General features: G+C 35.5%; 3 protein-coding genes across 6 annotated transcripts; 1 reads left to right on the forward strand and 2 right to left on the reverse strand.

Annotated features, from left to right (window-relative positions):
• The first annotated feature begins 9,245 nt into the window (after positions 1–9,245).
• Positions 9,246–24,327, forward strand: LOC127107898 (kinesin-like protein KIN-12D). Of its 2 annotated transcripts, XM_051045242.1 has the most exons (38): positions 9,246–9,448; positions 9,541–10,144; positions 10,297–10,452; positions 10,542–10,625; positions 11,627–11,746; positions 11,861–11,974; positions 12,060–12,152; positions 12,292–12,452; positions 12,543–12,617; positions 12,724–12,811; positions 12,888–12,946; positions 13,041–13,104; positions 13,189–13,254; positions 13,339–13,509; positions 13,612–13,716; positions 13,803–14,038; positions 14,118–14,187; positions 14,282–14,344; positions 14,554–14,598; positions 14,682–14,761; positions 14,908–14,956; positions 15,131–16,726; positions 16,944–17,357; positions 17,708–20,593; positions 21,042–21,149; positions 21,227–21,348; positions 21,427–21,514; positions 21,602–21,676; positions 21,788–22,030; positions 22,116–22,214; positions 22,485–22,559; positions 22,636–22,694; positions 22,803–22,914; positions 23,008–23,118; positions 23,256–23,426; positions 23,506–23,571; positions 23,649–23,768; positions 23,999–24,327. In XM_051045242.1, the coding sequence occupies exons 2-38, from the start codon at positions 9,542–9,544 to the stop codon at positions 24,137–24,139; spliced, it is 8,988 nt and encodes a 2,995-aa protein (XP_050901199.1). In that variant the 5' UTR covers positions 9,246–9,448; position 9,541; the 3' UTR covers positions 24,140–24,327. The 2 variants fall into 2 exon arrangements, with proteins under 2 accessions (XP_050901199.1, XP_050901198.1); XM_051045241.1 differs by having other exon boundaries at positions 21,227–21,514.
• Positions 24,328–24,361: 34 nt separating this feature from the next.
• LOC127107899 (serine/threonine-protein kinase SRK2E) lies at positions 24,362–26,932 on the reverse strand. Of its 3 annotated transcripts, none has more exons than XM_051045244.1 (10): positions 26,712–26,932; positions 26,341–26,486; positions 26,177–26,251; positions 25,972–26,073; positions 25,843–25,896; positions 25,629–25,721; positions 25,438–25,530; positions 25,256–25,360; positions 25,067–25,165; positions 24,362–24,869 (listed from the first exon to the last, which is right to left on the reverse strand). In XM_051045244.1, exons 2-10 carry the CDS (start codon positions 26,482–26,484, stop codon positions 24,576–24,578), a joined length of 1,059 nt encoding a protein of 352 aa, XP_050901201.1. In that variant the 5' UTR covers positions 26,485–26,486; positions 26,712–26,932; the 3' UTR covers positions 24,362–24,575. The 3 variants fall into 3 exon arrangements, with proteins under 3 accessions (XP_050901201.1, XP_050901202.1, XP_050901200.1); XM_051045245.1 differs by having other exon boundaries at positions 26,562–26,932; XM_051045243.1 differs by having other exon boundaries at positions 26,341–26,932.
• A 4,164-nt stretch (positions 26,933–31,096) lies between these two features.
• LOC127102969 (probable 6-phosphogluconolactonase 4, chloroplastic) lies at positions 31,097–32,071 on the reverse strand. The gene is made up of 3 exons (XM_051040277.1): positions 32,064–32,071; positions 31,685–31,943; positions 31,097–31,597 (listed from the first exon to the last, which is right to left on the reverse strand). Exons 1-3 carry the CDS (start codon positions 32,069–32,071, stop codon positions 31,097–31,099), a joined length of 768 nt encoding a protein of 255 aa, XP_050896234.1.
• Between the last annotated feature and the right edge of the window lie 40,018 nt (positions 32,072–72,089).

Consider the following 72,089-nt stretch of genomic DNA (forward strand, 5'->3'; position numbering starts at 1 on the left):
CTTCTATGGCAGTCACCTTTATTGCAAATCTCTTAGGGAGTGACCTAAGTATTTTCCTTACCAGTTTTTCATCTATCATCTTCTCTCCCAGGGCTCCTGAGGCATTAGCAATTTCAAGGATACTCATGTGAAATTCATGAATGTTTTCATCTTCTTTCATCCTTAAGTTTTCAAACTTGGAGGTGAGCAGCTGAAGTCTAGACATCTTTACCCTAGAGGTGCCCTCATGAGTGGTCTTGAGAATGTCCCAAGCATCTTTGGCCACTTCACAGTTGTTTACCAACCTGAAAATATTCTTGTCTACCTCATTGAAAATTGCATTCAATGCTTTAGAGTTTCCAAGAGCTAGATCATCTTCCTCCTTGGACCATTGTTCTTCAGGCTTCTTCTCAGTAGTGGCTTCTCCTTCTTTAGTAATGACAGGATGCACCCAGCCTGTTAACACTGCTTTCCACACCTTGTTATCAAGAGATTTTAGAAAGGCTACCATTCGAGGCTTACAATAGTCATAGTTGGAACCATCCAAAATTGATGGCCTATGAACAGATCCTCCATCTCTCTCCATTGAACCAGAAAGTATTGTCCCTAGATCTCACCCAGAACCAGAGCAGGATGCCTGCTCTGATACCAATTGAAATTCTGGTATCAGATATGAGATGCCGAATGTAATGTCACGACACTAATATCTGAATTACACTAACAGAAGAAAGATATAGAAAGGTAATGCAGAAGATACACAAGCAATTATTAACCCAGTTCGGTCCAACTCACCTACATCTGGGGGCTACCAAGCCAGGAAGGAAATTCACTAAAATAGAATCAGTTCAAAGACTCTCCGTACACTTCAACAAGTTACAGTCTTTCTCACCTAATCTCTACCCGTACAATTTCTACCTAAGCACTCTTAGATATGAGAACCCACTCATTTCCCTATAATCACACTTGTGATCTTAAACAACAATCCCTTGAGAAAAGAAAACACTTTTCAATAACACACTCTTGATTTTACTTCACAGTTTCAATCAAGAAGACACACTCTTGATCTTGCTTCACAACTTTGATCAAGAAGACACACACTTGATCTTGCTTCACAGCTTTGATCAAGTAGACACACACTCTTGCTTAACAGCTTTAGAGTGACAAATTACAACCACAAATCAGTCCAATTCAATCATCAAAAGATGACTTGAATGGCTTACAAGTCTTACGACTAAACAGACACAAACCCTAGCTCTCTCACTATATTTCGCTCAGTATTGGTTATGTGTCAAAACAGGTTTTCTAAGTCCCTTTTTATAGAAGCTTTCAGCTGGGCTTGGACATCTTGAAAACCCTAAATCTATTTTCCAATCAAATCTTTTTATAAGAGCTGGTTAGATCTCCTTGGAAAATAAGTAAATCAGGTTGTAATCCATGATTGAATGCGTCAGCTAATCAGATCTTCAATCATACATAGATTGCCATTAATTGTGCAATCACAAAACACCAGACATTCACACTGAATGTTCTGTGTACAGGATGTCATGACATCGGGTCTGACATCCTGGAAAAATCCTGCATAATTCAATAATTCCTTTTATAACTTCCAGCAGGTACAACCATATCAGATGCCATGACCTTGTGTATGACATCTTGAAACAATCCTACATGAACATGTCTTTCATTTAAGCTCCATCAGGTACATCCCATATCAGATGCCATGACCTTGTGTATGACATTCTGAAATAATCCTGCATGAACATGTTCTTGAACTCCAGCAGGTACATAGGATATGTTATGTTAAGACATCACACATAACATCTTATGGACACTCTTTGTTTTACCAAAATTGCTGCCAATATTAAGAATTAACAAAACCTTTCATGCCTTGCTTGCTCTTGATAGAGCATCTTCAGGTGTTCGATCATATCAAACGCTGCCATGTTCTCATGTTGCTTTTGCAACTCTGAGTTCATGGTAGCTAGCATGAGACAAGCAGTTTCATTGGCATCATCGACATGCTTCTTATAAGCATCTCTTTCTGCCTTAGATGCAAAACTAGGAGGTTCCTCTTCAGGAACAGGTTTCTCCAAGACATACAGCTTTCTATCATGTTTGAGGATAATCCTCAGATTTCGGTGCCAATCCAGAAAATTTGTCCCAGACAATTTTTCCTTGTCAAGGATTGATCGCAAAATGTTGTTAGAGGTGTTTGTTGTCATGGTAATCTACATGAAATTAATGAAAATATAAGTATCAATAACATATTTAATTAGGCCTTTAATTAAATATGCTCCCACTATTTTACTCAAAACAAATGACCCTCATCATTTGATTCGGAAAATCCCGTTGGAAGATTTTCTAGTAGGTCGAGATCCACATTTCACTTTGTTTTAAGTCCGCGTAGGCGGATTACATAAAACTAGGTTATTTAGGTAGGAACTCCTTCCAATTGTATCTAATACAACTCTCGAATATTTTAGTTGGGTGAATAACTCCTTATTCCAATCCATCACATGGATCACTTCCAACTCTTGCTTCTAAACACATATAATCTTATTATAATTTGTTTAGTTAAGCTTGACCCATTGTTTTAGCAATTGGATATTACAATTATCCCATTGCACCTTACTAATATATAACATGCACCTCACGTAGGCGAAACCTACATTATCCGATATTAGTCTTGATGAGTGCTAAAACTTGGAAAGCATAAACTTAATATTTAATTTGAGGGAATTGCAATTGTTCTGATCTCACCGGCTTATTTATCATATAAATCGTCTCTCACATGCATCAACATACATTCACATGCATCAACATACATTCATAATGAAACAGTTATGGCCCTTAGCGCAACTGTTCTCCCAAGCCAATGAGAGAACCTAAGCTAACCTAATAACGATCTAAGCTTCTCCAAGCAAGATCTTCAAGGTTGTCCTCCTTTGATATTGAATTCTTCTCTTTCTTTATAACATTACATTACATAAAAGAAACTCGTTTTACATACAAGGGAGTGAGATGAGAAAAGAAGTTACATTAAGAGATTAAAAGAGAGGCACGACACGCATGTCGTATTTTAAAATCCCAAAACAAAATAAAGGAAAACTAAGGCCATAACCGATCACCACAAGACAATAATAATAATACATTATTATTATTAATTTTAATTCTTTTAATTAATTAAAACCAAATTAAATTTCGGCGACCGATCACACTATGCAGAGTTAGCCAGGGTCCGCTGCCCGGTCACAAAACAGAAACGTCGAGAATTCCGACTCTGTGAATGTGACGACCGTCACAAAGCATGTTACCACCGTCACATCCAGCTTGTTACGACCGTCACGGGCCCATGACGAACGTCACGCGGCCAAAATCAGCGTTTTGAAACAATCAACAGACGTGATCCAACAAGCCCTCAATTCACAACTCTTTGACAGTACAACCCTTGTGCCGTCACTAACCCTAATGCACCAATTTCAGACCGTCAAACACGCCTCGATTGTTGATTCAGTATGATTGATCAACAGATCATTGCTTCACCATACTAATGTCGGATTCCGAAGCAAATGACCATTGATCGCTCAAAGGAAAACAACCATTACGTGTTTGAATGAACGAAACAGAAACAACATATCATATATACCGTATTTTGCATTAGGATTACTTATATCATATATATAACTTGATCGACCTCAATTGCGTAACCTATGGACGATCGATGTATCGCTGCTTCACCATACTAATGTTGGATTACGAAGCATAGTCAACATCAATCATCCAAATCGTACACACATGATGCCAAATTTAATTACTCGTTTATTCTTTAATTAATTCTGTCTTTTAATCATATTAATACAGCAAATAAATAACTATCAGATACATGGTTTCGTAAGTGGCTCTGATACCACTGAAGGAGAATAGCGATGCAAAACGCAACGGAATTTAAATTTTTCTCCAGTGATCCTTACGAATGGGCATGATCAGTGATAGAATCGTTACCTCTTGTGATGATTGAAACCTTTGATGCAGATCTACGGAGCGATTACGAATGTTGAACGATGACAACGCCTCTACTCAGTCCACACGAACGGATTCCTTCAATCTCAGTGCTAGCTGCTACGAATCAAGGCTTTGAGTGAGAGAGAGAGAAACGAAATTGCAAAAAACTGCTCAAAATGCTTTTGCACAAGGGTTCTATTTATAGAACCACTTGCGTGGGCTGCAAGCTAAAAAGCCCACTTAAGTGTATTTGAGCCATATCTTATAATATGCCAAAATCACATAAGCGCGTGGTATATTACCATATTTCGTATTCTACTTAAGTACACCGTACCTTACGATGTTCTACAATTCACTTAAGTGAACCGTACCTTAAGGTGTTCCTTAGTTACTCTATCTCTCATCAATTCGTCCTTTTGTGCGTGACCCTGTAGGTTTTCGCGGCATTGGCAATTATATTAAATCACGCATTTAACATAATAAACAGTGAGCGGTATCTAGCAACACATCACTGCTACCCAAGACACGAAAATGTCATGCGATCTGACAAATCCTTCTGTGATAATACGTATGTATATAATTACCCTTTTGCCCTTATGTCTATATTGAACACAAGACATAAACAGTGTCATCCTTGTCCAGTTCAATATTGGGCCCATAGACATTTATCCTGTTACGCAGGATGGGCAAATTCCATCTAGGTCACTCTTATCCCTTAGCATGCTTCGTGGAGTACCCATCAACTGTCTTTATGGTCATCCAGTTACGGACAATGTTTGATCAGCAACAAGGCACTCGACTCTACATCTAAGGTCCATAGTGGTTTCAGGTCGAAGGGTGGTATACACCATTATCACCATGAGAATAACTTATGACACTTTACATAACATTCTATATAGTATTCTCATAGAGGGTCAATCCAGTATAAATATTACTCTTAATATTCATACCTATGTTTAAGACTTGATAACTCCTTATCCATGATCCATGAGATGTGATCATCAGTCTATATACATAATAGTCTTCATGCTTTAATGTTATCCCACTTCACAATAAAGCTCGACTACGGATACTTTAAGAATAATGTCCTTATGTTTAATGTGATCTCATGATTAAGTCACACTTGATACATTAAACGGACTGGCTATTCTATGGACTTTATTAAACAAACATAATAAAGAAAAAGCCTTTTATTATTAATAAATAATTCGATACAAGTACCAAAAGTATTGGCCTCTAGGGCTTACACCAACACTTTTTCATGATTTAATTGATTTTGTGAATATTTTTAATTGTTTAAAAATGCTTTTAAGTTTCCAAAAATTTTGAATTTTTTTCTCCAAGGTCCTTTGACCTTGTTTGACCAATGATAAATCTCATGGTCATTTCTTTGGTATTTTGATGAGGTTTTAAGAAATTGACCAATCATATTTAATTTAATGCATTATTTTTATTATTTTTAATTGATTAAATGCCAAATTAATTGTGTAGAGCCATTTTAATTGACTTTGTGAGTTTGACTTGTATTGTTGGGCCTTGGTCAAGGTTGATTTGACTTTGTTAGGTTAAGATCATTGGATTTAGGGGATTGATGGAATGTACATTTCATCTCCCAAAATGAATGAATGATCTTAACTTGGTAAAAGTCCTCCTTTGTCCAATTTGTGTTTGATCCATTCCCCCCTCCCTCTTCATCTCATTCCCATTCTTTATGCATTCATGTCATGGACCTATAATGTCTCTATATCCTAAGGCTAGTTGATTGCAAAATCAACGTAAGTATGGATGAGATTAGGTCCCTCATTTTGCATATTCTTTTTGTGTGTGGTATGTTTCATGAGCATAGTTCATCATACTATGTCTCTAACATGCATTAACACCAAAATTCTATTGCCCGACCTCAAATAGTTGTGACTTCTACATAAGTCCAATTACGATTGCTTAACATATTGCTAAATTTTGACACAAAAAGGCATAGCATTCTAGTTAGTGAGATTGTAAGTCTCCCCTCTTTCATGGTATTGTGTGGAAACTTGGCATTTTTTCCTTCCTTTGGAAGATGTCTTGGTTCAAGGATCCATGATTGTGATAAGTGGGTTGAGTGTTCTCCAAAGAATGACTTAAACAAAAGCAAAAGCAATACTAACTTCTAAATCACTAACAACTAACATTTAATTTCAAGTCATTTACTTTTAATGCACTTTATTTTTTAAGCCTTATTTATTTGCCATTATTCATACCATTCAAGTTGTTTACTTTAATGTCATTTTCACTTTGTCCATTGGGATCATATTGTGTGATATTTTGTGTTTGTATATATTTGTTTGCTTGTGTGGTCTTTTGACCTTAATGTATATAATAAGAACAAAAACCCTAAAAAATATCTTGTGTGGACTGTTGGTTTGATCTGAGACAATTGGACTTAGAATTTAGGCAACACTCCCTTTGCAAAGGACTTGGCCAATGCCAACTTTCATGAAGCCAAATGCTTGTGAATTGAAACTCCATCTGATACATCATTGAAGATCCATTTAAGTTCATCTCCAACATGATCATTATGAAGCTGTTATTTTGAACTTGTGATTTATGCCATCCTTTGAAGTCATCTACTACATGGGAAAAACTTGAAGAAGATCACGGGGTTGTTAAGCTTGGATGTGGCTATCTTTATTTGATGCCTTGCTCTTCAACTTGCTGCTTGTGTATTAATTGTTGTGTGATTCTAAAAGTCCAAGGGGAATTTGGATTTCTATATGATATTCTTGTCTATTGGATTGCAGCCCATTGGTCGGATCTTTTCAACTCTCAACTTTTAAATTTATGCTTAGGATTAGTCTCTTCATCTCCTCCCCATTTCTTTAATTTCAAAATCTCTCCCCCCTTTTAAAAATCTTCTTTGCTTGTGCTCGTTTTTTCTAAACTTTGACCATTTTGCAAGCTAGAAACTTAGGCCTTATGCCATTGCATTTTTAAACTCATTTTCTTAAATCAAACTTTGTAAATGAACTTAACCATACTTGAATTAAAATTTCAAAAGCCAAAAAGAACTAACACTCATTCAAACCATTTTTAGGCCTTTGTGCCTTTCAAACTTAATTTTTGTTGAAAGCCATGCATCCATTTTGAAATTGTTACCACGAACTACAAGGTTTTGATCCCTCATTTTTATGTTGGTACGTAGGCACAAGTCCGAAGGTCTTGTCGAACACAAAAATATAATTAATGAATTCTTTTCTCATCCCCCCCATTCTATTTGTTTGCAAACATCATTTTGTACAAAAACACATATGCACACAAGAAAGGATTCCCTAGGAGTACCTAGGACACCTTGGGTGCTAACACCTTCCCTCTGTGTAACCAACCCACTTACGTGTAATCTCTGGCATTTTATTAGTTTTGATTTGAAAACTTCTTATCTTTTGGGTTTTTTTTCGTACTTTTCCCCTTTCCCTTGGAAATAATAAAAGCGCGGTAACGACTCTTGTTATGTTGACGTCTAGCTTATCCATAGCTTGATGATCATGAATTTACCGCTACATCTTGGTACTTGCAGGTTCCAATATTTCAAGTTTCTTTGCAAACTTACAAAGCTTAACATTGTGACCAGTTATTTTGCAAAGAGTATAAAAATCAGACAAGTTTTCATACTCGACTTCAATGAAGAAAGAAAAACCATGACTTTATAGTAACACTTTGTATCTTATGTCCTTAGTAACATCCATATCAACCAATACCCTTATATAATGACCAAGGGTTTTATCCATTATAGATAATGTTAAGCTGCATCCGAACATATAGGATTGCCAATGCTACTTGCAATGGAGAATAACATTTTAAGACACCAATATTCACGGGAAAAATCATAAAATCTAACCTAAACCTGAAAGGTAGAGTTTTGTTGCAGAATAGGATTGAAGTCCTTCGGTCAAGCAAAAAACTTTAACAAACCCAGATTGAGGTTCCAAAAGCCTGAAGCTCTGATTCTTTTATCATCCTCTAGAGAGGATAATGTGAACTCAAAGAATCCTTTACCAAGAGAAATGACTCCCCTTTTACCAAAATCTTTTCGCTGGATAGCTAATCTTTTTTAAGTTTCACCTAAAAAAGACGAGAAGTATCTTTGGGCTAGAGGATTCTACCACAGAGATTGTGCTTACAAGCTTCAATCCCTGCTAGATACTCTTCTCCGGGTATGATGATAAAGATGCGCCCCCCTTACTGACCGAAAGAGGAAGTTGAGAATCAGGGATATCACAAACATCATTAAGTTATGGTGATAGAGATGCGATCCCCCTTAATGAGCAGAAGAGGCAACTGAGAACTAGCTATATTGCAAACACCATTAACTACTTGAGCAAAAGATTTAATCTTTACATGTATCGTGGTTGTAGTTTTGAATTTGTGGTTGGTGCATGACATTATCCCAGAGATGCTAAAACTTTTCATTAAATCATAAAAAAATATCGAGAGATGGAAGATGATGAATAATGCTTGACCTAGGAAAAGTCAATCTCATATCCATTGAATGAATTTATCATCATATTCTAGATAAAATTTTGTAATTATTTTAAAATTATATATTGTGTATTTTAATTATTGAATTAGGATTTAAAACAATTGTATTTTAATTTATGGTTAAAGTTCTTTTAATTAGGCCTCCTTATTTTTGTAATAAAGTTTACTATGAAAAACATTTTTCCATTTTCTTTGACAAACTAGATCACATGCACCTATTATAGATAATTGTTTGTACTATTATGTTAATCTATATACAAATTCTTAAATTAAGCTACAAGGTACCCAGCTATTACTAACTTGCATGCAGTATATAAATTTTATTTAAAAAATATATAATATGGCAGCCAACATAGCTCAACGTGATTCAAATTTAATCTATAGATCCAATTACAACTCATTGCTAAATTTATGAATGAAATTGCAATTTTTTTCAATCAGAAGTTTGCTTTAAAATTCTTAAATAATTCAAAGATTCAAATGACAAAATTTTAAACTGCTTCACTTATATTTTTTATTAACTAAACAATGTCTCTTGTTTTAATTTTCAATTCTATAATAAAAAGAAAAACTAATTATAATTTTTTTTCAAAATAATTTCAAAGCCTCTAGCCGTTGAAAATTTGAATATTAGTCTTAACTAAGGTCCCACTTTGAATGACGATAATACCCTTCGAAATTCAAATCTCCAAACCGCGATTACTATTTCATCAAACAGCATTTAATACCACATCAAATCTCAACCGTTCGATTCAAATTCCCTTTTGCATCACTTCGAATTCAACTGCGATTTTCAATTCAAATAAAAAATCTGAAAACACCAACGAAACCCTCACACTGATAGTGTTCGTGACTCTGAACTTTTTATCTATGTTGAACTTTCCGTTCAATCTCAAATCATAACTACTCAAATTCATAGATTGGGTATTTTGTTCTTCAATTCCACCTTCAGGTAATTCAAACTAAAAAAAATTCAATTCCAAACTCACTGTTTTTCTTACTTCACTTTTTGCATTTTTCTGATTTTTTTTATCTGTATGATAGAATGCTTAGGGATTCAAAAATTCCACGCCGGAATCTTGGAAAACAAGATGAAATTGAAAATGTAGATCCGTCGGATTCGTGGTCGTCGGGGACAAATCCGAGATGCACGGAAGCTTCCAGACCTCCATTGAATACTATTCAAGATACTGATGTGAGTTGCGGAAGCAGTAAGATTGAAAAAACTCCATCTAAAACCAATAAGAGGAAAGTGGGACCTGAACTTCGTACTCCTGAAAAGAGCTTGCACTGGAAACACAGGTTCGCATGGCCTCAGAGGATGGAAACAGTTTCGTCTATGAATGAGGATAAAAGAGGATCTGGTGTTGGAAATGGTACTCCTAAGGTAAATCGTACTGCGGGAAGAGCTTGTTCTGAAAGCAATTCGACGCAGAGCACTCCGACTAAGAGTGTGACTAAGCCTCCTCCCAGCTCGAGTGTTCGAGGTAAAGCTGATGGAAGCTTCAGTGCTCGTTTGGGAAACTATGGCACATTGTATAAAGGGGTTTCGAGTATGTCTTGTACGCCTACGGTTGTTAACACGGTTGAAGTACCTCACTTCGATCTCAAAGAGGATTCTTCATTTTGGATTAATCATAATGTACAGGTATGAGTGAATGAGTGAGTTCACTCTGATTGGTTTACTTTGTAATGTGTTATTGATAGATAGAGTACAATATCTACTTAGTTTGTAATTGAGGTGATTCATTTTGATTTGTTGAATTCTGATGTTGGGTTGTTGATTTTTGTCACGAGTAGGTAATTATCCGTGTTCGTCCTCTCAATAGCATGGAGAGGAGTATACACAACTATAACAGATGCCTAAAACAAGAAGGTTCTCAGTGCATTACTTGGATTGGGCAACCGGAAAACCGGTTCACTTTTGATCACGTTGCATGTGAAACAGTAGACCAGGTATGGTAATTTTGAGAATGTAGTTTAGTTTAGTGCACGCTTTTTCTTGGAAGTTATTGTTAATTTCTATCTCCGATTGTGTTTTGTAGGATATGGTTTTCAGAATGGCCGGGCTTCCAATGGTTGAGAACTGTCTTTCAGGATACAATAGCTGTATGTTTGCATACGGACAGGTATTCTCTTGAACTAAGACATTCTATAATCTTGAAGTTATTTATGTACATCCAATTTGAATCGATATCGATTGTTACTGCTCATACAAAGTCTCCACTGATTATGTCCATAGTTATACAGAGTATGTACTGGAATGAACACATTTTTTTTGTAATCAAATATGACGGGCTACATTAACATTGTACAAACTGTGCTCCTATACCACGGGCACATTAACACAGGATGCATTACATTATGTGTGTTGATAGATGTACAATAATATTTCAGGCAACACATTAAATAACAATAATTGCAATTCCGAAATTTCATATTTAGACATTACCTAGATATTTCTTCAGAAAATTAGTTAGAATCGAGTTTGTACTTTGGCATAAATATGAAAACATGTTACCAGGCTGACCTAGATTTCCACACAAACTTACATTTAGTGTACAGTATAACACACCTATGCATTAAAATGAACTCAGGCAAAAAAATGAAACCCGTGGTTAAACTTGACCGAGGTAGAAAAGGGAAGATTTTGAGTTGATGTTGACATCTAAATACAAATTAGAAGATGAAAAGACTCTCAGAGAAACTAAAAAGTTGTATGTCCAGATCAAAGAGTTCAAGCCACATTGATGATACTTCTTAAGTCATAACTTAAATTGTCCCAGCTGTTATCGAATTATTCAACTTTCTTTTATATGCCTAAATACTGTACTTTTAAGTATTGGTGAAGCGTCTCAGAATATTGATATCAAATACTAGACGGTAAAGATGCTTGAAGGGAATACAGGAATTGGGGCTCCATAGGTTTTATACAAAGCATATGGAGAATTTATCACGACGTTGTTCAGTATATAGTTCTATGCTATCTTTTGAGATATCGTATGCTCTGGTGCAGGGTAGCTTAATTAGAAATGGAAGTGAGTGGTAGTACTTTGATTATGATAGACAACTAAATTATTCATTCTTTATTGTAAGTTGTAACATGATTAATGCATTGCTTAATTTTTAGACAGGAAGTGGGAAAACATATACAATGCTTGGTGAAATTGAAGATTTAGATGTGAAGCCCAGTCCTCATCGTGGAATGACTCCTCGTATATTTGAGTTTTTATTTGCCAGGATTCAAGCTGTAAATTCCTCACTTTTATTATGTATATTGAGAAGTCAATTTTTTTGATCAGTGTAGAACATTAATTATATATCTGTTTTTATTTTTTACTGTCTTCTCCCAATTAATTTCCAGGAAGAGGAAAGCAGAAGAGATGAGAACTTAAAATACAATTGCAAGTGTTCCTTCTTGGAGATTTACAATGAGCAAATTACAGATCTACTTGATCCCTCGTCTACCAATTTGCTTGTAAGTACAGTTCTTACATCATCAGACGACTGTCAATTTGTCAAAGCATGTTTAATTAATTTTCACTACTCGTTGTTATTGATAGCTGCGGGAGGATGTCAAGAAGGGTGTTTATGTTGAAAATCTTTCCGAGTTTGAGGCTCAAAGTGTGAGCGACATTCTAAGGCTTCTAATTCAGGTACTTGTTTCTTGGACTCTCTTGTTCATTTTGAGGCATCCTCAAACATATTCCTCTGTCCGTGTTACTTATATGCAAGATGACATAGATTTGCATTCTCACATACTCTCTTCCATTAAGCTGAGTTTCTGACTTGTAGGGTTCGGCAAATAGAAAAGTTGCAGCTACAAACATGAATAGAGAAAGCAGTAGGTCCCACTGTGTTTTTACATGTGTAATCGAGAGTACTTGGGAAAAGGATTCTACTACGAATTACCGTTTTGCAAGGTTAAATCTGGTTGATCTGGCTGGTTCAGAAAGGTATGACATTATCCTCTAGATCGATTGAGCCATATGTAGCTTGAGATATGTATGCATATTTGCTTACCAAGTTATTATCATTTATGACAGACAGAAAACTTCTGGTGCTGAGGGTGAGCGTTTAAAGGAAGCGGCTAGCATCAATAAGTCATTATCTACCTTGGGGTATGTTTAACCTTAATAGATATGTTTTTATTTTGCGTCTATGGATAATATTGTCTTATTTCTGCTTTCTCATTATGCAACTGATATTTTCTGATCTTGCTTGCAGTCATGTCATTATGATACTAGTGGATGTTGCAAATGGGAAGCAGAGGCATATCCCTTACAGAGACTCCAGGCTAACATTTCTTCTTCAGGTTGATTATTTACTGACTTTGACATTTTGATTTCATGATGAATTTTATTCATCACTATTTTTGGCATCAAATGCAGGATTCTCTTGGTGGAAACTCGAAAACAATGATTATTGCCAATGTCAGCCCTTCTATCTGGTCTGTTCATTAATCTCGTTCTACGTTTCTTTTGTAGAAATTCTACAATTTCCCATACAAGTCTAATGGAGCTTTACTATTTTCACTTTTGTAGCTGTGCTGCTGAAACGCTGAATACCCTTAAATTTGCTCAGAGAGCAAAACTGATTCAAAATAATGTGAGTGCCATTCTATGATCAGTCTGAATTGTTTCCAATGAAGATATGGTCCGCAAATATAAGTTTTGTATCTTCTTCATGTAGGCTGTGGTGAACGAAGATTCTAGTGGGGATGTAATTGCTTTAAAACATCAAATTCGGCTTTTGAAGGTAGTCTAAGTTATTTTCTGTAGACAGTGTAAAGTTTGCGTCAACAGTAAACAATTAAACTCAAACGGTGAACTTTTGTGGCAGGAGGAGATTTCTACGCTCAAACGGTGCCAGAATGTTTCCAGGTCATTGTCATTCAGAGATATAACACAATCAGTAAAAGACTATTCTTTAGAAAATGAAACTGACATGGATGAACAACATGATGATATGCTTGATTATGAATCCAAGGGCACCAGAATGTCTCACAAACAGGTATACTTTGACTAGATTTTGCTGGGTTAAAGATGGCCAACTAGAATTTCATTGCTGTTACACAATAATTTATTCATATTTTCAAAATTATTTGTGGCTCAGTTCGAATCACTGCAGACAACTCTTGCTGGTGCTTTAAGAAGGGAGCAAATAGCAGAAACTTCTATTAGGCAACTAGAAGCAGAAGTTGAGCTATTGAACTCTTTGGTATTTCCCCTATAAGATCTTCTCGTTCTTGCAGTTTTATATTTCAACCTCCTCTTCACATTTTATATGTAACCCATTGTGCTCAGGTTCATCAAAGAGAGGAGGAAACTATGAGTTGCAAAATGATGCTTAGGTTTCGTGAAGATAAAATTCGTCGGTTGGAATCTCGAGTTTCTGGTTCTATTACCGCAGATCAATTTTTGCAGGAAGATAATAAAGCACTTTCTGATGAGATTCAGTTACTTCATGGCAAAATTGACCAAAATCCTGAAGTTACACGATTTGCTAAGGAGAATATCAGGCTTCAAGAACAACTTAGAAGGTTATACATCTTCTTTTCCCAATACTATTGAGTGTTAAATGTTCTCTCTATTTAGACTTCCTTACTATGACTACCACAGATATGAAGAGTTCTATGGAGAAGGGGAGAGAGAGATTTTATTAAGTGAAGTATCTTCTTTAAGGGAACAGGTACACACGTTTCTATTTTATCTAATAAAGAAATGGTTTCCTTTCTAGATTCCTTGTTTTAAAGCTTACAGTATTGAAAACCTTTGTTGCGCAGTTGCTTCAGTTTCTTGGAGGAAAATCTGTTCAGGGTGATTCAAGTTATGACACTCAACCTCAGGTCAGTTTATAATCACCTGATGCGGTTCATAGTTTCCATCCATAGAACATTCCATTCCCATTTTTTTGCCTATTCTCTTTTCCTGAAAATCTACGTAAGTACCTGACAGAAATTGTATGTCCCGACACAAGGAAATAATTATAGTAGTATAACTCCTTGAGTACACCAAAAAATATATTTTTCACAGTTTCAAATTACCCTTGATGCAGAAAACTCAGTGTTGCAGCAAACAAAATGACTCCATTGATCTAGAGGTTTGTTCCTGCCTGTATAATAAATCCAACTTTTTTCCTATTCAAAATATAGATGTATAACCTCTTCTGTTTATGGATTGTAGCTAAGAAATGCTCTGGATAAGTTAGAGGAGTACAGACACAACTTAAATTGTTGCTTAGAGGAGAATGCAAGACTCAATAGGTATGGTTTTGTTCTCCTGTTGAAGTTCTTTCAATTGTATAAAACAGACTGAAGCTCCCAATTTCGGTTGAAGGGTGCTAAATTTTTTATTTTGAATAGAAAATATATAAGAATGCTAACTATTTTTATATTGCATATATATACAGGGAGTTAGACTCTTTGCAGTCAATGTTCAACAACGAAAATGCCACAAAGGTACTTTTAATATTCTGAGATAACTGCTCTTGGTCTTATTCCTTTATGTACTCTAATATTCATACACATTTTGTTCTTTAATTTATTGGGAATTGTTGTTTCTTTACTTATTATTATGTATGGCAGTTCGATGTTATGTGAAATAACGTATCTTGTTATCATTATTATTTTCAGGTTTCTACCAAAGGACCTTCGACCGAAGGTCAGGCACTTCCACCTCAATTGTTAAAAGAAACAGATGATATCTTGGATTTGCACCTGGAGTTAGATATAATGAAGATAATTCTGAAGGAAGAGAGGACTTCCCGTGGTATATTGGAGGAGGAAGCAATGCGCTTAAATCATGAAATTCTAATACAAAAGGACAAGCTTTTGCAGGCAAACAAACAATTAGAAGATACAGATAATGAACTGAAAGTTGCTAAATCTGTAATTGAAGCTCTTGAATCACAACAAATTTTATCAATCAAAGAGATAGAAGACATGCAGAACAAGCACAACAATTATCTGGATCTTGTGAGGAAACAAGAGCGTGAGATCATTGCCTTGAAGAATCAACTTGCACCTAAAGGTTTAAGAGACAGTTTATCTTTAAATCATCCAAAGATCGATAATGAGTACCCCTTACAAGTAAGGTTCAGAAGGATGCATGATTCTCTTGAAAAAGCCAAGCAACTGAACATGTTTTACCAAAGTGACCGTGCACTCCAGATATCGAATGAGGAAGAGATGGACGAAGTCCGTCGGCAAGCTGAAGCTGAAACTGCCGAGGTAATTGTGTCTATGCAGGAAGAACTTGCCCAGCTACAACATCAAGTAAATGATAGCCATCAGAAGGAAATAGAAATGAAGGAGAGTATATTGCATTTGGAAACTGAGTTGAAGGATGTGCAAGAAAAATTGCTTACTACTGTTGATGATAACCAAAGTTTAAGTGAAGAGCTTTGGCAGAGAGATAATGCACTCAAATCACTTGCTGAAGAATGGGAATTGTTAACCTCTGAGATTGAAGAGATTCTTGGTGATGGATGTCAGGCACTAGATGATGCCTCTGATGAACTGGGGCACATAAGCAATTCACTTCCACAGAAAAGGATATGGATTTCTGAACAAGTTAGCATGATTGTTAGAAAAATCACTGAAAAGGAATTGCTAATTGACGAGCTCGGAAGATGTTTGGAAGACGCATGCAATAAAAGAAGTGATATGGAGTGTATGCTGAAGTCCTTGCGAAGTGCAACACTTGTGATTACTGAAGCCCACCAGAAGGAGTCAGCTGAACTAGAAAAAGAAATTCTCCTACTGACATCTCAAGTGAGTGAAAGAACGACTGCTCTGAAACAGATGGAGGAGCAGTTGATATTGGCTGGAGATCAAATCCGAAAAACATCAAGTTGTGCAACAGTAGCTTTTGTAGTTGTGAATAGATTGTCAGATGTGAATGATGGTTATCTTGTTGATCTAAAGCACAAGGATAGTCTGCTTAATGAACTAGCAGAAATTAGTGACAGGAAGGATGCCGTTTTAAGTGATCAATCCACTTCCCTTGAACAAGCAAAGAGGCAGATAGCTGAGTTACAGGAAAAATGTGACAACTTATGGCAGAATCTGTCTGAGGAGAAAGAACACTCTTTTGCTTTGGAACATAAACTTGAAGATATTGAAAAGAATGTCATTTCAGAGACTAGGGAACAACTAGTAACATTACAAGATGGCGTCTCCTCAATCAGGTCATCCATGGCCTCTTTTGCAGATAATGGTGAATCAAGGGTAAGCTAATCCTATATTTTGATGGATAAGTATGCCATTGCCACATTTATTTTATTCATTGGTATGGTCTGTGAATGGTTTTTATTTAGTAGTTTTGCTATTTTATTTCATTATGAAATTTTGATATAGAAATATTTTGGATGAATGCACATCACACTTTGATGATAAGGTGAACCAAGTGTAATCTAATGATATCTTTCTAATGCTATTGTTGCAGACAAGTTCTGAAACACATCATCAAATAGCTGAGATGGCTGAGTTATCCTTTAAATTGGCTAACAGTGGATATGAAAAGAAAGACCGTAAGGCACAAAATGTTTCTAAGGATGCATGTGAAAGAGATGCTACCATTACTCTGTTGAGAAAAGAAATAGAATCTGCTCTTGAAAGCTTAAAAGAAGTTCAAGATGAGATAGCCAAATTACATGAAGAGAAGAAAGAGATGTCAATATGTGAAAAGCAAAGTCGGGATAGTATCAAGTGTCTCACAACTCAAATACTTTCCCTGCAAGCAGCTATGGGACACTTTGAAGAGAAATCCGAAGTTAAGGTCGAAGTACTCAGTTGCAAGCTTAGGAACCTGGAGAAAACACTAAAAGAAGCTATGTCCAATTGGAATCAAATGAAAGAGGTAATCCTTTTGCTATTAAATTAATTCATGGAATTTCGATTTGAGCCTCTCACTCAACCCCACAAACTGAAGTATAAGGCCAAGGCCAGGGATGCCTCCCACTTTTGAACACTTTTTTAGGCAATATCACATCTCTCTCTGCACTAATGATTGTTGTGAAGAGTCTCTTCTTGTTTTTGTTCTCTTCCATTCTATAATAAAGAAAATTTTCCGTATACTACCTTACGCATATTGAATTGCTATTCCCGTTGTCATGCATTTTCCTGCTTAATGCTGATAGACACTCTAATGCTGAACGAATTATGTTTGAATTCAACGATTTCATATACACTTAACATTTTTCTTTGCAGTTGCTTGAACTAGAAGTCGGGGAGGCAAAGATTGTTCAAGTTCAAAAAGCTGAAGAGGCATACTGTATTCATGCTAAATTTGAAGAAGCCCAAGAGACAATTAAAGAAGCAGATATTATAATCAATGAATTAGTGATAGCTAATCAGTCAATGAAGATTGATATAGAAAAACTGAAAGAAAAAGAAGTCACATTGCTCAGTGAGAAGGATGTATTATTCAACAAGGTTGAGAGCTTACAGACCATTGTTGATTTGAAGAATCACGAGATGGAAGACCTTGTTGAATCAAATCTTATAGTAACAAGGGACTTAGTCATGGAGGTGGATGATGTCATTAAAGAGGTCCATTTGGCGATGAAGGAAAATTTTACCGCTTTAGCTTGTGATATAGAATGCTTAAAGTCTCAATTTACATGTTCCATTAAGTCGATACAACCATGGCTTGAGAAGATCTGGTCTGAGATAGTTAATAAAGATTGTGCTATGTCTGTACTACATCTCTGTCACATGAGTGTTCTTCTGGAAACAGTGACAGGAATGCATGCAGAAAATGGCTTGCTTTCACATGGCTTGTGTGAATCAAACGCTGTCATAAGTGATCTGAAGGAACACAATTTTAGAGCAAGGGAAGAACTAGAAATGTGCAGAATCTTGAAAGGGAAACTGCTTGCTGATATCCATAATAGCTTCGATCGCATCACGAGGAAAGAAGTGGAAGCTGGAGAGATCAGCATCAAGCTAAACACTTTTGCTAAAAACTTATCAGATCTACAGCTTCAGGAGGAGATGATGCTGCAAAGTTCTAATGAAATGGGATCCCAACTTGCTACGTTGATGAAGGAGTTGGATCTGAGTAATACCGATGTTGTGGCATCCCTGTTAGATCAAGAGAAACTACTGAAACAGAAAGTAGAAGACACCGAGTCTCAAGCTGAATTTCTTCTGGCAGATTGGTATGCCAAAGAATTTGAGTTACTTATCCATGCTTCTGAATTCAGTAACATGGCCTGTAATATATCTGATATGGAGGAGCACTTTGTCAAGTCCTCTACATTAATTGAACAATTGAAAACAGAAACGATATTTTTCCAGGTAGAAACTGAGTTAGCAGAACAAATTTTGATGGATAAGGAAGTTGAAGTTTCCCTTCTAAAACGAGAAGTTCAGCAAGAAAAAGTAGAAAAAGAAAACTTATTGATGGAATTGAAGCAGAACAACTTAAGGATTACAGAGATGGGTGAAGTAAACAAGGAACTTGAACTAAAGATTGACCTTCTAAAGGATAATGAGTCTCAAGCTGAGTTTTTAATTGCAGATTGGTACACCAAAGACTTTGAGTTACTCATCCGTGCTTCTGAATTCAGAATCATGACACATAATATATCTGATATGGAAGAGCACTTTGTCAAGTCCTCTACATTAGTTGAGCAATTGAAAACAGAAACAATATTTTTCCAGGTAGAAACTGAGTTAGCAGAACAGATTTTGATGGATAAGGAAGTTGAAGTTTCCCTTCTAAAACGAGAAGTTCAGCAAGAAAAAGTAGAAAAAGGAAACTTATTGATGGAATTGAAGCAGAACAACTTAAGGATTACAGAGATGGGTGAAGTAAACAAGGAACTTGAGCTAAAGATTGACCTTCTAAAGGGTAATGAGTCTCAAGCTGAGTTTTTAATTGCAGATTGGTACACCAAAGACTTTGAGTTACTCATCTGTGCTTCTGAATTCAGAATCATGACACATAATATATCTGATATGGAAGATCATTTTGTCAAGTACTCTACATTAATTGAACAGTTGAAAAAAGAAATAATATTTTTCCAGGTAGAAACTGAGTTAGCAGAACAAATTTTGATGGATAAGGAAATTGAAGTTTCCCTCCTAAGACGAGAAGTACGGCAGGAAAAAGAAGAAAAGCAGAACTTGTTGATGGAACTGAAGCAGAACATCTTGAGGATTACAGAGATGAATGAAGTAAACAAGGTACTTGAACAAAATATTGAGCATCTAAAGGATGTTAGTTGCTCTAATGTTGCATTGAAGGATGAACTTGTTGAAGTTAAGGAGTCAGATAAAAGACTTCTGGATAAGATTCGAGATCTTGAGGTTGATTATGATAGAGTAATTGCTGATGTCATAGCAAAGAATGTGGCTTCTGAATTTGCTTTCCATCATATTTTGTTTCTTGAAGATCAAATCAGAGAGTTACAGAGCATAAACGACATATTGGAAACTTCATGTTGCAAACTTGAGAATGAGCTGCACCTAAGGGATTCAGAGATAGATAGAATACAAAGTTTGTTGCAACTTGAGTTATCTAGAAAGGATGATGTAATAAAAGGGTTGCTGTACGATCTGAGCTTACTGCAGGAATCTGCATCTATCAGTAAAGACCAAAAGGACGAAATGGAGGAAATGATGGCCACAATGGAAGAATTTGAGACCGAGCTTGCAGATAAGTCTGGCGAGCTTGCTTCCGCAGTTGCAAACTGTCAGTTGCTTGAAACTCAGATAATGGATAAATCAAACAGAGTTAAAGCTCTTGAGTTGGACCTCTCAAAAGAGTGTGAGGTTGTAAAGCTACAAGCCACTGAAATTCATGAACTTAGAACTCATATTGAAGATGCCTTGGCGGCAAGAAAATTGGTTGAGGAGGAGCTAAAAGAGAGGAAGAAGATAACAGAGAGTTTAGAGAATGAAATCTTGGAAATGAGCGATGTTCTTGGCCAAATGAATGATTCATTTAAAAACTTAAGTGTTGATAGGGATGCCCTAACTATTCAGAGGGATCAACTTCAAGGTCAGATGATTTTACTCGAAGAAAGGTTTGAAAAAGCTGTAGCACAAGCTGAAGCTAATGAAGAGATTGCACAAGATGCTCGAAAGGTAACACTTAATTGATTAATCCCGCATCATGTTTTCCACTAATGTGAATATTAAGAAACATTTGAAGACTGAACATAAAGAACTCGGTATCATGTCCGAAGCAGAGACTGAAAATTTTGCATCTTAAGCGCATGCTGATTTCAAAGTAAGCCATATATCTATGTGGGATATGTGCTTTGTAAAGTTTGAAGAGATAGACAATAATTTAGATAGGTAATTGAAAGCGCAAGAGTTGAGATTCAATAGAGATTGACGTACCAAAGCAAGAATAACTTCGAGTGCAATTATGAACTTAACTACAATTATTTGACCTTTGAAATTTTTAGTTTTGATGATCACCATTGATTTTCTTTTTAGTTTTGATGATCACCATGATTTTCTTTTGCTTAGAGAAATTTTTTAGTTTTGATGTTTTTGTTTGTGACTGAATTTCTTTAAACAATTTCAGATGGCTGAAGCAAGAAAAGTTTATGCTGAAGACAAGGAAGCAGAGGTTGAACTTCTTGAGAGATCTGTTGAAGAGCTGGAAAGTACCGTAAATGTACTAGAAGAAAATGTAAGTAATTTTTGATAATTTATAACAGAAAGCTTGTTTACCTGTATTGAAATAACGCTTCAATTTATTTTGGTCAGGTTGACTTCATTAAAGGAGAAGCTGAACGACAACGCCTGCAAAGAGAAGATCTAGAAATGGAGCTATGTGCATTAAAAGAGCAGATGCAAAATCTACGGAATGCTGATGATGATACAAAAAGGTTTAGGACGATTACTCTATATAATATAGGCTTGCAAATCTGCTGGGCTGGTCTTAAAAAACTATTGATTTCTTGTAGATTTCTGGATGAAAAAGAGAAAAGCTTTGAAGAAGCCCAAAAGCACATACAGGTTCTGAAGAGTGATATTGCAGGAAAAGATGCAGAGGTATGATTTTTCCGATAATGCTAGTTACATATTTTTGTTTTAAAGTTTCTTCTAACATTATTTTGTTTTTGTGTTGGTTTCTGATAGGTTGCACAAATGAAAGCTCATATTTCAGAGCTTAATTTGCATGCTGAAGCACAGGCAATGGAGTACAAGCAGAAAGTAATTTTAGTTATTATTTCAAATAAAATGTCTTGGTTGATTTTAAGGCTTCAAAGTACCATTGGTTATATACATTTTTATAATGTGAAGTATATCATTATTTTAAATCAGTTCAAAGCATTGGAAGCGATGGTCGAGCAAGTCAAACCTGAGGGCATTTCCACGCAATCCACCAATGCTTTGTCAAACAAGTCTGAGAAGAATGCGACCAAGTCTCGAGGTTCTGGTTCTCCTTTCAAGTGTATTGGGTTGGGATTGGCACAACAGGTTAAAAATGAAAAGGTTGAAGAGCTGTCTGCTGCAAAACTGCAAATTGAGGAACTAGAGTCTCAGGCAGCATGTCGACAGAAAGAGGTTGGTTTTCTCCTCAACTGAATGTTCTACGATCATTGGGTTTTGCTTATTATCTTCAATTCGTTTCTTCCATTTCCTTGTCCAGATATTTGCACTGAATGCCAGATTAGCAACTGCGGAGAGCATGACCCATGATGTAATTCGGGACTTACTTGGAGTGAAGTTGGATATGACCTCTTATGTGGTAAAGTCTTTTGTTTCGAGTAATTTTTGTTGGATTTCCTTTCTGTTATGTATCATGTTTGTGATACATATAGGAAAATAAAATTGTTATCATGTAATCACTATTTTGAGTGGAAGTCATGTACTTGTGTCATGTACTTGTAATTTATAGTTACGGGAATACAATACAAATAGGACCACCTCCTTTGAAAGATAGGAGGTGATAAAGTGAATTTATTAAAAGAACAGAGTTCTCCTTCCCAATGAGGCTCATCTAATCTTGTTAATGTAGTCGCTGCTGGATAATCATCAAGTTCAGAAGATTGCAGAGAAAGCTCAATTTCATACTCTAAAGCCTCAAGAGAAGGTAGTCCAACTTTTCTACTAGATTTCACTGTTATCATGTTGAAACTTAGTTAACGTGAATTGCTTGCTGCTTTCAGGAACAAGAGATTACTAAACTAAAGAGGCAGCTTAACGAATTTATTGAAGAGAGGAACGGGTAATTACTTTTAGTATTTTTTGGTATTGAGAACAAATCTCAAATGTTAAACTACTTTTAGATTTTCTGTCTTACACACTAGTTTGATTCTCAAACCTTACTTATCAGATGGTTGCAAGATATTGATAGAAAACAAGCCGAGTTAGTAGCTGCGCAGAGTGCATTGGAAAACCTTCGGCAGCGAGACCACTCACTAAAAACTGAAAATGAATTGTTGAGGGTATAAGTTTGAAGCTATTTTTCTCTGTTTACTTTGGGTGCATTCACTCTTTTATATCTAATGGGCTAATGTTGCTGAACTCGTTTTGAGCAGATGGAAAATGCAAGTAAGATGAGTAAGGTAATGGAACTGGAAGAAGAAATCAAGAAGCTGTCGGGTCAACAAAATCTTCAGCAGCGTATTCATCATCATGCTAAAATTAAGGTAACATCATCTTGCGCTTTCTCCATTATTTTTGCCTGCGCTAAGTTCATTATTTATTAAAAACTTGGCTAGGTATTTTAATAATGTTATATATCTTTGAATTCGATCATGAGATTGATGGTGTAATAATAATACAGGAGGAAAACAACACATTAAAGATACAGAATGAGCAACTTAGCGCAAAGTTACGCCGGTCAAATCACTTCATGACACGTGTCCAAGAAGACATTGCTCGGCTTCGTGCTTCTACCGGATCAAAACAATATATTGATTTTGATCAGGAGCAACGTCTAAGGAAAATGGTGAAGGTCAGTTTTCTAACTAGTATGTTGTACTCCAAATTGCTAAAACAATAGATGCTTAACTATTGATTGAATAATGTCACAGGAGACTGACGAAGAAAAAATTCAATTAGCACAGCAATTACTGAGATTGTGTACAAATGTTCTAAAGGTAAGAGACAATAATTAGTGGTTTTTAGTGCAATAAACAAAGAAAACAAAACCACTTAACTATGCGGTTACATTCAGGCTGCTGGAATAGCAAAACCAGTGTCAGATGTGAATCCTACTATTGCTGAGGAGGCCTTAGACAAGCTCAAGAATAGGATCACTTCCCTGGAAATGGAACAAGAAGATTTGAAGTTTAAGGTATGTATGTAATAAAGAATAACGAAAGTCGATTCTTGTCTTCTATTGCTGAGAATGTGTATGTTTGTGTCTATACAGGATCTACATACTAGTAGAGTGAATTCCAATATGTTTATGTCTAATTTTAAATAAAGAATAAGGATCTACATACTAGTAGAGTGAATTCCAATATGTTTATGTCAAATTTTAAATAAAGAATAACGAAAGTCGATTCTTGTCTTCTAACGCAGAATAAAATTATGAAAGAAAAGATTCGACTATCTGAACTCATGCCACAAGCTTCTCCTTTGAGCTCAAAATCTGAAGAGAACCGAATAACTCCACCAAAGGCAAACAAAACTTCGTTTCTTTCCGGTTTTGATCGATACTGAAGTGTTCGTTTTCAGATAGTTATTTATTTCATTATGCTATGTTTTACCCATTCACGCTATATTCTTTGATTAACATGTAGATAAATAACATGTACAATGTACAGTGTTTTTTAATTTATTTTTTGAACGCTATGTACAGTTTTAATCAATGAGAAGTTGATATTAATATATAGAAGAGCTTTCTGGTACTCTGAATGTTATAAATAAAGTCAATGTGTTGAAAAAATAGAAGCCCTTTTGAAATATTTAGATACAAGCAAATATACATATATAGATACACATGATATATACATAGTACATACATACAGTTCTTTTTCATTTAATGTATTTGTAATACTATTAAAAAGAAACAGCTATGAATGCAAAGCAAAGCAACACAAACATAAATACAACCATGATGGATCATGGAAAATTCAATCACATTCCTTCCACTGGTTTACATAGCATAAACTATCTCTCCACTGCTATCAATATCGAGGTCAGGATCAGTGTCTAAATCCTCTTCCATGTCATCATCAATATCCAAACTTCCAGTAAGATACTGGTTGTGGCTCTGAGTTCCTGCTGCAGGAACTGTCGCCTCCGCAATTATCTGCATGATTTCTTCGACACTTTGCGTTGGTTGATCAGGCTCCTCAAACTGATCGTTTGTTCCATTCTCATCCATGAGATCAGTTGGAAGGTTCTTCATAAACCACTCATGGTTTCTAATCTCAGGAATACTTATTCTCTGTTTTAAAAATGATATTAGTTTAATACACTCATCATTTGATATAATAAAATGATGAAGTGTCCGCAAATTTTAGCTCAACTGCCAGAAGTCGATATTGTTAGGTTGGACGTTATTACCAGGGTACTCACGGTTATGCATGTGAGATTTTAGTGGTTATTACCACTTCGTCTATGTACCAAAATAGAAAAACTGACCTTTGCAGGATCAGCAACAAAAATCCTTGAAATCAGATGCTGGCATTCAGGAGATATATGAACATAGTCAGGAATTGAATACTGAACATTTAAAATCCTCTGCAAGAAACATACAAGATTTTACATAAAAACCTATTCGACCAAAAGTACTACATTGATTTATAAAAAACGCGAGACAAAATGTGTTACATGTATTGTCTTGCGGAAATTTTTAGGTTCCTCTGGATCTTCAAAAGGATAAGCACCCACCAACATGACATATAATGTCACTCCACAAGACCAAACATCTGCAATCTGAGCCACCATTCAGTGTCAACAATACTATAGATGAATTCTTAATAGCATGCTAAAAATAATCAAAATCTATATACCTTTCCATCATATTCCTTTTTGAGCAAAACTTCAGGAGCTATATATGCAGGAGTACCAACGGTAGATTTTGGTTGCGAATGTAGTACTGAGGACTGAAAAATTAAGACAATGAAGATGCATAAACAAGCACAAATTAATTAATAAATCAAAGATAAAATGTGATAAAGAATAAAACAAGACTATATCATACCTTTGAATATCCAAAATCACAAATCTTCAAACGCGGAGCTGCACTACCGTCTAACAATGTGTTTTCCAACTTCAAGTCACGATGACATACTTGCTTCATTCAAGAATTCAAATCGAGAAATTCAAGTCAGAGACATCTCATTGTATCTTCTAATCTAAAAAGTCTTTGTAACTGATTTAAATTTCAAGACTACATGAGGCGAACATGTACATACCATTGAATGACAATAGCTAACACCCGATATAAGTTGTTGGAAGAAGAATCGCGCCTACATCATCAAATAATAGATGTTAAATGCACACGCAGAGAATACTATACACAAATGAGCGACAACGATAAGAACCTCATCCTCACTGAATCGCCCTGCATTGCATATTCGCTCGAATAACTCTCCTCCAGAAGCATACTCCATTACAATCGCTAAATGCGTTGGAGTCAACATAACCTAAAGTCACATACATCATCAAAGAACCAATTATAACACTTCCAAGACAGGAACTAGAAAGTAACTATTGATAAAATAAAAACATTGCTATTGTTCTTCTTACCTCCTTGAACCTAACAATATTCGGATGCCTCAATGATCTGTGATTTATAATTTCTCTTTGTACATTTTCATCAATCTGTTAAGTAATACAAAGAAACATTAATTTCTCTACGCAAAAACAAAAACAGAAAATTTCTCCAAGCTTCAGGAGTTATAGACATGAACCTTTTCACCTCTCTCAATATACTTAACAGCAACAAGTTCCTCAGTTTGTTTATCTCTCATAAGCCTAGCAACCCCGAAATTACCCGAACCAATATCACGAACAAGTTCATAACGATCACTATCATGCATAATCGGCATATCCATTCCTGGCCCAACAACAATCACAGGTCGATCCATTTAACATGAAACAAGCAAGCAACACCAATAAGGTAAAAACTCACTTCATATTATCATGATCATAAAAGATAAAGCTTTAACAACGTTTGAGATTGATCAAAAAGAGAAAGGTGTGTGGTGGACCACTGAAGAAGAAGAGAGTGGGTGAATAAAGAGACACGTAAATGGTTATAGCTCGTGAAGAGTTCAACAACCTCAAATGTGTGAATGAATGAGTAGCTTGAGAATTGAACAAGAGAAAGAGAAAGAGTATGTGTGTGTTCCTGAGATGAGGGACGGTGATACACTCGTGAGTTTTCATACATGTGTGTGTTGATGTGATGTCTATGTTGCTACAAAGTTGTGTTTGGTGCTGAAAAGTTGTCTTTTTCTTATCTTGTTCATTGCTTTTATGGAGAACCTTAAATTTATCAAAGTTGAAATAGATTTGAGTTGCTTTCATTTTGATATTGTCTATTTTTTAAATAATATTTAAATACTACGTGAACAAAAATAAATACTATAAAATAAAACATATTTGATCATTTTACTTTTTAAAATTGTTTTAAAATTATAATTTTTTTGGTATAATAAATATTATAAACTATTGACATTAATGAAAAGTATATCTTTTTTTCTTCTCCCTTCAAAATTAAAAACTAAAAATTAAAACTTCTAAAATTTATTTTATTTTTTTGGTTTTTAAAACTCGCAAAATTAGATTATAAATTTTAAAAGTAATTTTGTAAAATTAAGCTATCAAATAATTTTTAAATTTTTAAATTTTTAATTTTTAATTTTTTTTTTTTTATAAAATCAAATCAAACATGCCTTTGTATTTTCTTGGCACAAGGGAAACTCTTAGTCTAATGTATTACAAATAAAAAAATTGCATTAAAAACAGTGTATTTTACTTCTAAAGAAAGTTAAAAGTTTTTATTTTTTAGACATAACTAGTAAAGGACCCGTCCGTTCACACGGATCGCGCAAGTGCAATAATTTATTTTAAAAAAATTAAAATATAATATATTTTTTTGTATATATATATATATATATATATATATATATATATATATATATATATATATATATATATATATATATATATATATATATATATATATATATATATATATATATATATATATATATATATATATATATATATATATATATATATATATATATATATATATATATATGGTAGAATCAACGTACACAAATTTATTGCATAAGAGTTTTTTTTGAATGTAATGGATGTTAAATGATCAATAAATGGGTTCAAAAAATTTCCACAAATAACCTTTTCCAGTTTGGGACATAATAAAGTAAAACATTATTAATTTATAGTAATATAATTTGCTTAATTTTTTTTATACTATATTAAGGAAATAATCAAAAAATATAATACAAAAATATTTTTACAATTTATTGGTATCTACTTTTAATATATAAAAGTTAATTACCACCATAATTACTTAATTACCCTAATTACAATCCATAATCCAGCTACTTTCATGTTTCTATAAGTAATTTCGTACTAAACTCTATTTATACTACTAAAAAATATTACCGTTATTTTATTGTTGTTGCAATCTTATCATTCCAAAATAAAATCAATATTCTGAAATCAAATTAATTATTATTGTAGTTTTTTTGCCAAATATTATCGTTACTTGATTTTCTTTAAATGACAAAATGAATATTTAATTGTATAATTATATGTTATTAAATTATAACTTTAAAATTAAAAATAATTATTTAATATAGTTGATTAATATTAATTGAGTAGTTTAATATTATTGTTAATTTACCTACCAATTAATTATTATTATTGTTATTATTATTATTGATATTTACCCGCCATATATGATAAGAATATTTTTAAAATTTAAATAGTATATTTATTATTTGATTTGATTTGATTTAATTGAGATCCAAATTCTATAAATTAAAATCGGTTACTTATTATGAACAATAATATAGAGTCATTCCAATGTCAATATATTATTAATTGAATTTTACATAGATATAATTTTGCAATAACACGCTGGCATCTTGAATCTTATACCGCTGTTATCTTTGCACTAACATATTTTATCCTTTCAACAGAATAATTATAGTAAATACGTACATTCTGTATACCGAATTATAATAAATTTCTTTAAATGACAAAATGAATATTTAATTGTATAATTATATGTTATTAAATTATAACTTTAAAATTAAAAATAACTATTTAATATAGTTGATTAATATTAATTGAGTAATTTAATATTATTGTTAATTTACCTACCAATTAATTATTATTATTGTTATTATTATTATTGATATTTACCCGCCATATATGATAAGAATATTTTTAAAATTTAAATAGTATATGGATTGTAATTACTTATAGGAGCATGAAGTAGCTGTATTATGGATTGTAATTAGGGTAATTAAGTAATCATGGTGGTAATTAACTTTTATATATTAAAAGTAGATTTGATTTGATTTGATTTAATTGTTATAGAGTTTGGATCTCAATTAAATCAAATCAAATCAAATAATAAATATACTATTTAAATTTTAAAAATATTTTTATCATATATGGCGGGTAAATATCAATAATAATAATAACAATAATAATAATTAATTGGTAGGTAAATTAAAAATAATATTAAATTACTCAATTAATATTAATCAACTATATTAAATAGTTATTTTTAACTTTAAAGTTATAATTTAATAACATATAATTATACAATTTAAATAGTATATGGATTGTAATTACTTATAGGAACATGAAAGTAGCTGTATTATGGATTGTAATTAGGGTAATTAAGTAATCAGGGTGGTAATTAACTTTTATATATTAAAAGTAGATTATTATTTAGGTTTAAATACACTTTTGCTTTCCTAAATTTGAATGTTTTAAGCAATTGGTCTCCCTATTATAAAATAAGCTATTTTGATCCCTTAATTTTGATTGCGTTTTGATCCTCTATCCAATTTTACTTATGTGTAAATTCATTAATGACGTGACAAATACTATTTGAATCCATGTCAGCAATTAATGATATTTAAAATATCCACATGGATATTTTAATTTAGAAAATATTAAAAACTATTTTAAAAATAAAAAAACTAATTATAAAATCAAGATTGAAAATGTTTCATGCACATTCTTCGTTCTTCAGATTGAAAAATCCTAATCCCCTTTTGACAACCATCCTTTCAGAAGAAATGTCAAACCCCTAATCTCTCAATCACCTGTTACCCCCTTCTTCTAAATCCTTCAAGTGTGCATTGTGTACAAAACAAATTTGTGAACTTGTGTTTCAGAGTTGAGGTTTGACGAAGATGAAGAACTCAAGAAGTCAAAAGGAGAGAAATGAAGGAGTCAAATATTATGTAAGGTATGTATCGTTGTCCCTGCGGTCCCGTTAGTTTAGTTTTGTTAAAGTATTTTTGTGGTCCCGTTAGGTTAGTTTTGTTAATGTATTATTGTGGTCCCCGGTGTCAATTTATGCTCATTTGATTCCATATTTGTCATTTTTTTCAGGCCAGCTAAGACTAATAAAATTAGGTTGAGAATACATCATAGGAGAAAATTAGTTGAGACACCTGTTAACTGGTATGTAAATGGAGAAGTTACTGAGATGAACTGGAGTTGAGATGTCTATTATATGTCTTAGATGAAATTAGAGGATATGATTAAGAGTGAGGGCTGCGTATATATAAAGTGCTTGTGGTATTGGAACCTTGTATATAGTTTTTATCGTGGTCTTAGACCCTTGAACAATGATCGGGATGTACTAAAATTTTCAAAATATGTTGTAGGCTATGATGTAATAGATGTGTATGTGGAGCATACTGTGGTAACTCCTGAGATTATTGATGATAATGAAGTAGATGCTGAAGATGATGTACAATGCACCGAGTTTAAAAGTGCAGATGTTACTGAGGAAGATGGTGAATTAGATGCTAACATTGAGGTTGGTGGAAAAGAAACACCTAATGGTGTTGCTGAAGAAGTCACTACTGAACCTAATGTTGTTGCTGAAGAAGTTGCTACGGATGTTAACAGTCACTACGCCAAAAATGACTTTTAACAGCGCATCTTAGACAGCGCTTTTAAAAGAAAGCGCTGTCTAAGGTTAAAATTAAAATAAAACACGGAAAATGTTCCAAAAAAATAATGAAAGCGCTGTCTAAGGGGGGGTCTTAGACAGCGCTTTCTAAAAGCGCTGTCTAAGACCCCCCCTTAAACAGCGCTTTTAGAAAGCGCTTTTAAATATAGACCTTAGTCAGCCCTTTTGATAAAGCGCTGTCTAAAGTCTTTAAATTAAAAAAAAATTAAAACCAAAAGCGCTGTCTAAGGGGGGGTTTAGAAAGCGCTTTTGGAAAGCGCTGTCTAAGGCATACCTTAGAAAGCGCTTTCCACAAAAGCGCTGTCTAAGGTCTAATTAAAATAAAATTTCAGACTCCATTTCAATTTTCGTTCTCTGTTCTTTTGTTTTCCCTCCTGCGAACGTTGAAACCCTATCAGTTCCTCTTCTCTAGCTAAACCACAAAACGCCATAAATTCCTCTTGAAACCTAACCCTAAGCTCCAATCAAGCCAAACGTTGAATCGAAGGTTGCAGCGCAAGGAGATCCTTCGAAGTGGGGGTTTGCTCTTGCGAACGTTGAATCGAAGGTTGCAGCGCAAGGAGATCACTTGAATACGGTACGTTCTGCTCTAATGCTCTTCCTCTTCTTCCATCTTTTGAACTTGTTGTGAATTCTCTGGTAACCACCATTGCTACATTGGAAGAAGCATTGATCACTGGAAATGTGAAAGTGATTCTCTCTGGTGGTTGTTTTGGTGAGTCATTGAGGAAAGAAATCCATTTCTGATCCTCATTGAGAAGAGGATGACCCGGGAATAAAGATGCAACATGTCCATCCGGACCCATACCTAGAAGCATGAGATCAAATTTTGGTAACCCATTGGTTGATGTGGCTATCACATTGCTAGTAACCAAGCGTCTAAGGGTTGTCTCATAAACATCTGCTGCTCCATCAGGTGGTAGGGAATCATCAATAGAATAAACATTGAGAGGGGGAATTGGCACCTAACAGAAGAATGTGATTAGAATAAGAGACATCATTAAACTTAGCACCTATGATATTGTAATAAACAAAGCACATGAATTAACTACCTTGGAGAGAAATCCATCATTGGCAAGCTTATAATTACTTTCTAAGTTATCCTTTGGGACAACCCTCTCGTCAACCCAGAAAACATGCCATTTTGACCAATCTATGGTTTCAGCATATGGCGAATCAACCAATTTCCTGAAATCGAAACATACAATTTTTTTTGACAAAGCGCTTAATGTTCCTAAATTGCTCGATTTAATTTGCTTATATTCAAGATTAGAGAGACAAATTTTACATTGATAATACTCACCTAAGGTACTTGATCAAAGATCCACCAGACATAGCAACCGTGAAAGCACCTCTTTCTTTGGTAAACTTGGTAGAAAGTTGAGCAACATCATAAGCCAAGGACACAGCAAGATGTTCCTTACTGAAAACCTCAACATTCTTATAACCCTTTTCCCACTTAAGTGATGCCTCTATTTTCCCCACACATCTATTGGGTGAAAACACTTTGTTATTCTTCCTTAGAGGATGATAAACAATTTTGTTCCCAACTTGTGTTGGTAAAATTGATGTCCTTAGTGATAGTGGATTTGGTTTTTGTGCACAAAATAAACTACTTTGGAGAGTGCATGAATTAGACAAATGTAGATTGAAATTAAGAAGTTAGTTAGAAATGAAACTATTAGTTGTAAATTCAAATTGAAATGTAAATGTTAATGAATCACTTATGAATAACAGCGAACACGAATACACTTCCATTTTTCGGTTTCAATCATTGAACGTGTTTGAAGAATCGTACGTGTCTCGACATTTGGGTGTTGACTTCGTTTTTCGTTTCTACTGTTCTTCATTTCTTGCGATATGTTCTTCAATATTTCTTCATTTCTTCGTTTCTACTGTATAATCTTGTTGAGAATGTTGAGAATGTTTATAATCTTGTTGAGAATGTTTATAATCTTGCGGTAGTTTACTAATGTTGAGAATGTGCATAATCTTGTTGACTGAGTTTAGTGTATTATTCTTGTTGAAGTTATTTTGATTCATAAAAACTGAGTTTAGAAGTTGACAATAGAAAAATGTTGATGTTTGTAAGGAAAACAATAAGGTACATTGTTGTTGTTATGTTTGATTAGAAAACTGAGTTTGTAAAAACTGAGTTCATAAGGTACATTGTTATAGACAGCGCTTTAAAGCGCTGTCTAAGGCTAAAAAAAGCGCTGTCTAAGGTCTTGTTTGTTGTAGTGAGTGAAACTGGGCAAGAAGGTATTCATGAGGATTTCGTTGCAAGTGAGGGTAGTTTTGAGGATAGTAAGTTTCAATTTAGTGAAGAATCTAAGGAGACTGAGATGGATTGGACTAAGCTACTTCCAAGAGACTTTTGGTGAGGTTTCTAGCTATCAAAATAAGAAAGACTAGCCTGAGATGGTTCATGATGAGAGTGAGGATTCATACCATTTATATACACCTCTAGGGAGTGATGATGAAGATACGAGAATGAAGTATCCAACCTACAAGTCTGATCAGGGAATGAAGTATCAACTAGGGATAATGTTTACTAACAAATAACACTACGCCAAAAAATGGAATAGACAGCGCACCTTAGAGGGCGCTTTCTTAAAGAAGCGCACTCTAAAGTGAAGAGAAAAATAAGGAGGCATAGACAGCGCACTTTAGAGGGCGCTTTTGTAACAAAGCGCCCTCTAAAGTGAAGCAAAAAAATAATGAGGAAATGGAGGGACACCAATAGAGGGCGCGTTTATGAAAGCGCCCTCTAAGGATACCCTTAGAGGGCGCTTCTAAGAAAGCGCTCTCTAAGTCCATGTACAACAGCGCACTTTAGAGAGCGCTTTTGTAACAAAGCGCCCTCTAAAGTGAAGCAAAAAAATAATAAGGAAATGGAGGGACAACAATAGAGGGCGCGTTTATGAAAGCGCCCTCTAAGGATACCCTTAGAGGGCGCTTCTAAGAAAGCGATCTCTAAGTCCATGTACAACAGCGCACTTTAGAGGGCGCTTTATTACAAAAGCGCTGTCTAAAGTGAAGCGAAAAAATAAGGAGCAATAGACAGCGCACCTTAGAGGGCGTTTTTTTTTCCACAAGCGCACTCTAAGGTCCCCTTTAGTAAACATTAAAATTATAACATACTGCGCGTTTTGTTATTTCACTCTCTGTTATTTTCGTTCTTTTTCACGTTAGGGTTCTAAGGCGTTCTCCTTCCACCTCTGTTAGATCTACGACGTTTCCTCCTTCTGGCACCAAAGGTACGTTTGTTTCGTTTTAGCTTTGCCCTATTTCTTGCTTTGTTTTAGCTTTGCCCCATTTCAGTTTTATGTTATTGTTGTCTATGCTACGTTTGTTTCAACCTGTAAAGTTTCAATATTCATAGTCATTTTAAATTTGATAGCGCATGCGTTAAATTTCAAGCCCTACGTTTGTTTGGGTTTATTAGGCAATTGACGGTTGGTTTTTAGTGACCATGATAGCGCATGCAATGGGACTACATTACCCAGTAGTTAGGGTTATACGACCTATGAATATCTGATTTTGTGTCAACACCAGTATCATTAGAAACCTAGGTTCGAATGTGTTTGAACTCTTCTAAAATTGTTTTTTGTTTATTCTAATTAGTAATGGATAATACATGGATGTCTTCCAATCGATTGTCGAGAGAGTACGAGAATGGGGTATTAGAATTCGTTAAGTTTGCCGTTGCGCACGCCGAAGACCCCAGTAGAATGATATGTCCTTGCTTGGGTTGTTGTTATGGGAAACGGGTTGACGCAGTTCAGTTGACATCGCATCTAATGAGGCATGGAATTGATCGAAGTTATACATGTTGGAATTTGCATGGTGAGAAAAGTAACGAGAATGTTGAACCGGGGGATAGTACGACCTATGCCTCAAACTATAGTGGCGCAGATACATACGATTGTGATCGAGTTGAAGAGATTGCAGAAGCACTTGAAGGAGATCTTAAGGATTGTCCCGAAATGTTTGAGAGGTTGGTAAGTGATGCAGAGAAACCTTTGTATGATGGTTGCACTAAATTCACAAGATTGTCTGCGGTATTAAAGTTGTACAACTTAAAGGCGGGCAATGGGTGGTCGGATAAAAGTTTCACAGAGTTATTAGCCCTTTTGAAAGATATGCTTCCTGAGGATAATGTTCTTCCCAATCGAACATATGAGACCAAAAAGATGTTGTGCTCTATTGGCATGAGCTATGATAAGATACATGCATGTCCAAACGATTGCGTTTTGTTTCGAAATGAGTATGCATCGTTAAATGAGTTTCCTAAATGCGGTGTCTCGCGATATAAGAACAAGTTGTCTCCAGCAAAGGTCTTGTGGTATTTTCCTGTTATTCCGAGATTTAGACGCATGTTTCGTAGTGAAACCGATTCAAGACACTTGACCTGGCATGCAGATGAAAGAATTATAGATGGAAAGTATCGACATCCGGCAGATTCACCACAGTGGTTGAAAATTGATAATGATTATCCTGAATTTGGAGAAGAATCAAGAAACCTTCGCTTGGCATTATCTACTGATGGAATGAACCCACACGGTATCCAGAGTATCTCACACAGTACATGGCCTGTGATTATTATGATTTATAACCTACCTCCATGGCTATGTATGAAGCGTAAGTACATGATGTTGTCTATGTTGATTTCTGGACCTAAACAACCAGGGAATGACATAGACGTGTACTTGAAGCCCTTAATCGAAGATTTAAAGATTTTGTGGGAGACCGGTGTGGAGGTTTATGATGGATATAGGAAAGAAAGTTTCAACTTGAGGGCGATGTTGTTTGGCACAATTAATGATTTTCCAGCATACGGAAATCTATCAGGGTATAGCATAAAAGGTCAATGTGCGTGTCCTATTTGTGAAGATAAAACAGATTGGAAGCGCTTGGAGTTTGGTCAGAAGAATGTCTTTCTCGGTCATCGGAGATTCTTAAATTCAAATCATCACTACCGTGGATGGAGAAAGGCGTTCAATGGAGAGACAGAACAAGGCAGAGCTCCACCTATATTGACGGGTGATCAAATTTTTGAAAAGGTGAAAGATTTGGATACTCAGTTTGGCAAGCCTTTTGCCCACACACTTGTCAAAAGTGGGTGGAAGAAGAGGTCAGTTTTTTTTGAATTGCCGTATTGGAAGTCCTTGTATGTGAGACATTTTCTTGATGTTATGCATATTGAAAAAAATGTATTTGAAAGTGTTATTGGCACGTTACTCAATATACAAGGAAAGTCTAAGGATGGCCTTAAGGCAAGAAAGGACTTGATAGCGATGGGAATAAGAACTGAATTAGGACCCTTGAAGAAAGGAAAACGAACATATCTACCGCCTGCTGCTTATACTCTATCTAGAAAGGAGAAAAAAACATTGTGTAAGTTTCTAAGTGAAGTTAAAGTTCCAGAAGGGTACTCTTCAGATATTAGAAGACTTGTGTCTATGAAAGACCTCAAGTTAAAGAGTTTAAAGACCCATGATTGCCATGTTATAATGGAACATTTTCTCCCAATAGGTATACGTTCTATTCTTCCAGAAAAAGTAAGAAGCTCTATAACTAAGTTGTGTTCTTTCTTCAAGTCAATTTGCAGTAAGGTGATCAATCCTGCGATCTTACCAATGTTGCAAAAAGAAATCGTTATTACTTTGTGTGAGCTTGAAATGTTTTTTCCTCCATCATTTTTTGACATAATGGTACATCTAGTTGTTCATCTTGTGAAAGAGACACAATTGTGTGGACCAGCTTATATGAGATGGATGTACCCTGTTGAACGTTATATGAAAATATTAAAAGGGTACGTGAAGAACCGAAGTCGACCAGAAGGTTGTATGGTTGAAAGATACATTGTTGAAGAAGCGATTGAGTTTTGTACTGAATATTTGTCTAATGTTCAGTCAATCGGACTCCCCAAGTCTCAGCTTGTCGAAAAGAAAGAAGGAAAAAATCTAATTGGAAATAAAATCGTGGCAGTATCAAGGGTCGAACGGGATCAAGTGCATTTGTATGTTCTGCACAATGAGAATGAGGTTGAGCCGTATGTTGAAATTCACAAGGATGTTCTCCGAGGTTTAAATTACAATAGAAATGAAAATTGGATAGTACGAGAGCACAATCGATGTTTTATACCTTGGTTTAAGGATCATATTTATTCAAAGTATTATTCAGATCCCGCTTCAATAACAGAAAGGTTGAGATGCTTAGCATATGGTCCAAGTTTCCATGTTTTTTCTTATAGCGCATACGCGATTAATGGATACACATTTTATACCAAAGAACAAGATGATAAAAGTACTATGACGAATAGTGGTGTCACCGTGGTAGCTGAAGCAATGCACATATCAAGTGTGAAGGACTTAAACCCCAAATTTGCAAATCTGTCGTATTTTGGTGTTATCGAGCGTATTTGGGTGTTTGATTATGAGAAGTTTCAGATTCCTATATTTGGTTGCAAGTGGGTTGAAAATAATAACGGCATTCGAATGGATAAGTCAGGATTTTTGCAAGTGGATCTTAATAGGGTGGGATACAAAGATGAGTCTTTTATTCTAGCCTCCCAAGCTAGACAAGTGTTCTATGTCAATGATCCGAAAAGTACGAAATGGTCTATAGTTCTTTTTTCCAACAAAGTAATTGATGAAAACACTGGAGATCAAGGTGATATTGATGTTGAGATTGAATCGTTTACCAGAAATGATCAAGATGAGAATAATATATCAAATGATTCATATATTAGAAATGATCATAATGAGGGTATTTGGATCAATCCAAACGTCCGTGTTGTTAAGAGACATGTAGAACATATTCCAACCAAGAAAAGAAAGAGAACTTAGTGAAAAAGGTACAGGTCAAATGATTTTAATTATTTTCTTTATTACAGGTAAAATGACTTTTATGATTTTAATTGTTTTTACATTTGTCATCTGATTTTAATTGTTTTCTTTTTTACAGGTAAAATGGCTATTATGAAGTCAATCATTCGTGCAAGGGGCAAGGGATGCTCGAAAGTATCAATTGATATTTGTTTAGATGGAGATGCTCTATTATCGTCAAGCCTCATTCGCGTAGATGATGATGCTGGATATTTGAAAGTATCCCTCTACGACAATGGAACATGTCCATCTAAACATATATCAATTCTATCTTCAAAAGATAAGGGTTCAATGTTGGCAAGTTACATTGGTTTCCTTGTTCGACAACATATTCCGATTACATGTGATAATTGGAGAAGTCCGGACTTGAAGGTTGGCAAAGAAAAAATATGGTCGGAGATACAGGTACTTACCATATATTGTTATATGTTTTTTGTTGCATCAACTTTGCAGCCCTGTATTGTAGGCAGAATTTAGGACTTCTCAAAGTTGATTTCTTGTTACTTTGTCGTTCATAAAATACACCACTAAATTCTCTGCGTTTAATTTTTAATTTTTTTTCATCAGGCTTGTGTCTCAATAGAGGATGGGTATCTACCTAAAGTTACTTTTGTAGTGGTCCAAAAGAGACATCACACCCGTCTCTTTCCTGTCAACCCCAAAGAGACCGATAGAAGTGGAAATATTATGCCAGGTTTTTTCAATATATTTCTCAACGCAGCTGGTATATATTATCATTTGAATTTATCACTTTTTGCTGATTTTGTTGTTCTAAATTGTCAAAGGAACCGTGGTAGACACCGACATTTGTCACCCTAGGGAATTTGATTTTTACCTTAACAGCCATGCAGGAATTCAGGTAATATTAGCTATGTCATTTAACTTTATGCCATTGTTTACTATTTGTTGCTCAATCGCCTTTTGACAGTTCTGTGTTATTTGCATTTGGACGTGTTCTTTTTGCAGGGGACTACTTATGCTGCCATCTGTTGTTTTGGTTGAGCCTTATTTTGTATGGATGTGCGATAGAACTACTAGACAGCTTTTGGATATACAGAACATGTTTGCCACCATGGGTGGATGAGCGTTTTTGTTTAGTATTGGTTAGAACTACTAGACAGCTTTTGGATACAGTGGTCACTGGGTGTTGGTTGCTATGTTTTATTCTCTTAATTGTAGTACTTTGAGAATATGTTGTTGTATATTGTTGATCAAAGAATCATATATTAATGTTGTATATATGGAGGATTAATGTTGTATATAAATGGATTCATGTTGTATATATCAATGGATTAATGGTGTATAACATTGGATTAAAGGATGAAATCAATATGAATTTTACACTTTTGCAGCATGCGAACAGGTTACCAATTAAATATATATCCACTGTTTTTCAAACAAATTTTTTTAAAATAACTAACACTTTAGAGAGCGCTTTGTCCAGAAAGCGCCCTCTAAACACTTTACATTGACAACTTTAGAGGGCGCTTTTTCCTGAAATCGCCCTCTAAACACTTTACATTGACAACTTTAGAGGGCGCTTTTTCCTGAAAGCGCCCTCTAAACACTTTACACTAACAACTTTAGAGGGCGCTTTTTCCAGAAAGCGCCCTCTAAGGTGTCCCTGTATGGACCACTCCAGAGGGCGTTTTTTTCTTAAAGCGCACTATAATGTGGCCACTTTAGACAGCGCTTTCTCCAGGAGAACAAAGCGCTGTCTTTACCTATGCCAGCGCCAGATTAGAGGGCGCTTAAAAGCGCTGTTATAGGCCAAAATAAGCGCCCTCTTTTCCCTTATTTGGCGTAGTGTAAATGATAAGGGATACAAATAACTAGTTTTGTAATAGGATGACCAATTATTTAAAATGTCCAAATTAGGGGAACCAAAAGTGCATTTAAGCCTATTATTTATCAACTCCATAACATATGCTTTAATATCACAAATTAACATGATCAATCTATTAATTATATAGAAGTATGAGGTAGCTCAATTAGTATATGCTAGTTGAGTTAAATTAGTATAACAAGGTGATTTATGATAAATAGGTGGTTGATATTTATAAATTAATAAATTTTTTAAAAAATAATTATATTAATTAATTAATTATTAATTAGTGATTAAATTAGTTATAGTATTTAATTTTATTCATTTAGTATTCATTCCTTTGCATCACCTTTATGCTCCGTTGGAGTTTTTTTCTCTCTATTATGCCTTCATCGTCGCAACATAGATTTGTGGTGCTTCTTCGGCAGATTATTATTCACAATTTTCGTTATGGTGATTATGCGACAAATTGTTTCGATATACTCTAGCAGACTAATGATTCGATATAATCTGAAGAACTGATGGTTTTGTTTCGGCCTAAAAAATCTATAAGGGTTTGTTTTAAATTGTTGGTTGGTGATGGTGTGACTTGCTTTTATTCTTTTCAAATTTGTTGATATTTGTAGTTTTCAAGGTGCGTTGGTTCACACCATCACAATAATTTCTTAGTTATGACTCGCTACGATTTTAGTTTGTTAGGCTTGAATGAGTTTTTATGCTTGTTGTGATTTATCGCAGTGAGTTGTTGTTACGTGAATCGATTCTTGTTGGAATTCGTTCATTTACCATTACCTAAGATTGTGAAGATGCACAAAAACATTTTTTACTGTTTAGTTTCATCCTTGTACGCAGGTTCAATGGGTAGTGTCTATGTTATGTGTTTTTACTTATTTCTTTTAAATCATTATTGATGTAATGGTAGGATGTTTGAGATGTTTACTACTTTGATGTGATTTGACAGAGTCAGATTTTTGCAACCTCAATATTTTGTAATCTCTTTTATTTAATATGCATGTGGTTTATACAAAAAAGGTTAGATTCACTATTATACTTTACTCATAAAATTAGCCCCCATATTTAATTTTTAAACAATTTTGATCCCTCTTTTCAATTTCTAGTAAAAGTTGTACTGATGTGTAAAAAAAATTCATAGTTGACATATTTTAAATGATGTGGACATTGTTGAGTTGGTCCATCCCATTTCCCATATTATTTTTTATTTATTAATTTAAACTAAAATGTTTTTCATGATTATATTTTTAAAAAACCAAAATTAAATTATAAGAAATATTTAATATATTTTTTATAATTAATAATTTTAATTAAACTTTTTTATAATTAATTTATAAATAAGTCTCTCTAAAAATTAATTAATTAAAAATTTTACATTTCTTTTTCTCCTCAAAGTATTTCTTTTAATTATTGTTTCTCTCACTTTAGAATCATATTAACTACAAGTTTTCAATGTTTTTATTATGAGCACCGGTTTCATTTAAAAAAACATATTTCAAAAGCTCAAATTATCTTACTCAACTCAAATTATCTTACTCAAGAATTGCAACTAAACTTTAACTACCACACCATTAAATTTTCTTTGTTTAAAACAAAATATAAAGTAAAACTTTAACAAACAAGTTCCTACAAGTACTTTCTTTTTATCAGGAGATTAAATGTGACATCCTTTGATTAGAGACCAAAGGTCATTAAGTCCACTCTTGAGTAGGAATTGTCTCGTTCTAAGTGCCTCTCACTCACCCAATTATGAGAAACATGAGAAAAGATGTTTCTTGGTCACAAGGACGTCACGTCTTCCTATGAAGTAGGGATTCAACGGTCTACCACTAATTTAGTGGGAAGTTATAATTTTCCAAGAAAATCATATGTCCATGGGCCTCTATAAATACTTATTCCATAAAATGAAAAGAGGACAAATCACAACTTAACTAGTATACACGCATAATATAAAGCCTTTTGCCTCTTGTGAGCTTACCTCTCTTATCACCATAAACATCATGGAACAAGGCTTCTTGCCGCTGAGGGCAATCCCTAACCACCATAATTTACTAAGACCTCTGAGTATCCCCCACCCATGTATGTATACCACACACATATGTACTTTTTGACCAATACAACAACACTCACCATGAGACCCCAGTAAAATGAATCTAGGCCACACCTCTTTCATCATCAACCTTTCCATCTTCATGAGAGGATGGCTTACAAAGTTCTACATTTCAGGGTTAACACTATTGCATGAGGTATCACTGATAGAGGAAGTTCTAACTCCTCCCAAAGGAAGTGTGCCAAACAGATATTGAACGCAAACATCATATCCCCAGGGTCCTTCAAAAGGGAACAGGGAGAATCCGAAGTTGGCATCACTTTCTTTAGCAGCGATGTCACTGAAATCCTCCCACATGATAATGACCCCTTGATCATCACTATGCAACATGGAAATTGGGATATTATGCGAGTCTTAATAGATTTCGGGAGTTCTACTGACGTCTTATTCTAGGATGCTTTCCAGGGGGCTTCAGCTCGATCCCAAAGACATCAAAACCTTCCAGGGTTCATTAGTAGGGTTGTCAGGTGAACAGATACAAGTGAAAGGCCATTTAACCCTAGAAACAACCTATGGAGAGGGAACAAACGCCAAAGGGATCAAAGTCAGATACCTCATAGTAGATTCCTTATCGCGATACATCATCATTCTAAGCCGAACCGTCATCAATGCGTCGGAGGCAGTTATTTCCTCTCAGTATCTGGTCGTGAAGTACCAACTACCTAGTGGGAGAGTTGGGACAATTCTATTGGCACAACAAAGCACTCAAGAGTGTTACCATAACAATATGGAAATGGAAATGGGAGAGATCTCCCTTGTGGACACCCCCTCCCTGAAGCCCTAGATGTAGACACCAACAACGAAAGACTCACATCCACGAAGGACTTGAAGGAAGCCGGGATAGGCCCATCAACCCATCAAGTGACAAATATAGAAACTTTACGTATCAAGGAAAAAGAAGTTGAGCTAGGTGACCACCCCACTTTTATCGTGTGCCATCAAGCATAGGTTGACACATTCATTATCTGAACTGGAAGCTGAAAATAAGCTCTCATCTTCTTCTTCCTAAGTGATATAGGCTCTACGACCTTTAGCATGTTTGCCCTTCATCTGGTAGAATTCCTTATACTTTTTCTTGTGATGTTTGTTGAGACTTGGACATGTGGTCTGATAATGACCTAATTTTCCGCATAAGAACCATGTGACATATTCTTCCTTTTTCTTATGTTTCTTCTTGGACGGATGAAAATTCTTGAAATTAATCAGTTTTTTTGTCAGAACGCTTGAGCTTATGTTTTCTCATATATTGATTGTAGCGCCTGACGAATAACCTCATCTCTTTTTCTTTAGAAGAGTCTTTGTCCGAACTATCACTTTCATTCTTATTTTTATTTATCCTTAATGGTGGAGCTTTCAAGGATTGATATCACTTATCTTTCTTGACCTTCTCTTTCTTTTTCGACTTTACTTTGATTTCAGTGAGCCGTTTCAATTCGTTCTCATGCTCTGCCAACTTTCCAAACAGTTATGTAATGTTCAAATTACTACGATCGTTTGATTCTTTGATGGTCGTAACCTTTCGTTACCATTCCCTGCACATAGACCTTAAAACTTTATTAGCGAAAACTTTTTAAGAAATGGACTTTCTCAAGTTGTCTAACTTGTTAATTAAATGGAGAAAACGAGTTTTCATGGATTCCACAGTTTCTCCGTGTTCCATATGGAAAATTTCATACTCTTCTATCAACATATTGATTTTATAATCCTTAACGTCTTTAGTTCCCTCATAGACAACTTGAAGAGCATTCCACATACTTTTGTATGCTCTTATGATGTGAGATGGAGTAATATACTTTAGCATTTAACACAGAGATAAGTATATTTCTCTCCTTCAAATCATATGAATACTTTTTGATTTCATCATCAGTCCAATCTTTTAGGAGTTTAATAGAATTATCGACATCGTTTATGGGATCGAAAGGTCTGTCGGTAATTGCTACCCATAGATGCTTATCAACTTACTTTAAATGTACATATGTATTTTCCTTCCAATAAGCATAATTGTGCCTTTAAAAAATGGTGCTCTATGGTAAGATCCCTTCATATCTTTGTCACCCATGTGGAACCTTGTTTTGTAGGTGATATGCCTTTAGCAAGGACAACAATGTTTGTTGAACTTTTGATGATGACAAGTAATTGATAATGACAATGTCTTAAGTCAGCCATAAATGATGAAATGGATAAAGATGCAAACTTAAGTATTAGGGTTTGACGGACTTTACTATCTGATGAAGGAAACCAAATGGAGTATAAGCTCAAGCCTCATCTCATATAAACTCAAGCAAGTGTCTACAAAAGAAAGAATCTGACAAAGTCTTGAAGTACAAGATAACCCTGCCTTAGCCTGAGTGAATATTGTGTAAAAGAAAAAGAGAATTATCATAAAAGTGCATGGATAAAACACACACGCATGCATGCACTCTCTCTCTCTCTCTCTCTCTCTCTCTCTCTCTCACACACACACACACACACACACACACACACACTAAAAATTGCTTTCAAACTGAATTTTCTCAAGAAAATATTTTCTAAAATATCTTGAATTTGTGCTAAATAAATTGGGAGCAATCAAAATTGCTATTGGCAAAGTTTTTCCTCTTCTAATCGATTTGATCACTTGCCTAATCAATTAGATCAATTCAAAATTGAGCTCTAAGCATTTACGATAGTGCCATAATGAGGTATAATGGCTAGATATCTTTTCTTTCCTTTTTTGAAATGGTAATCGATTACCATTGAAGTTTCTAATAGATTAGCATTAGATTCTAATCGACTAGATTGTCTTAAAAGGCACTAAAAGAAATTTCCTTTTTAAGGCAACCTCTAGTCTATAAATAGAGTCCATTCCCTCATTTCATTTCATCCAGAATCGTGTTTTAACACATCTCTTTCTCTCTCTAAAATTTTCTTTAACTTTATCTCACTAATAATTTAGCCTAAGTACTTTTATAAGAAAAGTCATTTTGTGAGTGAGAATATTATTGTAATTCTGGAAAGGGTAGAATTGTAAATTCATCGGTGCAAAGTGATGATGAACATACCGAACTAGTATAAATCCCAATGTACTCTCTTTCTCTCTCTCTCTCTCTCTCTCTCTCTCTCTCTCTCTCTCTCATTTTTTTACTTTCTCTCATTAATGTTTTAGCTGAAGTGCTTATTTGAGAAAGTCCTTTTGTGAGTGAGGATATTTAGTAATTCTAGAAGGGTAGAATTATAAATTCACCAAGAGAATCTTTTGTATTCAACTTGGTTGAATATTATCCATTTTAGGGATTATTTATGTGGGTTATAAGCTAAACCCGTAAAAGATTTTGGTTTGGGGATTGTGTGATCAAACCCCTATTTTAGTTCAAGCTTAACCCGTGATTAAAAGCTTAATAGGTTCGATATTATCATGTGGTAAAATCTCATTGGTTATTAGTTAGACCATGGTAAAACCAAGGTTAGGTTAAGGTTTAGCCTGTGATAAAAACTTGGATAAGGTTCGAGATTAACCCGATATTAAAATCTCTCAGGTTATTGGTTATGCCGTATAAAACCAAGGTTTAAAGGTTTGTAAGCTCAGCCCATGCAAAAAACCTTACAAAGTTTGCTTAGAAGCTTGAAGACTAACCGCTCCAAGATTCTCGTGGAAAGAAGATTAACCGCTTCGATCTACCGTTTATGGAAAGAGGAGTAACCACTTCTAGCCACCATTTGGAAGAGACGACTCAATTGCTAAATCCGAAGTCATACTGTTTATGTTGAAAGTCAACCAGTTTTCCTTGTATAAGGGGGTTTGTGAGTTTTACCTACTAAAAGCTCTCAAAACTTATTGGATACTCTCAAGATCTATTCTTGGGGAGAGAAGTAGGTTGTTTTATTGTTTGGCCGGACCTCTATAACTCTTGGTGTTACCCTCTTTCCCTTAACTTTTATTTTTCGCAACTTATATTCTGCAATTTATTTTTTCGCTTCTTATTACTCAAACTTTTTCAAAAATATTTTTAAACTCTGATTTTAATTTGCAAAGATTTTCAAAATCATGATTTTTGGGATCACACAGTTCAACCCCCCTCCCCCCTTGTGTGGGAAGTCACTTGACCAACAATCCATTTCCCCAAATTTTTGAGTCGCTTAGATCGGATCAAAAGACTAGCTCTGAGGCAAACTGTTGGGTGAGAATATGGATAAGAAACACTCTAGAGGGAGTGAATAGACCCCCCAATTAAAAATTTCTTTGAAAAATAGTTTAAAAAACTTTTAGCAGAGTTTCTAAAATAAAAGTTATTTTTGCATGGTGGAAGCAAATTTAGCATAAAGGAGATTATGCTTATCGATTAGAATCAGTATATAACATCTCTAATAGTTTAAATCACAAATAAGATTGATACACAAATTTGACCAAAACATACAAACTTGCAATGTATTGAATAATTGAAAATTAAACAAGTAGTATGATTTTACAATATCAACCATAATTTTCAGTTTAATCGACAACAAGATAAGACTGAAGTACCAATTCTAACAAAACCTACATATTTACAATTAATCACTATCAAAAGAAATCCTAATGTCATGCAATTTCTAGAAAGCAATAAAGAACAAACTAATCATGCAATTAACTACAAAAATTAAAAAGTGTATATATATATATATATATATATATATATATATATATATATATATATATATATATATATATATATATATATATATAGAGAGAGAGAGAGAGAGAGAGAGTACACCGAAATTTTTACTAATTCGATGTATTCATCCTCACTATGCATATACTCTAGTAAGTACAAGAAAATAGTCATTTTACGACACTTGAATCACGACAATTGGATCTTAATTGTCGCAATGTGTGTTTTTTTTGGATTTTTACGACAGTTTGGACAAGTATCGCAATCATTTAATTGAGTTGTAAGCTACACAAATAGTTAAGTTTTTCTAATCATAAATAAACTTACTTACCATGTATTTGAAGTAATAACTAGTTTTTTTTTAATATTTTATTATTTTACTCAATTTACTTTAATATATTATAAATATTTTTTTATATAATTGTTTTTTATAAACATAATATTATATGTATATTTCTCACTTTTTTAAATATGATTTAAGTGAAAAAATATTTTGAGTAGTTTTAACAAAATATATTTTAACAATGTTTTAAAAAAAAATACATTGTATTAAATAAATGGTTAAATATGTTTGTGGTCTTCTTAAATATCTCAAATTTCGATTTTAGTCCCTAAAAATATTTTCTTCAAAGAATGATACTCCTAAAATTTTTCATTCATACTTTTGGCCCCTCTTATAATTTAGCGACGATTTTTACACCTAGCGACAAAATTAGCAACGGTTTTAGACACAATTTATTATTGAATCGATAGTTTTTATTGTAAAAAAATTATTTTTTTACTTTTAATATTAATAAAGAAATTTAATATTATTTTTCTAATCCAAATATTATATATTAATTTAGAAATAATATGTAAAATAAAAGGATATTTTGTAAAAAAACTCATCTCATGTTAAAATCTCCATGCCAAAAGAAACTTAAAAGTAAGGGTAATGCTAACTTGTGCCCCAAGGGCACATCTTAAGCCATTTATAAATAGAAAGTTTATATTAAAAAAAGTAATAAAAATATTAATTATAAAATTTTGATAATAACTATGCACAAGTTCCAAAAAAATATTTTTATAATTAATTCTTAACATGTACTCCGAGGGCATAAGATAGCATTACCCTAAAAGTAATTAGAGTATCTAAAAAATAATAATATCCTAAGAAAAAGCAAGACCGCGACAGTTACAGTGGCCTTCACCAAGTTCACCGAACTAGGTTTTTGCTCTTCCCTTCCAATTCACTATCCTTAAACCTCCTTTTGCTTTTTATTAGTATCCATCAAAAACATGTTCGCTTACGACATATCCTTAAACTGCCTATTGGTATTCCCTTCCAATTTGCTATCGAAGCTGAAAACCCTCCAAATATTCTTCATTTTTGAATATGCGTTTGTTTTTCAATTTTTCCCTTTGTAATCCAAAGAGAAAAGTTTAACATAAGAACCATAACCTTCAGCTTCACAAAGCACAAAACCCTTAATTGTCTCTTCAATTTCTCTCGAATCAACATCACAAATATCTATGAAATTCAACATTGTTAAACTTTCCTCTTTGTCCCTAATAGTTGGTTTTCAACGCCGTACTTCACCAAGGCTCAATATGTTTGTCAACGCTGGAGCTATCCTAGATATAACTTAGGAATATATTGTTAAGGTATGGTCCTCAATTTCAGATTGTATTTGTGTGAGTATTGGAGTAGAATTATGGATCTGTGAAAAAGATTACTCAATTAGGCTTTTATGTTTCTCTTATATTAGCTATTTGTATGTATATTGATTGTGGTATATGAGGATTTTATTGTGATTACTTTGGACTATTGTGATTAGGGTTGTTAAATTAGACTTTAAGTTGTAAACTTTTTTCAGAAAATAAAATGAAATGGACTAAATATCAGTTGAGCACTTGAGTTTGGTAAATATCAGTTGACCCTTATGATGTTAGCATTGTTGTTGTACCATAATCCAAACCAAATAAGCTAGCTTCTGCTATTACAGAACCTGCATATGTTGTTAATGTGTGAATGTCATGTCCATCATCACCTCTTGATGATCTTGATTATTCATCTATGAGACAAAGTGTTGCTTCATACCCTTTTGAGAAAAACCTTACACTTATGAATTATTTGTTGTAGTTTTTTGAATTCATGATGTTATATGATGATCTAGCTGAAATTTATGTGGGTGTTTACTGTGAAATTTGGTAAACAAATACAAGTTTCTATTAATACTTAAGGGATCAAACTCGAAAATCTCCTAAAACATATTTATGTGTATTTATGGTTTTTAATAGCATTCTGTGTCGAAATCGAAGGGTAACTTCTTCGAGTTATTTCAATGTTGCTTTGAAGCAAGATTTGGAATAAAATGTTTTCTGAATAAAGATTGAGAACAAAACGAAAGGTGAAGTAGAAACATGAATTGTAAAGTGAAATCGAAAGGTAACTCAATGCATAAAAGATACTTAAATTTGAAAAGACTTGAAATTTATAAATTGTGGAACACATACGTACATTTTTCTCACTCGTTTCTCAAATGTGCAAATACTTTAAGTTTACATAATATGTGTACAAATGTGGACCCCTTCCCAAATGAACATAAGTCCCTTTATATACTACTCTAAAATAACTACCCAAGAACGGTCGACTAACCCTATCACGACACATTTCATCCCCATGCAATGGTTCTCTCCGATGAGCCTCCACGTGTCTTCGAGTAACCGTCTATGTTAAACCAGTTCCCACTCTTTTAGCACCATTAAAATATCTTAACTATTTTTATTGTAATTATAAAATTCAACCTTAGCTAACATAACATAGTATTCAGTTTCACTAAGTCCCCGAACTCTTACGATTCCCTTCAACGTGGAGTTACTTCGACCGACATCACTATACGTGAATTCTAACCTGGCATAAGCTCGGTTCCCATTCGACTTCATTTTACCTTGTCCTTCAACCTAATATAGTCATTGTTGTCCCATTAATACTTGTTACTTATAGTTAAGAAGAAAAATCCAAGGTAACAAATTTCCCCCTAAAAGGCCATGTTTTGATCTGAATCAAACAAAATATACGTGGCCTTTTTTATCACATTTTCGACGTTGTTTTTGCTTCTGCTGATGTCAACATTATCCTTACCCTTTTTATGGTGCATTATCATTTTCCACGAGATCCGCTCAGAAACTCATCATTACTCCTACTTCCCAGGAGGTCGTGGGTTTGCACGTCATCCATAAGTGCTCCCACTCACATCAATGTTATGCTTCATAAACTCAAAAAACACTTCAATCTCCCTCACACGGACGCCACGTGTCTGATTCAATTCATGCATTGAGAAGCTTATAAATAACACTTTTTAACTCCTCTTACAATTTTTTTCTTGCGCAGAGTAACAAAACCCTTTCACTCTTTTACTTTTTAACAAAACTCCATTTCCAACCATGGCTTCCACTCAAACAATGCCCTCTAAATCTGACACTGGTAAAAACCCATTGGCTTTCACAATATTACCAAACGAGGATGAGGAAATGAGAAACTACATTCTCGAACCTCCTCCGTCAGATGATAAAACTGCCCTTTGGGCAAAACATGTTCTTATTCCTTGTTCTCTGCAAAATAGACTGTACGCCTTTTGGGGACCTTATCCCACCAAGAGGTCACATGTTGGGAAAGTTCCACGCTTCTTTCCAGACTATTCAACCACTTTGCCCTCTGTGTTTGAAGAACTCCCTCTCCATCTATCTTTCATGGTCAAACCTACCCGTGTGTTTCAATCAACACCACCTATTCCAATCAAAGAGTATATCGCTTGGCTCGATAAGGTTCACTCTCAAAGGAATGCATAGTGGGAGAAACTGGGCATCTACGACATGGTTAACATTTCTAGGATGGGTTCGAAATATAACCCAATTATGTTATTAGCTTCAATCTTCTTCTGGGAAGGATCGACCAATACTTTCCATCTTCACAGTGACATGCTAACACCGACTTTGTTCGATGTATCATCCATTACAGGTTTGAATCCTCTAGGTACAACCTTCACTCCCGACCCTAGAAACCAAAAGTGAATTCACCATCGAACGCTTCAGTTACAAGAACTTTATCCTCGATAATCATGGAAAAACAAACGACAAAGTCTCCGACCAGGAGCATATAGCCTTTATGACCTTTTGACTATCATATTATGTCTTCGTCTCTAGTACTCTGCAGGTAGCCAAGAGTTTGGTTCCCCTAGCCATCCAGTTGCATGAAGGTCGAAATGTTACTTTGAGCAAACTCCTTTTAGCCAACCTCTACCAATCACTTGGAGAGGCTTCTTACAAACTGAAGCACCTCCTGAGACCAATAAGTCATTCCTAGTTTCAGGTCCCTTTTGGCTCCTGCAACTATGGTTGAACGCTACTTTCGAGCCAAAACTTCATGTGACCACCTCCCAAGCTTTATTGCTGCAAGACGAAGGTAGAGCCATCGAGGGTACTAGGTTGGCTTGGATCACCCGCCAAGAAAATCCTCTCCTAAGGATCCTCCTGAAGTATATCAACTTATTTCTCAACTCGCCAGTTTTCGAAGGATCAATGGCTCCTTTTATGGATCGCCTCGTAGGTCCCTCCTGGCTTAGAAACCCATTTCCTAGAGTTTCTCCACCTGCCGTTGCTATGTCGAACTCAGTCTGGGAAGCCTTCCTGACCCCCACACTGTTGTCAACCAGAATCTAAGTCGGCGCTCCTGGTTATGGCTTTGTCTGTTATCAGCCTAATATAGTAGCCAGACAGTTTGGCTTCAGCCAATTTTAACCTGCCTCTCTTTATGTTTGGGAAGAAGATATCTGCTGGTCGAAACGCAAATTCAGCTTCGAAGATTATAAAGCTTGCGCCGCTTTCTCCCGCGGCTCGGTTCTTCAACTCCTAACTTTCCAATTCCAGCAATCATTCTTCGTAACAGCTGAATTCCATAACCGGTGGATGAAATATTTCACCAACCATTTCTCAGAGGAAGACTTTCGCAAAAGGCTTTCTTATGCAATTTCCAACATTCCAGAGCATCAAGAATAACAAGGTATACTTCTTGATTGATATCTTTAACTTACTTTCATTTACGTCTTTCTTATCTTTTGATTTTTAGATGAATCGGAAGCCCAAGCTGATGGCAACGTCGAAAAGCCTTTCGACGTAGTGGAAGCGGGGCGAACAAAAGAGCCGAAGAAAAATGTATTCCCTTCTACTTCAATTTTTCTCAGTATTTAAGCTGGTATTTATAGTCTAATCTTTTCATATTCAAAAGCGTGACCCTAGTTCCCCCCCCAAACACTCAAAAAAGAAGAAGTAGAAGCTTGTCACCACTTCAACCCAAGTACTACGTCAAACTTCAACTCAACTTGTTACCCTCTCCCTTTTTTATTTTTATGCTTTTTTAAATTGACTTACTCTTTTTAGGCTCCTCCCCCTCTAACCAGAGTTCAAGTCGATGAAGAAATTTCAGAAGAAAACAAAGCGACCCCAACAAATATCCCTCGATCCTCTTCCTCCGGCAAAACCTCACACATTCAATGGTCATATTTTCTTGACTACAGTGTTTCAACTGTTCATACAACTCCCCAAGCAACCAACAAAACGCCAATCGTATCCACCTAACCGCCTTCTGACGTGGTAATTAATGTTAAGTCAAACTTTCCCCACTACATGGAAGAGATGGAAAACAACATTGCCTCCGTTCACAATAATATTGTCCAATTGATTTTCAACCTGACAACCCAGCAAGAAATAATGAAGAGCAAGTTATGCCCAACACTGAAACTGTGCCAACCAAAGAGACTCCTCAAACTGGTCACACAAAACCTGAGCAAGTTTAGACCGACGTGCATGATTAAATGTCAAACACCTCATTGAGCACTACAAAGAGTATTGCTCTCAAAAGAAAAAATCCTATCGAGGCTCTTAAAAGACTACAGAAGTACGCAAGTTATCGACGAATTGTAAATCAGCTTATTCTTCTGATGCATCACTGGCTAATACTAATAGTGACTCAATCAATATTCTTGTTTAACAACTAAAAGCCAACATCTTTAAAGTCGACCTTCTTGCTGCTATCGAGAAAGATTCCACACTTGGCAAAGACATTCAGAAACTACTAGTCGGACTTAACAAACAACGGGCGTCTGATGCTTTACTCAAATTTCTTTTCGAATTCGATGCTAACTTCGATCAAGTTTGTAAAGATGTTGATCTCAAACGCTCAATAGATTCCAAGCTTTGGAAGGTGAAAGAAGCCATTGAGTTGGCCTGGGATGCAAGCAGTGTGTACGAGCAAGAAGTCGATAAGCTTGAGGCTAAACTTTCGGATTACACGGATAAGAAGACTTTGATTGAAGACAATATTGCCCAACAACACGCCAAGATCCTCGAGCTGACCAAAGAAATTGACGTCCTGGAGAAGGAGAAGGCTGAGTTGGCTTGGGAATAATCATTCCCCACAAGAGAAATGATTGACAAAGAAACCACTAAGGGAGTTGAACATGTTGAAGCCGCCATCAACTTAGGACTCGAGGTTACTTCTCTAGAAGAAATCCACGATCGACTAATTTCCAGGATCGACTTCTCCAAGACCAAACTTGAAGAATTTAAATCAAAATTTCCAGCTTAGACTTGTACTTCCTTTAATTTCCGCTCACCTTTAATCGTGATTTAATGACTATGCCATTTTGGCATTCTTTCAATACCATTTTAGCATTTTTGTTTCTTTACGAAAATTATTCCTTAGCAATTTGAATCTCTTGTAGCATAGGTTTATACCTCTTAAGGTACTTACCATTCACTCTTAGAATTCGTTTATCAAATGCTAATTCCTCGATCTCATAAGCGTTGTTCAAAAATACTTGCAATACCCGAAATGACCCCTCCCAATTTAGGGACCATTTTCCTAAAGCTCTGTCTCGTTGATCCATAGGAAAAATAACTTTCTAAAAGTAATCTCCAACCGAAAAAGCTTTTGAGTTAACCTTTTTATTATACACTTTGGCAATTTGTTCCTTTTGTCGCACTAAAGCATCCAACGCTGCCAACCTTTCTTCATCTAGATCGACCATTTCATCTAACACTATATTCCAATATTGGTCTGATGGAATTTCGTTATGCCTTTGAATTCGAACTGAATGCAGATAAATTTCAGCAGGCAAGACAACTTCATGCCCATAAGTTAATCGAAATGGCGTTGTAGCTATTTCCTCTTTGGGAGACGTGCGACAAGTCTATAAGACTTGGTCCAACGTTTTATGCCAAATCTTTGTTTTTTCCCCAACATGTTTCCTAATTAAACTAATAATAGTTTTATTTGCAGCTTCAACTTGTCCATTTTCCTGAGCATAATAGGGTGTCAAAGTCAATAATTTAATTCCTATTTCAGAAGTAAACTCCTGCATCTTTCGACCAGTAAACACCGACCCTTGGTCTATCGTGATAGTCTTAGGAATTCCAAACCTATAGATAATCTACTTCTGGATACACTCAATTATCACTTTTTATCAGCATTAACCAAAGGAACTGCTTCTATCCACTTCGTAATATAATCAATACCAACAAAAATATATTTCTGACTCTTAGAAGATGCAGGCAGAATTTCTCCAGATAAATCTAAAGCCCATCCCCTAAACGGACAAGGCTTCACAACTACACGCAATTCACTTGCAGGAACATGTTGCACACCTGAATGGATCTGACATTCCTGGAAACCTTTAGCAAAGTCGATGCAATCTTTCAGCATTAGTAAATTCCCTGGCGACATAACAACCACCTCATCTTATGCCCGACTTGATAGGCACCACAAGATCCGCCATGAACACTCAACACAACCAAGTATGCTTTTTCCTCACCAAGGCATTTAAGTAAAACTCCCTCAGTCGTTTTCTTAAACAGTTCATTTCCGATGACCACGTAGCTCAACAATCTATATTTAACCTTTCGATTCATTGCTCCAACTGGGTTCCTCAAGTAGTCAACTATGGGACTCCTCTAGTCAGCATTGGCTAAACTTTCAATGGTATAGATCTCAAAATTTTCTGGATCCACTAATCCAAGCTTTGTTAACGCTAGATTTGAGGGAGAAACTCTTGTCGCTTGTACCCTTCCTCGTACTTTGATCAAATCCGTCAACCTTTCCTTGGGCACTTTATACCTCGAGGAAATTTATGCCAATTTGTTTGCTTCATGGTTTTGAAATCTAGGAATTTATTGGATATCCATAAAATTGAAACACTTGATCAGTCGATTTACTATAACAAAATACATGGTCAAGTTTTCCTTAATACATATGTATTATTTCGTTATTTTCCTCACTACTAGTTCAGAATCTCCTTTGATTTCAACCCGTTTTCCCCCCAATTCTAACAAAATCTCAAGTTCGGCTATTAAAGCCTCGTACTCAGTCTCTTTACTGGAGCAAGAACTTTCAATTTTGTACTTAAACTTAGTCGGAACATTACTTGGAGAAACAATCAATATTCCAACACCAGCTCCATTCTTATGGCTAAATTATAAAGTATAACTTCCAAGGTCTCGTTTCCAAATAATTCGAAGGCGTCTCGACTATCACATGATCCACAATAAAATCAGCGACCACTTGACCCTTCATAGCCTTTAAAGGCACATATGTAAGGGTATATTCTGATAAAGCAAGTGCCCATTTTCTAATTCGACTATGCAAAATTGGCTTAGACAACATATGTTTTATAACATCAAAATGGGAAGACACATAAACATCAACTGGCTTTATGTATTGCTTTAATTTCATACAAGAAAAATATAAGTAAAGACACATCTTTTTTTTAAGACTATACCTAGTTTTTGCATCATTCAAGACTCGACTGAGGTAATAAATGGATCTTTCGACGCCACTATAATCCTCTTGTCCTAACACGCTTCCTATAGTCAAGTCTGAGGCAAAAATGTACAACTTCATACATTTATTCCAAACTGGAGGTGACAAAATAGGAGGATTTGATAAATACTCCTTTATTTTGTCAAATGCCTTTTGATGTTCTGGACGCGACACAAATTCTTCCTTCTTCAGCCGGAGTAGGGGCGAAAATGCCCGAATTCTGCCACTGAGGTTTGATATGAAACTCCTCAAAAAGTTGATCTTCCCTAAAAGAGATTGTAACTCCTTTTTAGTCGAAGGAGCCTTTATATCCATAATGGCCCTCATTTTGTTTTGGTTTATTTCGATCCCTTTTTTGTGGACTACAAAACCAAGAAAGTCTCCTGCCTGCACACAGAAAACAGATTTTAGGGGATTCATTTTTAGTCCATGATTCCTCATCCTTTTGAATGAGTGTCGGAGATGGTCGAGATGACCATTTCTCGAGACGGACTTGATGACTATATCATTATATTTGCATAAATGTTTCAATATAGTCATGAAAAATAGAGTTCATCGCCCTTTGGGAAGTTACCCCAACACTCCTTAAGCCAAATGGCATCACTACTCATTCGTAGGTGCCTAAAGTTTATGTGCATCAAAATTCCGTCTTCGGCACATCCTCATATGCAATAAAAATTTGGTTATTACCGGAATAACCATCTAACACAATAAGGTATTCAAAACCCGTTACTGAGTCGACCAACATCTCGACAACATGCATTGGGTATTTGTCTTTCGGGGTTGCAGCGTTCAGATCTTTAAAATCGATGCAAACCCTCAAAGGTTCCATTTTTCTTAATTACTGGAACAATGTTGGCAAGCCATTCGACATACTTGATAGTTCTTATGAACTTGCTTCTTATGAGCCTTTCGATTTCCTCTTTTATTTTGGACAAAATTTCTGGGGCAAAATGCCTAGGCGTCTAATTGACTGGCTTTTTGCCTGCCTTTATTGGCTGCTTTAATTCTACCAATTCCATGCTCAAATCTGGAATTTCTTTATAATCCCAAGCAAAGCAATCTTTAAATTCTTTAAGTAATTTTATTACCTATATCCTCAGATTTGGATCTATGTTGGCGCTAATGTAGGTCGCCCTTCTGTTCGATCCATCACCCAAATTTATTTCTTCCAATGGATCTTGAGGATGCATCTTCGTAGTAAAGGCTCCCGAATCCTTCTCAAAACTCAAAGGCTCATCATCGTAAATATAATCGAGCCTCTAGCCTTTTTGGCCGTCATCTCCCACTGTTATACGCAGCTCTTCGACTGGTTGAGGTTAAACATTGACTCTTTGGCTTATAGAGAACACTTTTATATTGTTGGCTTCACTAGCCATGTGTGGTACTTCGGCTTCCAAATCCGCTTTAAGTCTATTCTCAGACACGTTGGTCGTGATTCAATCTAACACATCGAATTCAGTCATCATCACCAAATTCGTCTCCCTAGCCTGTTGGCCATATTTCGTCAGAATCATAGAACCTTTCCCCATAATCTCACAATCCCATGTGAACCCATGGATAGGGTGGAGTTTTAAAGAGAAAAATGCCTCCTCTAGAGGCATATATGCAAATCCTGCTAGTGTGCATGGCGTTATGTTGGTCAGATTTCTTTCAAAATTTCTCTTGCCTACATGGTTTACTCCGGCCATGTAGTATCTCTGGTCAACTTTAATATTTTTAACTATTCTATCTTCGCACCAGATTTCTATTCTTTGACAAAGAGACGAAGAACCACCCCTATTCCATGTACTCACTCTATTCCTAGTAGCAAGTTGTAGCTGACTCTTGACGCTATCACCATAAAGACAGTGGGTCGAGTAATGGACCCTACAATTATATCCACTTGAATGACCCCCATAGTTTGGCCAATTTTACCCTTATAGTTGGACATAACCATACTATGGGGCCTTAAATCTGTATCAAATTTCCCTATCTTAGCCAACAAAAAATGAGGCATTAAATTCATCGATGCCCCACCGTCCACCAGGATTTTATTCACTGTGGTACCTTCGACCTTTGCCCTTATAAAAAAGGGCTTTCAGTGGTTCTTCATACCCTCACGGGGTCACTCAAAGAACACATTTTTCAGCAATATCGACTGACCCCACAAACCAACACGGGTCTTTTCAGCATGTTTTGTCCTCACTCACAGGCTTTCCGGGAAACTTCCCAAAAGGTCACCCATCCAAATACTACTCCAAGTCAAGCACGCTTAACTGTGGAGTTCTTATTTGTTGGACTACTGAAAAGAAGATGCATCTTGTTGGTATAGGTAGTACCAATTAATCCTTTATAAGCCTTCATTCAACCATTCAGTCCCATACCTGCATAGCCTCAGGATCCTTCTCATTCCGATGTGAATTCGGTTTTTCCCCTAAAAGCTGCTAGGAGTGTCTCATTGTCATGCCTCATGCATCGATAACCACTCCTATCGCCCTCAAATGTTACATGTAACCACTCTTCGGCCTCTCCAACCTCGAGTGTTACATGCCCACCAGCTTCCGCTTGGTTCGTTCCCGAACCACATCGTACTGGGAGAGGTATGGCTCTGATACCATTTGTAACACCCCAAACTGCTTTCAGGATTATCGACTGACCCCACAAACAAACACGGGTCTTTTCAGCATGTTTTATCCTCACTCACAGGCTTTCCGGGAAACTTCCCAGAAGGCCACCCATCCAAATACTACTCCAAGTCAAGCACACTTAACTATGGAGTTCTTATCTATTGGACTACCGAAAAGAAGATGCATCTTGTTGGTATAGGTAGTACCATTAATCCTTTATAAGCCGTCATTCAACCATGTAGTCCCATACTTGCATAGCCTCAGGATCCCTCTCATTCCGATGTGAATTCGGTTTTTCCCCTAGAAGTTGCTAGGAGTGTCTCATTGTCATGCCTCATGCATCGACAACCACTCCTATCGCCCTCGGATGTTACATGTAACCACTCTTCGGCCTCTCCGACCTCGGGTGTTACACTTCATACCCTCGCGGCGTCACTCAAAGAACACATTTTTCTATTCGATACACCCATTGTTCATTACAAAATAACACACTGGCTTGTGTTTCTCCAACACCTCTTCTTCACAATCTTCGACCTCATCAACTTCCATCACGCATTCATACTCCCTAGCGAGCACAAAAATTGCATTACATAGGACATCGAAATCACCCTCAGACCCAGAGTCAAAGTTGTTTGTGACAAATTCATCCTCTTTTGCCTGCTCCTTTTCCCTGATCTTTGTATTTGTCTGAGTTGTCTTGGGAGAAAACAACTTCCTTCCTACTGGCTTCTTTGCTTGATCAAATGTTTGATTCTGATATTGCTTATTATTACTCGACTCAACAACATCTTTCTCATCCTTTTTCTTCCTCTGAAACTTCCTCCATTGCGTCCTTGACATGTGACTTTTTCCTTTGTAATTGCTAGGTCCATAGGAACGCCTCTCTGACATTTTAAAGTTCTCTCAATAAGTCATAGAGGACCCTCGTCCCATCTCAAAGTTTGTCCACTTAGGATTTCCATCATACTCATTGCCAGCAGGCTTAGTCCACCTCCCTTGAGGAGTATTGGGCGTAGGTTTTTAAGTATTAGGCCTAACCTTTTGCTGAGCAGGAGCCCGCTCTTTTCTCTGGGACACCGCTCTTTTGTCGAAGTGAGACTAGGACCTACTCCTCCTCCAGATCTCTTTTTATTTTTATTTCTGAGCACTCTCAACCTTTCTTGGAGCCTTGTCAAATATTATACTGCATCAAGGATACAACGTCACCTTTGAGTCTTCAGCCCTGCACCTATAGAGAAATTCTACCAATACTTCACCGGCCTTTAGGAATACTGCTTCGATCTGATTTTCACTTTCTTCAAACTCAACCATGTTGAAATCTTCAGAAACTTCGATCATATTGATCGCCACAGGTTCCACGTAGTTAGCATCCTTAACTTGCAAGGGGTCAAAGTCAATCTTCATAGGTGGCTTTCCCTTAGCAAACTTCAATCTACCTTCATTCAGTGTGTTATGAACAAGATCCCTAAAAGGAAAGCATTGTGAGGTCTTGTGCCCTAGAAAATCATGGTACTTACAAAACACTTGTTTCTTTCTTTGTTCTAATGGTGATACTTTTGCGCCTAGGGGCACAAGTACTTGTCCATCTGCCACCAGCAAATCGAAAATCTCATCGGAGCATTTGGTTACATCAAAGGTGTAAATTTTCTTAGGGAATTTATCATTTTCTTTAGGTTCCGAAGGATTCTTCCCACTTGCAGGCATAAGTAACTTACACACATATGGGGGACCTGATTTTAATTTAGCCACGTCAACTTCAGACTCTTCGATATGGCCCAATTCAAGCTCAGAAATTAGGTATTGATCCTCCATGTCAACATAAGCCACGCGCTCTTTCTTACCCTTACTCACTCTGGATTTTTCGGCCTTTAGTCTTTTAACCTGTCGAACTCTGTCAGCTAATTGGGCCATGTCGCTTAGGTACTGCGTGTCTAATTTCTTCCTAATGGAATAATCTAACCCCCAATAGCCATTTCGACAAGCTGATGTTCAGGTACTTGAGTAAAGCACCTTATTTTTAGCAACCAAAGTCGATTCAGATATTTTCGTCAATCGACTCAGCGGACTTTCGCTTCACGCTCGACAATTGTTTCAAACTAATCTTAGATTGCCCCGTGTTAAACTGCTCATGAAACAACTTCTTTAATCGAGACCAATCATTAATTGAATGGGCAGGTAGGATGGTAAACCATGTAAAATCATTATTCGTTAGGGAACTAGGAAAATATCTCATCCTTAGATTCTTGTTGGCTATGTCACCTGCCTCAATTAAGTATCGGGCAATATGCTCAACAGTAGACTCGTTAGTCTCGCCAACGAACTTTGTAAATTTAAGGACTTTCCAACCCCTTTGTAATTCAGTCTGCAACACGAACTCTGAAAGGGGAGATGTGTAATTAGGCCTATGCAGGCCCATGTTCACTCCATTTTGTGCCATTATCCTTTCGACAATTGTCACGAGGTTATTTTCCCCTAACAGATTTCTCTGTCAAACATGATAGACTACTTGGTCATCCTCTTGATTTCGATTAACAATCACAACAGGTGGATGCTCTTCCTCTCTAGGTATCTCTTGTTCAACCCATTGGGGAAGCACTTGATGTCCCTAGTTCACAGTGTTTTTCTCCAAAACCAACCCCTCGTTCCGAACTTGTCTAACGACTTAAGGTTTAACCACATGTCGAATCTGCATCGGGGAAGTGGCACAAAAATCAGCAATTCTAGTCATTTGAGTTACCAATGCTAGTAACTCTGATTTGTGTTTTGAATCAATTGATTGAATATCATACCCATATATTGTGTTAGAGTATTTACCATATCATGGTTACTCTCCTCCATCTGTTGTCGCATTGCCATGGCATAACTTGTTGTCAAGGCAAGCATTGCCTGAGACCTAAATCACATTCCCACATGGGGTTGCATAGTTTGACCATGGTTATTTATGGCTGAACCAGACGCCGTGATTGGTGAATACATACCTGTAGCGTTATCGACAAATGTTGATGGTTTATTATGTAAACTAGCCATCATTGTTGTTGACATTCCATAAGGTTGTTCACGCCCTGACATGAAAATAAAAAACCTGAAATCATACTCCACAAACAGTCTAGGAGTCACTGGGTGATTATAGGGAATTGGAGACAAAACCGTCCCTTCAGGTAAAGTCATCGGTGCAACCGTCGTAGATGGTATTGTCGTAGTACTAGCAAATGAAGGAATTGGCTTCGTCATTGGTGTAGAAATCGTGCCCGTCCCAACACTACTAGTAGGTTGTTCTCCATTGTTATTCCTGAGAGTGGTCATTCTCATGATGTGTCTCCTTACAGGTCTCTTAACTTCTCTTTTATATTTTACCACACCTTAATCTCATGCACACTCACACTCAAAGAATGAAAAGTTAATGGAATGAGGAATTATAAATTTTCAAAAATGTAAAGTAAAAACACACACAAAAAGGGTCCCACCAGATGTGTCAATTTGTTTACTGTGAAATTTGGCAAATGACCGGTCATCATTTTCACTATATTTTCATTACTTATTCGACAAGAAACCAAGGATTCTAGAACACTTTGTGCGCATTATGGTACCGTTTGAGTTAGTTTTCTTTACCATAAGTTTTTTGAGCATTTTATCAATTTTTTAGTTTTATTTTGGTGTTTTCGGGATTTTATGTTTTTGTTATCTGTGTTTATTCCCTCCAGATCCACGTAGAAGATCCAACGGGCTCAATGCGAGAAAGTGGGAAGTTACGATGTTCGAGGATATGATATTTCTTAGTACACGAGGCCTGACACGGGCCGTGTTAGGAAGAAGGCAAATCAAGAACAAAAAATAGCCAAGACAGGGGCCTGAGACGGCCACCCGTGTCAGTTGACACGACCCGTGTCAGGTTACCTGGGACGTGTCAGGATAGAGGGATAAGGCAGGGAGCTGACACGGCCACCCGTGTCAGCGTAGGCGCAAAATCTTCCAATTTAAGACTTTTCACCCGGGCTTGAGCAACAAGGATGTTTTGGGGATTTTCAACCTTTGCTAAGGGATTTTCACTATTTTAGGAGAGTTTCTACGAGAGAAGATGACACTTTGGAACGAGTAGAACATAGAGCATAGATAACTGTCAGACGATCGAGAATTACAGAGATCAAGGAATTTGAAGAGCAGAAGATTTTCATGAGCAGAAGTAATTGAAGATCCAAGTCATCCAATTACTTGTAATGTGTATTTTTTACTTGAATCTGTTTTGAATAATATGAGTAGCTAAACCCCTCAATGCTAGGGTGTGCCCCTGATTTAGATCTGTCATGACTTTGAGTTTATGATTGCATTGATAATATTGTTTTCACGGTAATCTTTTGATGTGTTTAATGATTTCTCTTTCGGACCAATTGAGATTGTTGTGTGATTATCAATTAGGCTGGACCGCCATTGGTAAGGTTTTCATAAGATTACTCTGCAGTAGATATCACTTAGGACTAGGGATACCATGTATGAATCAAAGCATTCTTGATATAATAAGGCTTAATTTCACCGATAATTTCCTATGGACATAAAAATTATGGTTGAATGATTAAATTTTTTCTCACCAAGGACTTGGGAGAAAATACCCTTGATAACTGGTAGTAATTGATATTGGTTTATGCAATAGTGACTCAGAGTTGTTATAGAGAAAAATTATACACCTTCTCTGACATTGTTCATCTTCCCTTGCAAAGCTTTATTTTACAGTATTAATTTATTTTGCCTTTATTTTTATAAATCGGAATCTAAAACCCCCAACAATAGTTTTTGTTTAATTGAATGATGATTTGAACTCGATATTAACTTGCAGTCCTTGAGATCGACATTCGGGAAATTTCCCCTTTATTACTACAACAGACAAAATATTACACTTGCTATTTTTCTGATCAGTAAACAAATACAAGTTTTTATTAATACTTAAGGGATCAAACTGGAACATCTTCCGAAACATATTTATGTGCATTTATGATTTTGAACAACATTCTGTGTCGAAATCGAAGGGTAACTTCTTCGATTTATTTCAATGTTTCTTTGAAACAAGATTTGGAATAAAATATTTTCAAAATAAGGATTGAAAAGAAAATGCAAGGTGAAGTAGAAGTATGAACTGTAAAGTGAAATCGAAAGGTAACTCAATGCATAAAAAATACTTAAATGTGAAAAGACTTGAAATATATAAATTGTGGAACACATACGTACATTTTTCTCACTCGTTTCTCAAATGCTCAGATACTTTGAATTTACAGAATATGTGTACAATTACGGGCCCCTTCCCAAATAAACATAAGTCCCTTTATATACTACTCTAAAATAACAACCCAAGAACGGTCGACTAACCCTATCACGACACACTTCATCCCCATGTCGTGGTTCTCTCTGACGAGCCCCCACGTGTCTTCGAGTAACCGTCTATGTTAAACCAGTTCCCGCTCTTTTAACACCATTCAAATATCTTAACTATTTTTACTGGTCAGCAAGCACTAACTTCCCACCTCGAAGTCTTTAATGCCAATCATGCTACGACAACCCACTCTAGCATTTTCCACATGCATTGCCCAAGTCGACATTGTTTCCATTGTAATGAGGAACTTCAACTTTAGCTAACATAGCATAGTATTCAATTTCACTAAGTCTCCGAACTCTTACAATGACATTCGACGTGGAGTTACTTCGACCGACATCACTATACGTGACTTCCAACCTAACATCAGCTCAGTTCCCCTTCGACTTTATTTTACCTTGTCCTTCAACCTATCATATTCATTTTTGTCCCATTAATTCTTGCTACTTATAGTCAAATAGAAAAATCCAACGTAAGAGTGGGAAGTTAATATTGTTGAAGTAGATTTTACTTTAATTAGTATTAGTGTTGTTTATAAATTGGGATATGGACTTTGCACGTTTACTATATTTTACACCTTCATTTTGCAGGATATGGAGAATTTTTTATTTTGGATATTCATTACAAGAATTTTTACTATATATTGGCAATCGGTACACAACATCTTGGGTATGCATTAGAGACTAAGTCTCCATTGGAAGAGACTCAACATGCTTCTCCAAAGTAAGTTCTGAAAATTTTATAATATGAGGTTGTACAATATTGTTGGCATTTCCATTTTCTCCATTGAAATGGACTCAGCATGCTTCCAAGTAGCCTATGTTTAGTGTTTTGTCCATTAAGTGCATTATATAAAACTTTGCCTGCCTTGATCATATTTGCTAATTTATGATAAATATGTTCTCTCACAAATATTGTCATCTTTTTATTCTTGATATTTTCTTTATGAATTCTTGTAAGTGATCATTTCTATTCATAAAGTAAATTATTGTCAAAAGAGAGATTCATTAAGCATAGAATTATAGTCAACTTTTTTTGTAGGATTAATTGCAAAAGAGAGAGATCTATGGTTGATTGCGTTTATCACCCTGTTACTGAAGTAGTTGATACATGTTGAAATTTAAAATGTTCATTTAGATATTGAATGTTCTAGAAACCAAAATTATTTATGCTAGAACTTCTTAGATTAAGTATAATAATATTACACATTAAGAGGTTAAGTATATCCTATTTGTTTTTCTAGTGAGGTTGCTAAAGGGGTATGCGGGTCAACATATCGTGGAATTTCCTTAAATTTCTATATATTATATAGTTTTGTAGTTGTTGCGAAATAATGCTGTCAATAATAAAATAAAATTATAAGATAAAGATTGAGTTTTTTGAACAAACAAAAGAAATCTTATTAGGTTTTGAAAAAAAAAAAGAAGATGGAAGAAGAAGAAAAGAATTGGTTAAAACTGTTTTACTATTCACTTAGTCAATAAGGGTTCAAAGATTACAAGTGAATAACAACAATTAACCCCTCTCAACAACCTGAGAGAACTAGTCTATTTATAGACTATTAAGCTAACTTAAGCAATAAGCTAACGTAAACAATTAGGCTTAAACAAAGATTCAATTGTACATACTAACTTAGAATACAAGTTAACATATTTTGATAATATGCTTGAACAGACTTCGACTACAACATGCATAACTCCTGTAGAAATATCAAGCTATCCTTGTCGAGATTAGAGTTCGATCCAAATTCTCACAAATCTCCACCTTGAAACAAACTCTACAAACATCAAGGGAACAAACTAGCTTTCTTCATGCAACTTTACCAACTGCATACAGTGGAAAAACTTGTAGCTTGAATGTCTTGGTGATCATATCAGCGACAACTCCCAAATTCCTTTGATTCCTTCCTTAACCTTGAAGATTCACTTACAGTTGACTAACCTAGTCCCTGCAGGTTTCTCGATCATCTCCTAAATGTTATTATTATGAAGAGATTTCATCTCATCATCCATGGCTTTCAGCCATTTAGTCTTGTTTCGACTCCTCACAGCTTCCTTTTAATCTCTAGGTTCTTCATCAAGGACCTCCCTTGCAAAGATTAAGAAGAATGCTATGGCATCTACATAACCAAGTCTCTAAGGTGGCTTGATGACTCTTTTCTACCTATCTCTTGCCAGTAAGTAATCATTATCAGTTTCCTCATCTTTGACAACAACTTATGCTTCGTCTTCGACTTCATCTGAGTTATGCAATTCAACATCAAAATGCTTATCCTCAACAGGCTTATTCTTCAGAGATCTTGGTACTTCGACCAACGTTATCAGTTTTCTTGAACGTCATTTCTGCTTCACTGAAAACTACATCTCGACTTGTGATACACCTCTTGTGACCTGACTCTAGGCACCACATCATATAAGCTTTGACTCCTTCAGGGTATCCAAGGAACATACATCTCAGAGCTCTAGGTTCGACCTTGTCTTGCCTAATATGAGCATAGGCTAAACAACCAAATACTTTAAGTCTATCGAGATTAAATGGATGTCCCGACCAGAATTCTACAGGTGTCTTCATCCCCAAAGATGTTGACGGACACCTATTTATTAGGTAAGTTGTAGTCATGACTTCCTCATCCCAAAACACCTTCTTTAATCCAACACTAACCAACATACATCTAACTCTTTTCAAAATGGTTCGATTAAACCTTTTAGCCAAACCATTTTGTTAGGGAGTTCTTGTAGTAGTTATGTGCCTTGCAATACAAGACACAACACAATAGTTGTCGAAAGCCTCTGTTAAGAAATGTGGTTGGACCTAACTCAACCATACAATACCAGTTTGTAGGGTGAGGATTATCCCCACTTATAAATACATGTTCAGGCCATATATTGTCCAATGTGGGACTCTTAATACACCCCCTCACGCCTAGAACTGGACATCTGAAGCATTGAAATAAATGGTGGGTGGCCCGATATCGGAAACCTAATAGTATGTGACCCACCAGATCTTAAACGAGGCTCTGGTACCATGTTAAGAAATATGGTTGGGCCTAACTCAACCCTACAAAACCGGTTTGTAGGGTAAGGATTACCCCCTATAAAGACATGTTCATATCATATGTTGTCTGATGTGAAACTCTTAACAAACTCATTGAAAGTTTCAAGACCATTGTTCGTCCTCAGCCTCTTGACCTTCCTGCTAGTTTTGTTTTTGACCAGAGTCTTCCAACTCTTGAAATTTTCAAAAGTTTCATCCTTAGCTTTCTGAATGAATACCCATAACGTTTTGGAATAATCATCAACTATGGATAGGAAATACTTTGCACCTGAGTGTAAAGGATTCCTTGCAAACCCCCAAATATCAGCATGAATATAATAAAGGGATCCATGTGTTCTTTGTTTACCTTTGTTAAACTTCATTCTACATGATTTTCAAATACACAAGGTTCACATAACTCTAGTTTTTTGACCTTGTCACCACACAACAGATTTTGTTTCGATAATTCAACCAGGCCTCTTTCACTGACATGGTAAAGTATCTTGTGTCATAACTCAATCTTCGACACAAGTTTTTTGGATGCCACATCTACTTAACCACTTTCAACCTCAACCTCAAGGGTATACAAGCTTTGTTTCTTCACGCCTCTCAAGACTTCCTTCGACCCCTTCATTACCCTTAGGATACTTTGGTCTCCTTTGAAAACATATCCTTTCTTGTCGAATTCACCAAGAGAAATCAAAATTCTCTTAAGATCTGGTACATGCTTGATATCATTCAATAGCCTTATTGACTCATCAAGGAGCTTCAATCTCACATATCCAATACCAGCAATTTTGCATGCTTTGTTGTTTCCCAGCAACATTGATCCATCATTTTTAACACATAATTCCTCAAACACATCCTTGTTTTGAGTCATGTACCAAGTACAACCTAAATCCATAATCCACTCCTTGCTAGAGTCGCTGCTTGAAACCACCATGACATCTGATGATTCATAACCATCTTGCACAAGGGATGCATTACCATTATCCTTTCCACCATGATTATTCATTTGATCAGGGCATACTTTTCTTCTATAATCCTCTTTATTACAATGATAACACTTAATAGCAGGAGCATTACGACCATAAGAATTTTCTATAACTTTACCCTTCTTCTTCTCAAACCTACCATCTTTCTTCAAGAATTTTCCTATAACAGACAGTCCTTCGCCAATAGTCAATGTCTTGTGCTCCTTTCGCTCGTTCAAGTCCTTATAGTACAAGGAAAATTGAACATCTTAAAAGGTCAATGAATCTCTTCCATACAAGAGCGTTTTTTTGAAGTGAGCATGAGACTTATGTAAAGCACACAACAACAACAACATTTGATCTTCATCATCAATCTTGACCTCAATATTCTCAAGATCAAGAATCAACTTGTTCAACGTATCCAGCTGCTTAGCCAAGACTTTGTCTTTACTCATCTTGAATGAATACAAAGATTGCTTCAGGTAAAGACGATTGACCAACTATTTCATCATGTATAAACCTTCAAATTTCACCCACACACCAGCTGTAGTTTTCTCCTTCGAAACTTGTCGGAGAACCTTATCACCCAGGCTAAATACAATGGCGTTGTGGACTTTCTCGACCATCTTCGTTTACTCCTTCTTCGATAGGGAAACATATATCTTCTCCAATCCTTTCAACGCTTCTAACAAACTCTGTTGAACTAGTAGGGTTTGCATCTTCAAGCATCACAAACCGAAATCATTCACACCGGTGAATTTCTCAATCTCATACTTTATTGATGGCACCTTCTCTACGCTCACCGCACCGCTTTGTTGTGAAATGATGTCTCCAATAACCAAACAAAGTTATGAGATAAAGATTGAGTTTCTTGAACAAACACAAGAAATCCTATTAGATTTTATAAAAGAGAGATAAGAGGGAAGAAGAAGAAAAAAATTTGTTAAAAATTATTTTACTATTCACTTACTCAATAAGGGTTCAAAGATTACAAGTGAATAACAAACTAAAACTACTAAAAATATGCACCTATTAGGCGAGGTGTTACCCAAATGTAGAACTCGATTGAACCATACTCCCATAAATTTATGCTTGTGAGGAATCAACCACGTGTCTTTAACATAGTCAATGAATCTAACATGATCAAAATATGCTTGCTCAAGTTATTGCAACCGCTGATAATATTCCACCTCATCGCTAGACTATGCAAGTTTCATAAATAGGGTGTATATCCCATCTTGAATATCATTCACAACATATTGCTTGCATCTTGTAAGACCTCAATTTTGACCCTAAGATCCCTCACGCAATTCCATCATAAGCATAAGCATTGGGATCATATCTTTGCATCCTCCTTACCCCTCCTTCATTGGGTTTGTTTTGGGAGAGATCACCAAGCACTTTGTGATTATATCATACTTGTATATTATCTTTTTACTAACCAAAATACCAAAAATATGTCTTTGCATTTGACTAACTCTTTTGTAGGAAGGGCATGATCTCATTGATCACATCTAGGGTTTGAGACCCTCGTGAACAAAGAGCACAACCAAGAATTGATTAAAAAATGGTTATAAGCATCATATATGAGTCCCATTGATCTCTACATGTTATATTGATCAAGTTTGCTTCAAGAGTTTGAGGGTGATTTGCCTTGGAAACCCTAGTTTGACTGGGTATCTTGAGTAACTTCTCCAACAAGCTATCTCACCAATTGATCAAATTCCTAAAGGGATACTTAAAATATCATCATCTTATTAATATATGATCTACCATGAGCCAATAAAGTCAAGAGAATTGGAAGTTAGCAAGTTGGTTGATGGTGGTTGGCCAGATGAATTCATCTGACCAAAACTGGGTCTCCCTAGACCCTATCTCCTACAATTTTCACCATATGAAAATTATTATAAGAGAAAACTTACTCTAGATGACGTTATAAACAACTTTCATGTTGAGACCTAGAGCTAGTTTTTCTTGGAAAATCATTTTCTATGTTTAAACATTATAGGTCATTTTGTCTAAACCCTAATTTGAAAGTCAACTTCCCAAGGCCATAACTTGCGCAATTTTTATGAGATGAAATATTTCCAAGTTGAACAATCAAATTCAATGTGTATATTTCAACTTTTATGTTTAGAGTGGGAGCTAATTCAACTTTTTTGAACATGTGATATGAGGCTACATTATAGGTCACTTTTGACCTATACCATTGATCAAGTGATTTTTCCAAATTTCAAAAATGCATAACTCTATCATTTCAAATCCAAATGACATGAAATTGGTGACCATTTTTATGGTCTTTGAGAGACATACAACTTTGATGAAGACACTTTTCTCATTTGAAGCTCCCATAAAAAGTTAAGCAAGGTGGAATATTGAGACATATGGCTTAACACTTAGAATTTTTTTGATATGTCAAATTTTTCCAAAATTCCACCTCAAAATTCTCCAAGTTCCAAGCTCCAAATGAAAAATTGTTCAACATCAAACTTGTTACTATTGATCTCACCTTTGCAAGAAACTCAAACTCATTCATTTTGGACTTGAAATGCATAGACTGCGCATGGCTTAAACAGGCTGATATCATTTGGCATGGATCCAACTTCAAGCATCAATACACATGTGCCTTGCAATCTAAGCTAACTTCAACACATCTGAACTTTAAATTTGGACCTTAAACTATCATTTCATGGGCCTATGCGCGCCCATGCACCATTCCATCATCATTTTGCCAAATTTGGAAAGTGGAAGTGAGTGTGCAAATATCATTTGATTCCCCTATAAATGAAGCTCCATTTGCTCAGAAATGACAACAACATTGCGCCAGCTTTGATCCCCCATTGAAAACCCTTCACTCTCATAGGATAAACCTGATAAATGTATTTAAATTTGAGCTTGAATCTCCACTGTCTTGGAATTCAATTCTCCAGGAATCCATTGCTTCTAAACCTTTCCATTCCTCTCCTGCAAGCAGTTGAAGTGAGTCCATGTGCAAGCAAGCTCAAGATTCATCGTGTTCAGACCTCCATTAAAGGTAATTTGCAGAAATTTTAAACTCTTCGATTCTCTCAATTTATTGCTCAATTACATTGATTATTTGGTTGTCTGAAGTCCTATAAATGTAGGCAAGAAGATTGAGTTGCTTTGAGGTCAAATCGAAGCAACTCAGTTCATGTACCTCAGATTTCAATTCCACACATCTCTTAATATATTTGGAATTGGAGCAATTGGAGGTTAGATTCGAGCTCAACGCCATTTTCTCTTTAAGATCATGTCCTTGTTTCATTTTTTGGTGATGGTTTATCTTGACCAGTCCGGTGAATGCCACCGGAGAAGATGACCGAAGCTCTGGCTCCGGCGCTGAGGTGTCTTGCATCTGAACCATAGGATCCATCTTCCACGTTCTAATCTTGACCATCCTTTGTGATTACCATTTGTGCCATGCGGTTGACTAAAGAACAAGTGGAACGCGTGTTCTGGATCATTAGATCTGCCACCTCAATTAATGAGGGAGATCTGATGGTCCACGTATTTTTGAATTTCTGATATTTTGTTTTAATTGCATTTTCTTCAATAATTCATATTAAGTTCAATATTGATCCAAAAAATATGTGACTTTCACCAAAAAAAAAATATTTTTCTCTTTCATATTCTGAATTAAAATTATTTTTTGGATCATTATTAATATTTTTCATGAATTAATTGATTTTTCATTTGTTTTTAATTGTTTAAAAATATTTTTAAATGTCCAAAAATTATGAAATTTTTTCTCCAAGGTCCCTTGACCTTGTTTGACCTATGATAAATCTCATGTCCATTTATTTGGTGTTTTGATGAGATTTTAGGATTTTGACAAAACATATTTGAATTAAATGCACTATTTTATTATCTTTAATTGAATAAATGCCATTTAAATTGTGTTGACAATTTATATTGACTTAATTGAGTTTGATTGTTTGTTGTTGGGTCTTGGTCAATGTTGATTTGACTTTGTCAAGTTAATATCATTGGATTTAGGGGATTGATGGAATGTACATTCAATCTCCCAAAATGAATGAATGATATTAATTTGGTAAAAGTCATCCTTTGACCAATTTGTGATCTCATTCTTCCCTTTTCCTCTTCATCTAATTCCCCTTCTTCATTCGTTCATTTCCATTTGGCCTATGACATCTCAAAGTCCTAATGCTAGTTGATTGAAAAATTGACATGAGTATGGATGAGATTAGGCCACACCCTTTGCATATTTTGTGTGTGTGTGTGGTATGTTTCATGAGCATAGTTCATAATACTATGTCTCCAATATGCATTAACACCAAAAGTCTATTGCCTGGCTTCAAATAGTTGTGACTTCTACATAAGTCCAATTACGATTGCTTAACATAGCGTTAAATTTTTGACACAAAGGCATAAGCATTCTAGTTAGTGAAATTGTAAGTATCCCCTCTTTCATGGTATTGTGTGGAAACTTGGTCTTCTTTCCTTCCTTTGGAAGATGTTTTGGTTCAAGGATCCATGCTTGTGATAAGTGGGTTGAGTGTTCTCCAAAGAATGTCTTGAAAAAAGCAAAGCAAACTAATCTCTAACTTACTAACCATTAACTTTTAATTTCAAGCTTTTACTTTAATGCAATTTACTTTTAGCACTCTATTTCATTTGCCATTGTTCATATCATTCTAATTGTTTATGTTAATGCAATTTTCACTTTGTCCATTTGGACCATATTGTGTGATATATTTTGTTTGTGTATACTTTGCTTGTTTATTTGGTCTTTGACCATCAATGTACATAATAACAACAAAAACCCTAAAAAACTTTTGAGTGGACTGTTGGCTTGATCTTGGACAAATGGACTTAGAATCTAGGCCACCTTCTTAAGCTAAAGGACTTGGCCAATGCCAATTTGTTGAGAAATCAAGTGCTTGCAATTTGAATTCATCTGATACATCATTCAAGATCTCTCTAATTTCATCTACAACATGATCATTGTGAAGCTGTCATTTTGAACCTGTGGAATTCATCTGTTACATGGGTTATTTCTGAAGAAGATCATGGAATGAATAAGCTTGGATGAGGCCATCTTTATTTGATGTCTTTGCTCTTAAAGATAATATAATTGTGCATTTGTGTATTGCTTAATTCTAAAAGTCTAAGGAAATTCTG

This window comes from Lathyrus oleraceus, chromosome 7 (genome assembly GCF_024323335.1).
Source record: "Lathyrus oleraceus cultivar Zhongwan6 chromosome 7, CAAS_Psat_ZW6_1.0, whole genome shotgun sequence".
Taxonomy (NCBI): Eukaryota; Viridiplantae; Streptophyta; class Magnoliopsida; order Fabales; family Fabaceae; genus Lathyrus; species Lathyrus oleraceus.

Excerpts from the sequence above, each read along its gene's own strand:
- LOC127107898 (XM_051045241.1), top strand. The coding sequence starts at position 9,542 with ATGCTTAGGGATTCAAAAATTCCACGCCGGAATCTTGGAAAACAAGAT. Across the intron at positions 21,677-21,787 it reads CAATGGAGTACAAGCAGAAA|TTCAAAGCATTGGAAGCGAT; the intron begins GTAATTTTAGTT and ends ATTTTAAATCAG. Across the intron at positions 22,915-23,007 it reads CTGAAAATGAATTGTTGAGG|ATGGAAAATGCAAGTAAGAT; the intron begins GTATAAGTTTGA and ends CGTTTTGAGCAG.
- LOC127107899 (XM_051045243.1), bottom strand. The coding sequence starts at position 26,517 with ATGGATCGACCTGTGATTGTTGTTGGGCCAGGAATGGATATGCCGATT. Across the intron at positions 26,252-26,340 it reads ATATTGAGAGAGGTGAAAAG|ATTGATGAAAATGTACAAAG; the intron begins GTTCATGTCTAT and ends ATTACTTAACAG. Across the intron at positions 25,166-25,255 it reads ATTTCCGCAAGACAATACAT|AGGATTTTAAATGTTCAGTA; the intron begins GTAACACATTTT and ends TGTTTCTTGCAG.
- LOC127102969 (XM_051040277.1), bottom strand. Across the intron at positions 31,598-31,684 it reads ATGATGGATTTCTCTCCAAG|GTGCCAATTCCCCCTCTCAA; the intron begins GTAGTTAATTCA and ends TTCTTCTGTTAG.